Below are 72,089 nucleotides of genomic sequence, written 5' to 3'. Positions count from 1 at the left end.
AAGTTTTTACCTCATCGGGACAATTCTTAGAGAAGAAAGCACCGGACTTGTCAATATTCATGACTTGGTCGGACCACTTGATATTTTTCAATACACTTTTACACCGCCTCAACTTCACTTTCCTTGGCTCGACACAAAATAATAGTATCATCGGCAAACATCAAGCGAGAGATGCTCGGAACACCCTTCCCAATCTCAATCTCGTGGACCGTTTCAATTCTTTCTTCTCTCAACAAAGCTGACTAAGGACCTCAAAGGCAAGAATAAATAAGTACGGTGAGAGATGATCACCTTGTTGAAGCCCTCTACCTAGAAGAAGCCTTTTGGGATAGGATCCGTTGAGAAGAATCGAGCTAGACGCCGTGCACACACATTGATCCCCGAGCTCAACAAAATGCTCCGAGAAGCTAAAACACTGAAGAACTCGAAGAAGAAAGAGTCACTACATCCTATCGTATGTTTTACTCATGTCGATCTTAATAGCCATGATTCCGGAATTTCCTCTCTTCTTCTTCATTTTATCCACAACTTCCCAAGCCAAGATAGTGTTTTCGGCAATCCACGGCCCGGGAACAAAGGCCAATTGGAAAGGCGAGATCATGCGGTCGATGAATGGCTGGAGTCTAGCGGTGATTAGCCTCGTAACAACTTCGAAACTAAAATTGCATTAGCTAATTGATCTCAAGCTATCAAAAGTATCGTTATCACCTTTCTTCGTGATGAGCACTACATGGACGAAGCTTAACTTCGGGTCGTTAGACCCTTCATATGACACCTCAAGTGCGTTTTTAAGTTTATGATTAGTATTATTTATATGAAATCATATAAACTGAAATGATCATTTATAAAAACATATCGACAAAAATGTGTGCCTTCCATCATTATCATTTTTCTTTCACAGGTTTTGCGTACAATATAAATTATACAATATCTGTAAGATTATAAGTTATTATAATTCCTACGCAATTTTAAAGAGAATTTTTTAATGAAATATGTGCAATATTGCATAATGTAAGTTTATGAGCTTATAATGTCAAAAATTAGTTTTCTATATGTATCATTTTATGTTTAGGACAAAAATATCAGTAACACACACCGCGATTGTAGCACACTGTTTCAACAAACTGCAACGCACGCATATGGCCGCAAAAAAATTCCAACTAGCTGTAGTGACGAAGCGAAGAACCGCATTTTTAAAACGAAAAATTTGAAAATATAATAAAATATTAGATTTTATGATGCATAAGTTTTTAAAACACACAATATAACATATATGAAAAAAAAAACTAACGTATGAGAAATACTTAAATCTCAAAGACTACAAAATTGTTGCAAATCTTGGTAAAACATGATAACGATTGAGAAAACTTGTGTTTGATGTGATACAAGTTTAAATGATTTTTTAAGAGAATAATCCTTGTGGGGGTGAAGAGATAATTTGGGTGAAATGAGCTAAAAAATTAGAGTGAGAAGGAATACGTTTTATTAGCTATAAGAGGTTTTTTTTTTACTATATGTTGACTTGAAATATTAGTACAACAATATCATGAAAGACACAAGGTACCGAGAACACATTCTCGAGAATTCTGAGTATTTAGGCAAGACTTTTCCTAGCCACGGACTAATCTCATAGAAGAAAGAAAGTAAATGAGGGTGCTGAACGATAGGTGAAGATTATGACTTGTGCTTGTGTGTGAGTGTAAAAATTTGCCTTGTTCTGTATGCTCATCCTCTTATTTATAGGTGTCTTGGGTTCTCGAACTTGCCATGTCTGCAGGCGTGGCGTCGAAGATCGTGAGGTGATCAATCCAATGTTCCAGACGATTTCTTAGTAACCGTTATCGCTATCTTGTAGTGGGTGTTTATTCCTCGAATGCTCGGCTTTAGGTGTCGAGGTGTGCGTTTTGCTTTGGTTTTAAACGTGTTTATTTTGTTTTGACTAGTCTTTGACCTATCATATTCTCTTATCTTCGAAGTTCTGCATGATAGAGTTCGTTCTTAACTTATGAGCGTGTCATTTCTTAACCGTCAAGAGTTCTCGGACCTATTTGACTCGAATTCGGTGTTGGATATCTCTGTTCTCTGGACTCCGAGTAGTCTTCTCAGTCAGCTTGAATTATGTACATTGAAAACTAATTTTTTGACACTATCATCTCATAAACATGGTTTCATGCAATATCACTAAGGTTTGAGTTGCCTCTGGTAATCCCCGTTATCCCGTCATTAAACATTTTACCTATGTCACGGGTAAACGGTAATAAAATACGCGTACCTTTCCTTTTACTTGTGGATTACTCATTAATTTACAATATATAATTATTGGTATGTGCATCACATATAGTTTATTGTTGTTTATATTCTTTACATTTAATATTACCAACTCCAAATGGAATTCTCTCAAATGTATGTATCATCGTGTCACGCGAGTTTATATTAACTTATTGTAGTATTTAATATTGACCTGATTATACTTTGTTATTTTTTGTAAATGTAATGAATTGAACATTATTTATTATAAGTTTTCTTTTTGTCTATATTTAAAATGGAATATGTACATAGGTATACAACTTCTATTTTAAACTTCTATTTTCTTGAAATATTCGTCGGTATGTGATTTCCAACTGATGAACTAATATGAACCCGTCGGAAAGAGTTTGTCGGAGTTCAAAACTGAGCAGACCATCTACCAGAAGGTTCTGATATAGACAAAAAAAATTGTGTTCGAAACTCTAAATTAAGTTGGATCGAATGATGCCACGATAAGTTGCGAAATCTCTGTCCATGAATCAGCCGAACGTCACAAAAATTTCGAGTACAAATTCTTGATAAGTTCTAGAACTAAGAGAATCCTCTCTAAAAAACACAAACACATTTTTTATATTTTTTTCAAGTGCGCCCATATACTTGAGCTTACAAGTTTATTTATATAAAAGATATACTTCTATTAAAAAAACCAACAAATCAAACATATTCCAATTCAATTGTTATAATACCAATTGAATGAAAATTATATAACCAGAAAAATAAATAACAGTAACCCCAATCATAAAATAAAACCACCAAGTAATAAAAATCAAAAGCTATAGAGGTCACAATATATGTAAAAAAAAGAAAATGTCTAAAATTTGTTGAAGAGTTCATTGATCTTTCTTCTTCGTTAGATGTTTGAGATGTTCGTCATGAACACTAAACTTTATTTGTCAGTAGGCACTTGTGATATAAAAAAAAATGCTATGAGATTTAAAGTTGGATTCACGGGACCGGATTAGAAAACATTCTCACAGATATCCGTGATGGTCAAATTTCCAATGAGATATGTTTAAAAACGAAAAGCTTAAAAGATGACCCAATATGATCTATCTTTCGCTAGATTGATGAAGCGTAAGTGTTGCTGAGTGTGGTTCGTGAATTATTTATCCTTTTGCTAGTTGGATCTTTTGTTGGTGTCTATGATTGTCAGAAAACACACCTCCACAACAAGCTTTTATCACGAGGGGCCAGAGGAAGATAATGCATCTTGCGATATAGTAGAAATAAAACTTGATTATTAGCCATTAAAAAAAATTGACTCTTTTTACAATATATAATTCTTTTCATATACAAATATATATATAGAGGGAGGGACGGAGGGACAGCCATGATTTGTAGACTATATATTCAATCTCCAATCCAATCATATATATGCATTTGTACCGTTGATAAGCAACACTTATGACTTGGAAGCCTAGACACGACTACTAACGAAAGGTTTGAGACAATGGACCGTTTTTCGAGTGTTTATTGTCAAATACTCTTTTATCTTCCACGTGCATCCATTTAAGATATTGGCCAGTTAGACTGAATTACCTTCAATCCGAAACACAAGCTAGGACTCTCTGAAAGAAAATGGGAACTAACAAATATCTATAAAATTATAAATTATTACTTTCATCGTCAATTGATTACGAGATAAAATCATAGACCACATCATACTTCACGGGACGGACTTTCTGATCCTATGGCCGGACCCAACTCAAAAAGACTAGAATTCAAAATTATGAGGACCCTTTTCATCTTCTTTTAGTGAATTTACGCAAACCCATTATTATGGCGTAGGGCAAGGGGACATATATAACTCTTACATATATTTAATATTTTACATATATTTCATTATTGATGTTGTTTAGTCCTGAGTTAGGCGGATTTTACTTATGCCTCGCCTAAAATGATTGTTTTTTCCATGTATACCCCAAATAATTTAAATTGTTGTCCTTTTTTTTTTCTTTTTTTTTTGTCGTATCACGTGAAGCTCTTACTTATTAATTACAAGTTACCACACTTAGATGGGAGAGCAATGTAACATTTAAAGAAATCGGTTAACTTATAATTTCTTTTGCTGTTCGGGTTGAAGTTTTATTTGGTTACGTTTCCAGATTTTTTTTTTATTTCTACATATTATTTTATTCCAATGTATTAACAAATTATCTAGATATATTGGCTGTTTTGTCTCGACGGTAGAAAGATTTGCTATTTTATTTTTACCAATATAATAATTTGAAATGGTTTGACTAGCGTGGAAAACAGTAGCTCAGCTCACATCTTTACTCGAATAACACAGTTCGCGACAAATTAGATGATTGTTAGTGTGTAATATATTAAGCTATTTAATAAGAAAATGTAGTATCAAATATCCTGCTATTTAGTATATAAACATTACCAAGTGATTAGCCGTAGAGGTTACCTTAAAAATTATATATACGCTCATTTTCATCGATCTAATGTTAATGTTCACATATATATTCCGTGTTTTAGTCAAATATCGAGTTTAACTTTTAATCTTCAAAAATATCGAGTTTGTACCTTCTTTTTATTTAAAATGACAAAACTATACACTAAAATTAATAAAATAGATAACAATGCCACAACTATACATTTTTATTGATATTAACTTTGATATAAAAAACCGAATCAAATCCCAAACTAGAATGCTAACTCACAAATTCTCAATTTCGAAATAAAAAATAGCCCTAAATCGAAATAGACTAATAAACTTCATACATCCCAAGAGATGACTTCCTTTCGTGTTCAAGTTGCGACTAAGTCCTGGATTTCACGCTCGAATAACTGATTTTGATGACAATCGACTGTCGATTTTTACTCATTTCCTCTGTCTGCATTCTCCACGATTCATAAATCGTTTTTAAATAAATTATATATATGGCGCGAATTAATAAGGGTAAAATGAAATTTACATATAAATATTATAGACAACATCAATGAAAAGTCAATAAAAGGAAGATTTGTGACACTGTTATATATTTTAGTGTATAATTTCGCCATATTAATTAAACATTAAGTAGAAATTTGATATTTTTGAAATATTAAAGACTAAATTCGATATTTCACTAAAATTAAGAGTGTTATTTTTCCATGTTAAAACCCAAGGCCACGATACATCGTTTTTTTTTTTTACGATTTTTTTATCCGGATTTTTCTATTATAACAATTGGTATGAGATTTCTATTGCACTTGATAAAATGCTTGGCTATTGATATTTTCTAGAAGCTGGTAAAACGAGAATGGCATGTGTGACCTGTGAAGTGAAGAGAGGCAATGACAAGAAACTAGTTGGTGTGATAAAGTAGTGGTAGTGTTGATCTTATAATGGTGGGTCATCCCGAAAAATTCGTCTTTCAATTCCCGCCCCATATTAAAAAGTTGTGGGTTTTCTCTCAGCTCTCTCTCGTGAGTTCTCTTGCTTGAGGTGAGTCTGAGTCTTTTGCCGCGGTCTCTTCCTCTCCGTTTGTGATGGAGGACCTGTGCGATAGGTGTTCGGAGTTGGGTATCGAAGATGAAGACGACGGAGATGTTTTGGTCTTTGACGGGGATGAGCTCGTGAGCTCAGCTGCAGATCTTTCTGATTGTCTTTTGGGAAGGCTACTGAGGAGAAAAGCCTTCAATAGAAATGCTCTAAAATCAGTCATGGCTAAAGTGTGGAGAACAACCGGGAAACTTGAAGTGAGCGACCACGGGAACAGAATCTTCTGTTTTCGGTTCGAGAACTCTGCAGATAAAAAACGAGTTTGGGAATCGGGACCTTGGACCTTTGACAAATCCCTCTTGGTCTTGGACGATCCTGAACGTGAGAAGAACAATGGCGATGAGTTCCGCTTCGTCGAGTTCTGGATCCAGCTCCACGGGATCCCATTCAAATATCGCTCGGTGCGGATGGGAGAGTTGATCGGAGGAAAGATTGGCCGTACCTGCAAGGTGGAGAAGACAAGAGACGGTCGGGTTAGTGGCGAGTTTATCCGGGTCCGCACCGTCATCGATATTGGTCAACCCTTGAAGCAGGGGATCTTTATTAAGCTCGGTGCCGATGTTGAGAAGTCTTGGATTGCTTTCCGGTACGAGAAGCTCGCCGATTTCTGTTTCGTCTGCGGGCGGCTTGGGCACGGCGAGCCTGAGTGCCGGGACAAGGACGAGACTCCGAGCACTGGTGGGAAGACTCCTTTCGGGGCCTGGCTACGTGGGGAGGCCCTTCACAAGTCTGGCGCTGGCATTTGGACGTTCAACGGCACCAGATATCCCCGGGAGGAGGGCTGGGATGGTCCTGACTCAAGGCCGGCGAAGCCCGGCCGGGAAACACCCGACTCCGCCGCTGAAGACAAGGGAAAGAAAGGGGATATACGCCGGGGAAAAGAAAAGGGAGCGGAGAGACGTGACAAGAACCAGACCGAGGAGAGTGGCTCTACGCAGATGGAGACGGAGCCCGGTGGATCTCAGAACAGGGTGCCGAGGAGCAACACTCAGGCGACGAAGGCCCCGGCGCCGATGGATGGTGTAGGTGCGCCAGATGGGAAGTCAGGTGAGGCGAAAGGATCTGCTGCTCAGCCGCCGGGAGCCACTCCGACGCCTGGCCCGACTGATGTGGCTAGAAGAGCGAGTGTGCCGGGTTCTAGTTCCCCGACGATGGGCGCTGCTCCGACGGCCACAGGGACCGAGGAACCCAGAGGCACCACGAGGGAGAAGGCTCCGCCACCTGTGGTGATATCGAAGAAAGGGCTGGAAGGCTCTCTCCCCCGGCGCATGCGACTCAGCTCAGGCGACTCGGCTCCTCGGCCGCTGGAGACGAAGGCCAAGCCGACAACGCCGATCGGGGCGGAGGAAGAGTCTCAGCCGGCGGCGACCAAGGAAATGAGGCAGATCTGGCCGGAGACGCTGACGACGGCGGCCACGGCGAAGGAGCAGATACAGCTGGAGAAGACGTTGACAAGCGGGCCCACTGTTGTGCCTCTGGTTCGGAGACCGTTGGGAGGGGACTCGGCTTCCCCGATTTGGAGGAGCAAGGACTCTGTGATCCCGGATCCTGGGGAGAATAGGGCCTCTGTAGGAGTTCTGGACGATTCAGAGAGTTGCTATGCTTTTCAGAATAAAATAAGGAAGGGAAAAGAGGAAAGTGACAAGGGTGGTGTGGGGCGCGAGGTTGAGGGAGAAAGAGAGGTTGATCCTTTAGGGCAACTTGATGCTGCGGGGCCCGCGGCCACTCCCCCAATAAACCCTAATTTGGGCCTTGATATTGTTGGGCTTGGCTCAAGGGGAGGAAATGCCAACTCTGGGCCTAGTCTTAAACAAACCAGAGCCCCTCTGGGCCCAGTTTCCCTTAGCCACACTGAGGCCATGTTTAAGGCTGAGGAAAATGCTACTACGGGGCCAATTATCACCGACGGGAAAGGGACGAGTTCTGATCCCAAACCGATTGCGGAGGGGAAAAGTGACAAAGGATCTGGGAAGAGGAAATCAAGTGAGCGCCTCCGGATTGGCAATGTCAAAAGAATGGCGCGTCTCTTTGAAGCCGGAGGAGAAAGGAAGGGCAGCTTGGATGAGGCGACACGCTCATCCCCGGTTTACCAGGTTAGTATTCCTCCTCCCTACTCTTTTTCAGTGTTTCAGGGGGCTTGTGATGGGGGAAAGGGGGTCAGGGACCCGAGTTTGGTGGATTGTTCCTTAGGAGTTTCTGGTTCGGCGGATTCGACTACGGCTGTTACTGATGAGAGAGCGGCGCCCCTCAAGAATGAGGGCCGCCGAACGCAATGATAGGCGTTCTTTGGAACGTCCAGGGGTTGGGAAACCCCGGGACGAGGGGAGCCCTTAGGTCTCACGTCTTGGAACATAAGCCGGACTTTCTGTTTTTGTCAGAGACAAGGCTTAGGAAGGACGGGGCCGAGAGGGTGAGAGTGTTACTTGGTTTCGAGGGCTGTGTGACTGTTGAGAGTCTTGGTAGGAGCGGAGGCTTGATGTTGCTTTGGAATAAGCCAGTGAAGTTTCTACTTGGGACTATGTCGAGGTATCATATTGAGGGTGACTTGGTCAGTGAGGATGAGAAGATGTGGAGGTTTGTGGGGATTTATGGTGATCCGGTGACTACGCAGAGGCGACACACGTGGGAGCTTCTTCGCAGGCTTCGTGGTAACTACATGGGTCCTTGGCTTGTTGGAGGGGATATGAACGAGGTGACTACGAACGCAGAGATTAAGGGAGGTCGGAACAGGGGGCCTGGTCAGCTTTTAGCCTTCCGGGATATGATTGTGGATTGTGATATTCAGGACTTGGGGTTCGAGGGCGACATCTTTACGTGGCGGAGAGGTGGGATAGATGAGCGTCTGGATAGATGCCTTGCTAGCCACGATTGGCGGGACCTCTTCCCTCGGGCTAGTGTACAGCATCTCAGGTTCTGGAACTCGGATCACAGACCTCTTTTGTTGAAAACTGAAGGGGTCAGGACTTCACGTCATCCTGGGAGACCGAGGAGATTTTTCTTCGAGGAAGCGTGGTGTGGAGAACCTGGGTGCGAAGAGGTGGTTCGGAGGACTTGGGAAACGGATAGAGGAGGAAACCGGAATCAGACGATGCTGGATTCGATTAGGCAGTGCAGAGAGGCCCTGGGTCGATGGGGCCATGACAAAAACAGAGAGATGAGGGACAAGATTGAGAAGCAGAAAGCGATTGTTGAGTTGGTGGGCAGGTCTGGTCCTGATTTTTGTATGGAGGTTTTTCGACGCGAGGAGAGACAGTTGAACGCCCTGATGGAGAAGGAAGAGCAGTTCTGGAGGCAAAGGAGTAGAGCCTCCTGGATGAAGTGTGGTGATAAGAATACGAAGTTCTTCCAACGTAAGGCTTCAACGAGGAGGAAGAGGAACACGATTAGGGGCCTGTTCGATGAGAGTGAGATCTGGCGTAGCAACGGGGCAGAGGTAGAGAGAGTGATCTCCAGATACTTCGAGGATATTTTCACCTCTGCCGGTCCGTCTTTACGAGATATTGAGGCAGTGGTTGAGGGAATCCAACCAAGGATCTCGGAGGAGATGAACCATGAGCTTGAGCGCCCTTTTGATGTTGCGGAGGTGAGGAGTGCACTCTACTCGATGGACCCCATCAAAGCCCCGGGAAAAGATGGATTCCCTGCGATTTTCTTCCAGAAATATTGGGACGTGGTTGGGGGGTCGGTTACAGAGACATGTCTTGGTATCCTTAACGAAGGGAAGGAAGTGGGGAGCATCAATGAAACCATCATTACGCTGATCCCTAAGATTGAGGAACCTAGGAGAGTGAGTGAGTTTCGGCCCATCAGCTTATGTAACGTCGTCTATAAGATTGTTGCTAAGTGCCTTGTGAATCGTCTAAAAGGCACTATGCACGTGGCCATTTCAGAGAATCAGAGCGCGTTCGTGGGTGGTAGGCTCATCTTTGACAACGTTATGGTGGGTTTTGAAGCGCTTCACATGATGAAGAGAGGTAGGTTTGGGAACGGGAGCTGGGCGTCCCTTAAGCTTGATATGGCGAAGGCTTACGACCGGGTTGAGTGGTCCTACCTGGAGGCGGTGATGCTGAGGCTCGGGTACTCGGTCCAGTGGGTGGAAAAAGTGATGAGATGTGTCTCCTCGGTTCGGTTTGCCTTCAACATTAATGGGACCACTCGGGGCCACGTGGTTCCCCAGAGAGGTCTCCGTCAAGGTGATCCGCTATCCCCATTTCTCTTCCTTTTTTGCTCAGAGGGCCTTTCGAGTCTATTCAGAGAGGGAGAGCGAGCGGGAGCTATTAGTGGGGTCCGCTTCGGAAACCTTCGAGTGTCTCACCTCCTGTTTGCGGATGATAGCTTGATGTTCTTTAAGGCGTGCCCTGAGGAGTGTGAGGCTGTGGCGGAGATCCTCAGGGTCTACTCTAAGGCCTCGGGCCAGCTGGTTAATTTTCAGAAGTCTGATGTCTACTTTGGTAGAGACGTCGGGACAGAGGAGGATGAGGAACTCCTTGCCCAGACCCTTGGAGTTCGGAGGACCGAATGTCATAAACGTTACTTAGGCCTCCCTGCGTTCACAGGACGGAAAAAGAAAGAGCTCTTCGAATATGTGAGAGAACGCATCTGGGAGAAGATTAAGGGTTGGAAAGGCCTCTTCTTCTCGCAGGCCGGCAGAGAAGTGCTTATTAAGTCCATCCTTCAGGCTATTCCGTGCTACGTGGCCTCCTGCCTCAAGCTTCCGAAGACACTGATCTCGGAGATCCATTCGGCCATTGCAAAGTTCTGGTGGGGGAATTGCAACGGGGCCAATAAGACGCACTGGGTTGCTTGGGAGGTCCTCGTGCGGAACAAGCTGGAGGGTGGCATGGGCTTTAGGGACTTGGAAAAGTTCAATCAAGCTCTGATCGCTAAGAACGTGTAGAGATTCCTCAGACGGCCTGACAGTTTAGTAGGCAAGGTCTTCAGCGAGAGCTACTACCCACATGGGGACATCTTGAGTGGTCATTGTGGGTCGAACAGCTCCTTTATGTGGCGCAGCCTAGTTTGGGGGAGGGAGATCATCCTAGCCGGCACGAGATGGAACATTGGGGATGGGGAGTCGGTCATGGTTATGGGAGATAAGTGGATTCCGAGACCGAGATCTTTCTCGTGGGTTGACCCCCCTCTGATCCCCCCGGATATGCGAGTTGCGGAGCTGATGAGGCTGGACGGAGACTGGGACGACCCGCTTATTCGGGCTATGTTTGGAGAGGAAGACGCCAGGGCTATTTTGAGTATCCCGTGCGGTGGAGAAGGGATCCCTGACCGTCGTCGCTGGCACTACACGGAGAACGGGGAGTACACGGTGAAGAGCGGATATCGGGTGGCTATGGAACCCATCCATGGAGCTAGTTCGTCAGACCAGTCACTGATAGAGGAATGGTGGAGAAAATTCTGGAAACTAAGAGTTCCTCCTAAAGTGAAGCTCTTTGTTTGGAGAGTCTGCAAGGGTCGGATCCCGACTCGCACCGTCCTGGCTAGGAGGAAGGTTATCACTGACGATCGCTGCCCTATCTGCACTGGCATGGCTGAGACGGTTCACCATGCGCTCTGGGGGTGCAAGTGGAGTAGGAAGGTTTGGAAGGAGGCGGGTTTCGGCGGGTTTCTCCCGATGCATGGGGAGGGCGAGGCTTTTGACAACATTCTCAGAGCGGCGGACTCTCTCGAGGTGAGTAATTTTGAATTCTATATCACTATCATCTGGGAACTGTGGAATCACAGGAACAATGTCGTCTCGGGGAGGAAAGCTTGGAATCAGTCAGAGCTTGTTCAGTGGAGTGGGGGTTTCCTCGAAGAGTTCAGAGACGCGAACAAGACGACAGCACGGGGAGAGGAGAAGAGGACGACCAAGCCTAGGTGGACCCCTCCGACGCAAGGAACAATCTCGGTGACTGTGGATGCTGCGCTAGATCGGGACCAGGGAGGATTCGGCGTGGGATGCATTGCTCGCGACCACACCGGAAGGGTGATAGCCTCGCAAACGTTTTCCCAAGCTAGAGGGTTTTCCCCCCAGCTTGCGGAGGCGTTTGCGGTTCTCCAGGGCGTAGTTTTGGCTAGTAGCATCGGCGGGTCGAGATTGGAGCTTCATTCGGATTGCTCGGAGGTGGTCAAGGCGGTGGCCGGGGGAGAGATCCCAACGACTGAGCTCGGGACGATTCTACACCACATCAAGAGAGAGGTAAATAATTTGATTGAGTTTAAAATTATGCATATTCCTCGTATTTGTAATGTTGCGGCTCACAATTTAGCCCGTTTTGCTGTTACTCAAAGTTCGAACTCGAGATGGATGGGGCTTGTCCCTCCATGCTCGGAAGAGGCTATTAGAGCCGATGACAGAGAGATTCAATCCCACATGTCGGGATAAGGTTGTGTTTGGTTTGATGAGTTGGTTGCGTGGTTGTTTTTTGTTCTTTTTCTTCTTGTAACCACGGTTTTCCTCCGCCATACGTGAGGGCTTTTTATGATATCTCCGTGGCACCGCCCACGTTTCTCAAAAAAAAAAAAAATTTCCCGCCCCATATTTTAATGTGCTTTTTTTTATTTTATTTTACATAATGTGCCCCCATTTCCAATTATGGAAGATCTTGTCGGATCCATGATTGGCGGAATTTTGCTTCATTCATACCCTTTTACATTTTTAACGTAATTACCATCGCTGATTACTAAAACCATTACAATTAAAGTACGCAATTTTTGTAAGGGTAATTAAAGTACTCAAATTAACTACTAATATATTTGATAGAATTACTCTTAACCGATTATATATAAAAATAAAAAAAATCAGGAAAATAGACAATTTAAACGTTTGATATTGATACATAGCCAACATTTGATAAATCTTAAATAAATAGCCGTAATAATAACGTGGTCTAATATATGGATGCGAATATTTATCTAAGATTTACATCTGTAAATATATAAAAATGACTATTTACCTAAGATTTACCAAACGTTGGCTATTTAGCAATGTCAAACGTTTAAATTGGTTATTTTCCTAATGAAACCAATAAAATAAATAAATAAATGGCCGGTTAAACAACTAGCCAAAACAACACCCCTACTTTAAAATTATAGCCCAACTACTAATATATTTAGGAAAATAGCCAATTTATCATAAGAACATTCCAAAATTCTAATAATACCATTAGGTTAATATTATTAACTATCATAGTAAATAATATCATCCATAACAAAAAAAATTAGTAAATCTAATTAACAAGAACAAAAACTACAATAAATCTTATTTGTTGTAACAAGAATAACAGTAAATCTTATTTACCGTAACAAGAACAATAGTAAATCTTATTTACCGTAACAAGAAAACAGTAAATTTTATTTACCGTAACAAAAACAACAGTAAATCTTATTTACCATAATAAGAACAACAATAAATCTTATTTACCGTAACAAGAACAAAAGTAAATTTTATTTACCATAACAAGAACAAAAGTAAATTTTATTTACCGTAACAAGAAAACAATAAATCTTATTCACCGTAACAAGAACAACATTATATCTTATTTACCGTAACAAGAACAAAAGTAAATCTTATTTACCGTAACAAGAACAAAAGTAAATCTTATTTACCGTAACAAGAACAAAAGTAAATCTTATTTACCATAACAAGAAAAACAGTAAATCTTATTTAACGTAACATGAAAACAGTAAATCTTATTTATCGTAACAAGAACAATAATAAATCTTATTTACCGTAAAGAACAAAAGTAAATGTTATTTACCGTAACAAGAACAAAAATAAATGTTATTTACCGTAAGAAGAACGACATTAAATCTTATTAGGTACATTTACAGATTAACCATAATATTTTCTAGTTAATCTAACAGAAAAAATATCAGAGATGAGGATTAGTTAATCTAATAGTAAATACGATTTACTAATTATTTCATATTAACCATTGAGTAAATCATTCGTTTCTATGGTAAATATAATAATAAATCCGATTTACTACATATTTGTTAGAAAATTCCAAGACAAACACTTTCAACAGAATTACTACAATTAATCGGACAATAAATAACTCCTTACCATAACAATAACTCCAATCAATCCTAATAATTCCAATCAATTCTTAAACACTTACCATAACAATAACTTCAAAAAATGCCTTAGAAAAAGGACTCTGACATGAAAAAACATTAGAATTATCTTCTTCCTTGACCTTCGGAACCGACACCTTGAGAACGTCGTTCTTCATCTCCGCCTTAATCTGGCCCGTCTTGTACAACATCTTCGGGAGATCGATCATGCTCCAATACCTCTTCCGGTCGCCGTCGTCCTCTTCCTCATCGCTACAATCCTCGCCTAAGATCGTAAGCGTGTTATGCTCCATAAACACATTCACCACTACAAGAAATATGACATTTAGCTACGAAACTATTAGCGACGATTAAATCGTCGCTAATAATGCCTTTAGCGATGACTTTATCGTCGCTAATAAGTTGGTGCGAAAAATCTTAAAGTTTGGCGGTAAAGATAATTAGCGACGATAATATCGTCGCTAATTCTTGAGTCTCGTCGCTAAGTTCGCGGGAATATATTTAGCGACGATTTAATCGTCGCTAAATGATTTGGAATTTCTTTAGCGACGATATAATCGTCGCTAATAATTTCGAAGAAATTTTAAATTTTAACGAATTTTAAAGAGGGAAAAGTCCCTCTAATTTATTTAAACCGAAATAATTTAGCGACGAAATGAAATCATTTAGCGACGAAGAAATCGTCGCTAAATGCCTGGTTAACGTAAGTTCATTTAGCGACGAAAAAATCGTCGGTAAATGTCTTTAAATACCAGATCGCGACCCAGCTTCCCCATTTCTCTTTCTTTAACCTAAATCGATATTCTCTCTCTTTTTCTCTCTCCCGCCGTCGCCGTGCCCTCCTCCGCCGTGTGCCGCCGACGCCGACCTCGTCCTACCCGGTAAGTCTCTCTCTCTCCTCACTTCTCTCTCTCTCCTCACTTCTCACTCTCTCCTCACATCTCTCTCCTTACCTCTCTCTCTCCCGTTGCAGCTCCTCCGCCGCGCCGCCACTACTCCGTCGCCGACGCCGTAGCCGCTTCCCCGACGATGCCGTCCTTGTCTGCTTCCCCTCTTCCCCGCGAACCCGCGCGCTCCGTCACATACATCGGTAAGTTGTTTTTTTTTTATAACTTTTTATATATATATATATATATATTAGTTATTTATAGAATTAATATATTAGTTATTTATATATATATATAACTTTATTTATATATTAGTTATAAATATAAATGAATTAATTAGTTAGAAATGTAAATGAATTAATTAGTTATATTTACATAATTTATATTTATAGAATTATATATTTGTTATAAATTTTATAAATTATAAATGAATTAATTAGTTATAAATGAATTATATATTTGTTATAAATATTTAAATTAGTTTTGTTTACACAAATATTTAAATTGGTTATAAATTTTAATTAGGTATAAATATTTAAATTAGTTATAAATATTTATATTAGGTAAAATTATGTAAAAACATGTAAAAACAATTAGTTAGTTTATGTAAATTATGTAAAAACATGTAAAAACAATTAGTTAGTTGATATGGATTATGAATTTTAATAATCGAACCACTGAGGTTGGATTTATTGTTAGTTTTAGGATGTTTCTATGCAGGTTTTAAAGTTAAAGGCTTGATGCCGGGTTGTTAAGTTTATAGGGGAGGTTCTGCCGAAATTTCGGTAGGATCGATCGTGAAATTATAAAATAAAATCCGAAAACTACTAAATTTTGAAATGTTCAATCTATAGGTAAAATGAGTTATCCAAATAGGAATTGGATAATCGAGGACCAACGTTTAAGCGTTGAGTTTGCGGCTGGCATGACAGAGTTCATGGCAATGGCCCGACAACACGTAAATGTCGAAGGACGAGTTAAGTGTCCATGCAAGAGGTGTAATAACGTGTTGATGCAAAAAATTCCTGATATAGAGAATCATCTCTTTATCAGAGGATTTAAGAGAAATTACACGAGGTGGAACTTTCATGGGGAGGAAGAAGATGACGTAATGCAGTATCAGACGGATTACAGAGGAGGAGGCGGGATGTTTGATGCTGTACACGATATCTTAGATCACAACGACGTAGACGGTGACGATGACAGTATTGACCCGAATGCAGAATACCAGAGTGGACAGTTTGATGACCTTTTCAGCGACCTGAACACAGAATTATGGCCGGGTTGTACGGAGTATTCGTCACTCTCATTTGTTGTCACGTTGATGCATTTGAAAGTGATGAACAAGTGGACGAATAAGTCGTTTGATAAGCTACTGAAAGTACTGAAAAAGTCTCATCCGATCGGCAACACGATTCCAGAGTCATACTATGAAGCAAAGGCGAAATTGCGTCGATTTGGTATGGGTTACGAGTCGATTCACGTCTGCAAACACGATTGCGCATTGTTTTGGAAGGACAACGCCAATCTAGACGAGTGTCCAGTTTGTAATGAGAGCCAGTGGCTGAAGAAAGACGGTGGAAAAAAAGTAGCGCATAAAGTGTTGCGCTACTTTCCACTGAAAGATCGACTTAAGCGACTGTACGCGAGTCGGCACACAGCTCTAGAGATGCAGTGGCACGAGAATGAACGCATTAAGGAGGATGGTGTACTGCGACATCCTGCAGACGGAGCAACGTGGAAGGAGATCGACCGAAAATATCCCATGTTTGCGGCAGAACCGAGGAACGTCCGGCTTGGACTTGCCGCCGATGGTTTCAACCCATTTGGTGACATGAGTTTATCGTACAGTATGTGGCCGGTAGTGTTGACTGCGTACAATTTACCGCCGTGGTTGTGCATGAAAACATCGTACTTGATGTTAACATTGCTTATACCAGGTCGTAGTGCACCGGGAAAAGAAATGAATGTTTTCTTACAACCGCTGATTGATGAACTGAAGGAATTGTGGGAAACCGGTGTTGTGTTGAGAGATGGTTCGACCGGTGAGCTATTCAGGTTGTTTTCCGTACTTCTATGGACGGTGAATGATTTTCCAGCGAGAAGCAGTTTGTCGGGATGGAGTGGTCAAGGGTACCTTGCTTGTCCGACGTGTAACAATGACACACCATCTTTCAAGGCTCGAAACAAGATTGTTTACTGCGATCATCGTCGATTCTTGCCGTTGTTACACCCGATGAGGAAGAGCAAACTGTACAAGGTACGAAATGAGAACCAACCACCACCAGTGAGAAAATCAGCGAGCGACATACTTCGACAATTACGATTAGTGGGAGATGTAACCCCGGGGAAGCACCCTGACTTCGGCGGGAAGAAACGAAAGCGCGATGCGAGTGAGCTGAATTGGACAAAGAAAAGTATTTTCTTCGAGTTGCCGTATTGGTCGAGTCTTACGCTGAAGCATAACCTCGATGTAATGCATATAGAAAAGAATGTATGCGACAATCTTTTGGGTACCTTGCTGAATATCGAGGGGAAGACGAAAGACACAGATAAAGCGCGGTTGACTTTGGCGGACTGGAACATAAGGCACGAGCTTTATTTGTACCAAGAAGGAGATAGATGGATGAAACCGCCTTCGTCATACACTCTGACAGCTTCAGAACGGAAGCGGTTTACTGAGTTCTTGAGATTTGTCAGATTTCCCGATGGTTTTGCGGGGAATTCGAAGAAGAATGTTACCGCGGATGGGAGGTTGACGGGTTTGAAGTCTCACGATTGTCACGTGATTATGCAGCGCCTATTGGCTCCTGCTATTCGTCATTTTCTGGATCGAACAATTCGAGATGCCATAATAGAGCTCTGCAACTTCTTCAGACTTATTTGCTCTAGAATGCTGATAATTTCAGACATTGAGAAGGCACAAGAGGATGTGAAGCTTATATTGTGTAAGCTGGAACGAATTTTCCCGCCTGATTTCTTCACAATCATGGTTCATTTGGTAATGCATCTACCGGAGGAGGCAATTAACGGAGGTCCAGTTCATATGCGGTGGATATATCCATTTGAGAGATACCTTGGAACGCTCAAGAACTTTGTGCGTAATCGAGCTAGACCAGAGGGTTCAATTGCCGAAGCCTATGTTGTAGACGAAGCATTGACATTCTGCTCAAGGTATCTAGAAGGCGTTGAGAATCGTTTCAACATGCCCCAACGAACTGACGTCGCGTCTAACTTCGAAGGTGTCGAACGGGAGTTATCGGTGTTTCAGTCATCAAGTTGTCGGCCTTACGGGAAGATGACCACGATACGCTTAGATGAGAATATACGATTGCTCGCTGAGTGGTACATTTTACGAAATTGTCCCGAAATTGACGATTTCATGAGGTAAATGAGTGAAATAAATGAACTTGAATTATTTATACGAAGTGATGTATTAAGTGAACATGAATTTTATTTCAGTGAACACATAGATCTCATGGAATTAGAAGGTCGGCCAGATGTTGAAGAAGCGCATCGACTTGAGGAAAAGGACACACAACGACAATAACTTGACAAGCGTGTATGTGGCAAAAGAATGGTACAAAGACGAGCCATTTATTTTGGCAACTCAAGCGAAACAAGTTTTCTACTTGGAAGATAACTTGAATGGTCCTGATTGGCGAATCGTCGAAGAGTGTAATCATCGAAATGTGTGGGATCTTCCTGATATTGACCTCATTCTTGGTCAATCTTCGTCTTCAGTTCAGTTGTCAGTAGAACCGTCAGATTTAGATTCGCTGTCGACGCGTCATCAGTCTGCGATACCAGAGCCCGTGAGCAACGACGCAGTGAACTTGTTGGAAAATATTGAAGAAGAAGAGTTTATCGATGACAAAGAAACTGAGGACGAAGATTTGATGGAATAAGATGATTTGTCAGACGACGATGATTGATAGTATATAACGTTTTTCATTTACTTACTAAATTAACTGATTTAAATCATTACGAATGCATAACTAAATAAATTTTGTTTTGAATTTATGATGGCTGCGGCTACAGGAGCTGGAGGCAGCGGAGGCGGGGATGACTTCTTAGCCCGTCTCCCGAATTATTGTCAGTCGGCGCCCGTACGTGATGGCGTCGAAGAAGAAGACGAGGATATCGAACCGGCCGTGCGTGGGCCGACGGTCGGGCTTCGATCTGAGCGTGCACGGCGCCCCGGGGTGAAGGAAGTCGTTATTTATAACGAGGATTTTCAGTCGTTCTTGCAGCCAGAGCGCGAGATGGATCCGGATCTCGCGACGTTCGTGAACACGCTCGGGTTGGTCGTCCGAGATAAGATATCGCCCACGGTCCCAAGGTGGACGAATGCGAACGTGGGGCCGGCGAAGGAGGCCGAGATCCGAGCAGCGATTCGAGACAAGTACGACATTCGAGTCGATGGTGATGCAACCGGGAAGAAGAAGGCGATTGTCGATGCGGCAATCATTCGAGACGCGAAGACTCGTCTTCGCGATTGGAGGCATACCTTGCGGTCATGGTTTGACATCGACTGCAAGAGCAGCGTACAGATGGAGCGGTCGCTGAAACCGAGGACCGTTAAGCTCGACACCGAATGGGAGACGCTGATACAACGATATACGAACGATGAGTTTAAGGTAATCAAATCATTTACGTTAAATATGTGTTTACCCTTTTATTAAACGATTTGTTATTTACGTGCACGTTTACTTATATTACAGGCCATACAAGCGAAGAACAAGGTGAATTGCGCGAAGAAGAAGACGAAGACTCGACAGGGGACGATTGGGTTCTCGACCCACCGCATGAAGAACGTAAGTTTTATGTTTATATGATACATCAAATCGTTAAAATTATCTAACACTTGAAGTTTTGTTTACATACAGAAGAGCGCCGAGACAGGCGCTTTCGAGAGCTTGTTTGCGAACTACAAGCGCCAACATCAGTCCGACAAGTCCGAATGGCTGACTCCTGAAGCCTCCGCACGTTGTGTAAGTTTACATTTATTTTTCTTATTTTTCGATTAATATATACCAACTAGTTAATTATATCAGGATCGACTGGTCGATAGGTTCAACACGTTGCGAGCGGAGGTTGAGCAACAAGAAGCGGACGTTGATATTTCCGTCCTAGAGCAGCAGGCGATCCGCGATATTATGGGTTCGCGGACTGATCACTTGACCGGCGTCGGACGTTTGGTGCCACAGGGAGCACGGATGGCGGCTGAAGTCGCCGAAGTCTACGGTAGTTCGGAGGCTGGGACGTCGCATCCAGGATATATCTCACAGGAGGTGTTCACGTCGACCATCGCCTCGTTCGCCGAGGCAATACAGAGTCAGGTGCCCGGCCTCAACCTGAGCTCGTTTATGCCTCAATTTCCGTAGAGTTCGCAGCACGCTCCGTCATCCCATAGCCAGCAGACTCCGACGGCCGGCGTCCACACTCCGACGCCCGGTGTCCACACTAGTACTCAGACGGGCGGCCAGCAGAGGACTCCTGACGCTAGCCAGCAGACGACGCCCGGCGGACCAAGTCAGTCTACTCCGACGCCGCAGCCTGCAGAACTTCAGCGCTAGCAGAAGAGCGTTTCACGTCGAGGAGGGGGAAAACGAGCGGCGGGACGACAAAGCAAACGTCGCGACTAGTGTTTTATTAGATATTTTGTGTATAGTAGATTATTATTTACATATTTCTCGATAACCGAAAACGTACGTAACCGGATTTTATATATTTGTTGATTTGGATCATATAATTTAGTTTTTATTTGATTTTTCATTTTAGAATTTCATAAAAAAAAACCATAAAAATAAATAATTAACGACGAAAAAAATAAAAAATAATAATAATAGTAATTAGCGACGACAAAGTCGTCGCTAATTATTATTACACACAAGGTATTAGCGACGACTTTTTCGTCGCTAATTAGCGCGGGAAAAATTCCCGCGTGAATTAGCGACGACAAAGTCGTCGCTAATTATCTGTTTCAAAATGAAAAAAAACTTCTCGTCACAACATTTAGGGACGACATTATCGTCGCTAATATCGTCGGTAAATATTTAGCGACGAATAAATCGCCGCTAAATATATTTAGGCACGGACATTTAGCGACGATAATAATCGTCGCTAAAATCGTCGCTAAATACATTTAGCGACGATTATCGGGTTATTACCGACGAAAAAAATCGTCGGTAATTGTTGAATATGTTGTAGTGCACGTCCTCCTTTCCAAGCCCAGGCATGTCAACCCTAAGCTTCAGCGCGTCGTCGGTCTCCCTCGCCTCCTATCACCGTTTGTCGCCGCGCACCGCAGCTAAGAGTCATGACGAATCCACAAAATTATCCGCTCAGGTCCTCGTCGGAGATAGAAGATGAAACACATCTGTAAAAAATCAAGCGGATCGATGGAAAAATTAGTTGAACGATCTCGCGATCAACGAATCGAAATCGAAATAAAATAGATTGACAGTGATTAGCGCGTGCGTGGAATAATTTACGATTTATCTGAAATAAAATTGTTGCGATGAGGTCGGCGATCGCTGGCGTTGAGGTTCCGATCCTATAAGTCGTGGTCGTAATGGTTTAACGCGCTGGTGTTGAAGCGACAAAAATTAAAGTTGTGGCAAAGGGGCGGGGAAAAGAAGAGAAGACCGGCGTTTGGTTTTGGGGCTGAGAATTTATAAAAGAAATTTGGGTTTGAGTATGAGAACGTATAAAAAGAAGAGTAATTTTGGAATCCAAAATAATATGGGCCATTCTCTAAAAAAAAAAAAAACTGATAATTTGACTATTATTTTAATTGTCTCCATTCAAATCGGCTACTTTGTTACAAATCTCATAAATAAAACATATATTGGTTAATGTATGTTTAAAATATATGTTTGAAACTTTATTACTTAATGTTTAAAATTTCGAAAGTTGTTATTAGTTAATATATGCTTATGAAAAATTATAAATATATACTTTAGTTAATATAAATTACGAACATGGGAGAAAGTGCAAAAGAATAATTAAATATGTTATATTGGTTATTTTGACTTTCATAATTTCAAAACCCGTACAAATTGGGAAAAAAACACTCCTACACAATCAACTAACAAAAAATAAAGCCCATAGAAAATTTCAAATCCTGAATTTTGAAAGTTAACATTGGTTAGTATATGTTAATACTTGTTTATAAAGGTGTGTGTATGTATATATATATATATATACATATATATATATATATATTTGTTGATATGGTTAAAGATAATATTGAAATGCAAAATTTGAATTGATAGTCCCATTGGCTATTCAATTTTAAGTTTTGAAATGTTGATTAGTTTTGAGTTTCAACGTCTTAAGTGACTTTAATTCATGTAATATTTTTTAATAATTAAGATAGCTATCTTACTAAAACATATTATATTGCATATATAATTAGTTTTTTTTTTTAATATTGAGGATCTTGCATTGGTTTTAGAGATTTCACACATTGATTGGTTGTAGATTTTGCATTGCTTTTGTAGATTTCCTATGGTTGTTTGGAGATTTCAAATTCTTCTGAATTCTCATTTAGAAATATCACAGAGACTCGCTCACTCTACTTTGTACTTCCGTTTGTTTTTCTTTTTGTTTTACAAACTCTCGATGCTTATCATAGTAGTATCGTTAGTTTGCGGGAGGATGTTATCATAATAATTTTTATTATGATGTAAGAGTTGTTTAGTGACTATAGTCTTTAACTTTTTATTATCTTGTTTATTTATATTCTTCATTGGTGGATTTTTAAATAAGCATTTCGCAATATAAACCTAAAGTATTCAACCTCTCTTTTTTCGTTTATCTCTCAACCCTTTTCTCATTTGCATAGATTTAAGTAATTGTTTATTAATTCATTCAAGAAAACACTAGCTTATTCATGTCAAATGGATATTTGATCAATTATATTTTTTTTCTTCTTAATTTGTAGATATTAAAACTAAGATTTATAGATACTAGTTCTCATTTGCATCTCATAACTCGGTCTATGATGTCTTCTTACTATTAATGAATGTATTTCTATAATTGCATTATTGGTTGTTGCTCGAATTGTTTCTAATATATTTACCCGCTACGATAATTTTACCAACTGAATTGGTCCTCTGGCCCTCATAATATTTTATTCATTACATAGTTTATAGTGAGTATTTCATAGTGATAATGGTAGATATTGTAATTTTCATGGTTTACTCATATTCGTGGCAACATTCTTTCTTATGTTTTACTAGTCTTTTAGTTTCCGTCAACTTCGCTGATATTTCCCGTTCTACTCAGAGTGTGATACTTTTTATAATAAACAAATTACTTAAACTAGGTCACTTAGAACTGTTCCATTAAGAAATAACCAGTTTTCATTTTACTTAAATAATTAGCCATTCTTATTACTTTAGGCAGTTTTTTATTATTACAATTCTCTATTCTAATATTTTTTAATTTTTTTAAAATAAACTTATAACTTATTTTTTCCTATTTGGTTGGCAATTCTTTTGTGTTGACTTTCCTTATTTATATGTTTGTTTAAAAAAAAAATTATATTTAGATTTTGAAAAAAATTGTACTTATTAATTATTATAACAGTAATCATTGGTATTTTTATTTTCTTATTAAAAAAATAACAGCACGTTTTATTTTATTAAGAAACAATCAACATTAGTATTTGTTAGTTTACAAATAACCATATTTTATACACTACTAATTTTTTTGTATGGTTATAAATGCAATTATTTTGTGGTATGAAAATGAAATCAATGAACGAATGAAATCAATAACCATATTGGTTCATTGGTTTACAAACGAATTTGTTTGTTTTTTTAAAACGTAATCCGATTTTTTGTGTGATTAGTTTTTATTTTTGTAGTTCCCTTGTTCAATTTTGTGAATGGGTTTCATTTTAATACTGATAAGATTTTATTGACTTTTATTCGTATTTTTAGATGTATATTTTTCAAATTAAAAAAGGATAGTTTGGTCATCTTTAATTGCCTTAATGGACCTAATGATTACTTATTTTTAAGTTTCAAAACTATGACTAGTTTACAAAAGGCCAAATTTAATTAGGCTATTTTACATTATTGCCCTTTATATATACGTTTGGCGCCTCTATATTTTTTTACCTTAAATATTTCTGCTTAGATCTTCAATTTTTTAAATTAAAAAGGGCCTCCTAAAAAACTTCACCACCACTCGAACGGGTGCAACGACGAGGATAAAGAGCACCCTATGCCTCTACAATTACTCAAGACCGGGCGAAATTATCCCCAAAATTAAAAAAAAAAACCGAAAACGTGATCTTTTGCCGTCCACTGACAAATCGCGTGGGCCACTACGTTCACGTTCCTCTTAATCCAACTAAATGAAATAGACTCAAAATTACTCAAAAGATCTAAAATAGACTGAAAAATAGGGAAAATTCTCCAATCGGAGCAATTAGAACCTTTCTGAAAACACCTGATTACCCTTTGGTTATCACCTTCAAGCTCCAACCCCGCTTGACATTCCGGAATTTGGCAAGAAGGAGAGCCTGAAGAACTCGAAGCATCTCTGTCTTGATCGCCGAAGACGCTCTGACTGGACCCCTCCAAAACCACTTGCAACACGGCAAAGTTCCCCTTAACTTTTTTACTTTTAACATTCTAGCCCTTTTATATTAATAATTAGACCTTCTTATTTTATAAATTTATTCTAATACTATTTATCTATCAAAACAAAATTAAAATTGACACTTCTAAATACTTTTATAAATAAGAAAGATACTAATATCTGTGTGAAATATATGTCTTAAATTATTTTATTTTCAGCTTAATTTTTAATCCTTTCCTGTAATTTCTATATCAATACTATGCTACCTTAATTTTGTAAATACTACCAAGTACCAATAATTTTTTTATTACTCCGGCTACCATTAAATTTTATTCTACATCGGCCCTTGCTCATGGCCAATACGAATCACATATTTAGTTTTACAGCACTAGGTTTTATAATTATATTTTTCTCTTACAGTTTTAACCTAGCAATTCATGACTCCACTAAGTGACCTAGTTATTTAGACTATATATAAAGTGCAACAAACGTGATTCAAACACTTCAATATGTTGGGGACCAAGACTTTTAATTAAATGGCGAGACTAGAAAATGAAGAGGATAGACAAATTATCTGAATTTCGACTCAAAATATGTAGATACATTAGTTTAACAAGATACGATGGGTTGACTTGGGTCAATTTTGCCGATGGCTATATATTCAGTGGGCAAGAATCTTCATAAAAAAGAACCAAAATCTAAAACAACGGTCAACCTAAGAAATTGTGATGGAACTTCCCTCGTGCCTTAGTCTAAAGACGCTTTTTTTTTAATTATATCATGAATGTAACTTTCTTTATTCAAAGGCTGCTAATAAACAATACACATAATTTTGACTTGGAAGCGTTCCCAGAATGCTATTTTATTAAATTAAATTCTTATAATACCAATATTATGTTCCCAGGTAATTATATTTTAATATATATATATATATATATATATATATATATATATATATATATATATATATTTGGCAGTTGGCTTAAGAATGCTTGAAGCCATTACACCATACAAATATAAAATCTTAATTCATTACTCCGTTACATCATATAGATATTGAATATATGTTCATCAGTTCGGCATCAGCCTTATGTGAAACCGTTGAAAAAACGACACTGGAATATAAACCGTTTACATTATTGAGGCATATATAAGTTGGTCAGTGACCTAAAACTAGAGATTATCTAAATTTAAACGTTTGAGCTAGTCATTAAAAAATATTAGTCTAATTTGAATTATTTGTCAATTACTACACAAAAATGCCGACATATATATATATATATACATACCGTTTACATTGAGCCATATATAAGTTGGTCAGTGACCTAAAACTAGAGATTATCTAAATTTAAACGTTTGAGCTAGTCATTAAAAAATATTAGTCTAATTTGAATTATTTATCAATTACAACACAAAAATCCCGACATATATATATATATATATATTACAGATTTGAAATATTGTTACAATGAAAACACCGACTCCCGATGAAAATCTAAAAAAAATCATATAATAAAAAAAATCGATCTCCACTTCAAATCACGAGCAGTTTTACTATTTTTCTTCCTATTTCCATTCAGAGCCAGACCTGCTGTATCTTCTTTTACGTCTCTTTATGAACTACTAGAGATCTTTAATATCGATAGACAAACATAGTGAGTTTATTATCCTGTTCATACTATTATAAACCAGTTTGTAATTGTATGTACGAACTTTAAATATTACCCAATTTAACCACTATAAACTCATTTTTCAGTTCTTAAAATATCATAGATTCTCAAATATTTTGAAAATCAGTGGTTTCTGATTTTTATAGAGAATTTTGAAAATTTAGCGAATTTTAAATTTGAGAATATGAAGAGCTCAGAAGTTTAAAATCGGTATATAGCTTGCATTGATTCCTTATTTTTCAGTAATCATTGAAAAAATCGAGGGTATATCCGCCTTATTCAATACTTGTTTATAAGAGGTCATGGAAACTCGTTAAATATTAACTAAATTTTGGCTATATAGTAATTGTAAACCTTTCGCTTTTGAATAATAATAAAAACATCCACACAATGTGGATTCTCGTTCGCTGTGTCATCAATTTAGTTAAAATTTGTTTATAATACGATAAATATTGAAAACGCCCTTTCTACATACCTAAAATAGCTCGTTGTCTATTTTTTAACCCAAGCTTCTTAGCCGTTTATCATCCACACAATGTGGATTCTCGTTCGCTGTCAATTTCTAGTTAAAAACCACTCTTGATTTGTACTCGACCCCCCCACATGATGCATTATCACCACTTAATAATTTATTCTATTGCTATATACAAGGACAGAGCCAAAGAAGCTCATAGGAGGCAAATTTGAAAGGAAAAAAAAAGCTAATTTATAACTTTTCAGGATAAAAAATGGGTAAAAAATGCAACAAAAAAAAAAAATTAAGGGGGCTCCATCCCTGGCTATATACATATGCAAACATGACAATTTATTCGACTTGTTACCATCTACGTAGAAATCAAATTGTAAATTTGTATTTTGTACAACAAAAATAGATAGATAAATCGATGCATGCCTGTAAGTTATAACAAAAATGCACTTGATAAGTTTTAATCGGCCGGTTCATTAATTATTCTAATATATCCCAAATAAAACTTATGTTTATACCATTACTTATAATTTAATATAATTTAATCCGTTAATTCACAAAATCAGTGTTGTTTTTAGAGTATCAAATATAGTTGGTTGTTACCACCGCAACACTATATAAATACATTAAAATCTAGAAGTGAAATAATAATAAAATATGACCGGAGGTAGAAGCACTACTCAAATAAAATTTGTAAAGTCATGCTTTTTTTTTTTTTTTTGAAAGTGTTGTCAAGTCATGCTTGTGAGGTCGTGCTTAAGTGATATAAAATTCATTATTTTTAGATACATTACAAGCGACCCGACTGACTTATTCAAAATAAGCAGAAAGAAAATAACATATATATACTTTGTGATTTAGTGAAATGTCGAGTTTAACTTTTGATTTAAAAAAATGTTAAGTTCATACTTTTTGTTTAACAAAAATGATAAAATTATACTCTGACATAGAAACAGTGTCACAAATCTCCCTTTTATTGATATTAACTCTTGTATAAAAAACCGAATCAAATCCAAACCAGTATCCTAATTTTCAAATCGCAATTTTGAAATAAAAATAACCTTAAATTGAGATTAAATAATTAAAAATTCACATCTCCCAAGAGTTGACTTCATTCCATGTTCAAATTGCAACTCTAAATCCTGGATTCTCTGTTCGAATCTGTGATTTTGATGACTATCAACTGTCGATTTTAACTCATTTGTCTCTTTTTGTGTTCTTCACGATTAAAAAAATGTTGTTTATTTTTTAGTTTTTAAATAAATTACATATATGGTGTGACGGGATAAAGATAATTGGTGTTTACATATAAATATTAGAGTCAACGTCAATGAAAAATCAATAAAAAGAAGATTCGTGGCATTGTTGTCTATTCCAGAGTATATTTTCGTCATTTTAGTTAAATAGATGATATGAACTCGACATTTTGAAAACTAAAAGTTAAACTCGACATTTTGAAAACTAAAAGTTAAACTCGACATTTTACTAAAACACAATATATATATATATATATATATATATATATATATATATATATATGTCATTTTCGCTAAGTAGAACCAACATATAAAATTATAAACCTGAAAGTTGAAGTTGAGTCTTTATATCGTACCATTCCATGAACACACGCAGGGGCGGAGCTACATGGGGACCAGCGGGTGCACGGGTCCCCACTGGCTCGGGACAAAAAAAAATTAATAGGCTTAATTATAATTATTAAAAAAATTAAATAATGCATATTAATAAATAGAATAGGTACACTAATAATGTCACAAAGTTGTTGCAGCTCAAATGGTCAAGGCTTAAGGGAAATGTTGGCAGTGCCCCAAGTTTGAACCCCAAGTTGGATGAGAATTTGCATTTTATTTTTTTAAATACAAACAGCAGCGTTTTTAAGAGAAAAGTCCAAAAAAAATATTCATGAACAAGTCTTCTTTCATCTTCAATGTTAAAAAAAACTCCAAATAGTAATCATACACTTTTTTTTTTCTAGTTTCTCATTTCAACTCTTCTCCTTTCTTGTTTATCATTAATAAGGTAAATATAAGGCCAACCATACAATCATGATTTTCCAAAACTATATTGTTGATATGCGCTCAAGTGTAGAGTTTTCATATTTGAACGGGATTAGTCATCTTGCAAAAAAAAATGGTTGAAATGGGAAGAGATAAGGTGTATCATTTAGTCTACCGACTATTGACATTGGCATTGATTTTGCCGGTTGCGATGGCTGGCGTTGAAAGAGTGTTTTCTGGAATGCATCTCGTGAAGACCAAGTTACGCAATCGTATTGGAGATCAATGGTTGAACGACAGTTTAATTATTTATGTTGAGAAATAAATTTTTTATTGTATTGATAATGAAGTCATTATAGATCGTTTTGATAAATTAAAAACCCGTCGTGAAAATATGTAATATTTTTATCGAATTGGATATTTTTATTATATATTATGTATCTTTAATTTTGTTTAATTTTTTTTTGGTCCCCCCTGAATTCAATTCCTAGCTCCGCCACTGAACACACGAGATCTCATTGAGTGGATGAGATCAAGTTTGTTACCCTAATGACTCTACTTATGTGATCGCCTTTATTACAAAAATCTTTATGTCCCTTCAACACCTCTCTCTTGGAATGAATAATGGTCTAATTACGAGAATAAGTACTTCGAAGATATCCTCATAAGCATATATACGAGCTATTCATCAGAATGTGGTGTTTATAGAATTTATGTCTTACAAAGCAAGGCAGCAATTGTTAAGTGTGAATATAAGGAGTAACGTCCGTGATTTCGTAAATGCTTAAAAAAAATGCAAAATCTCTGCAACATGAGCGATGAATATCCCAATAAATCGCAGAAGGATCAACACCATATGCGATCAAAAGCTAACAACAATTAAGGATTTGCAAAAAAAAAAAAAAAAAAAAAAAAAAAAAGCTATCAGACGGATGTCTCAATCTCAACAACAATCAATTCTATTTTTGCTCATATTATTATCTGATAGAAACTACTACCGATAGATCAGCACTTATTCTCCGACTATAGCTCATATACATTTATTTACTCGCTAAAAATTGTGCGCATCATTTAAGATCTTTTAATTATTAAATGTTGTCGTCAGCTTTTTAATGGGAAAATTACGAAAAATAACCGAAATATTGAAAATACAATTTTTTTAAAAAAGTTTATGGATAGTATTGGAAATTAACCGAAATAAAATAAAGTGTTTCATTCTATTTTAACTGAAATTTTAGTATTATTCAGATCAGACTATTCCACATAATTTGTACTTGGAGTTTTGACTTTCGATAAAATCGGAATGGGGTTACGATAATTTGTACGCAAGGGAGAGAGAAAGTTTATTTATTTTACTTATTAATTTAATTTTTTTAGGAAGAGAACAAAGCTATGGTTGTTATATGACAAAGCAAAAAAATGTGATTCACATGGACATCAAATGTTTTCAGTGTTTTATTTATTTGTTTTTAGTTTTTGTAATCATAATGTTAGAAATTTTACAATATATTTTCGGGAATAAAGACAGATTATTATTATGAAGAAGAAAATAAATTAACAGAAAATTACAACTGATCAGATGAAGATGAACAATAATAAAATAATAAACCTTCACCGAAAGCAAGATAAAACAGAGAGGAAAATGTCGAGGACTGTTGGACAGTTTCCTTGAAGCTTTGTTGTCCTCTCACCGGTACTATAACACTTGAGCAAGGCTTCTCAGGATACAACGACAATCTCGACGAACTAAGGTACCACTGAGTACGTCGAACAACGAACTAGAACCGAAGCTAAACTATCACCAAATTCGGACAAAAGAAAGAAAGAAAAATTTCTCGGAACAAAAAGAGAGAGGGAACAGTAGGGAATTAGAAGGAAATATCACTTCAGGTGTTTTCAAATGAGAGAATGCAAAAGTGTCTACGTGAATGCATGGTAGCGTAGGCCCAACCCCAATCCGGAAATGAAATTGCAATAAAATGGATAAGGATTAGGCCCAAGCCCAATCCGATTCCGAGATCGAGACATTCCCGAAACCCGAGACCCGGGCCCGGGCCGGCCCGGCGGCGCGCGTGTGTGTGCGCGCGCGTGAGGGGCTAAGTTAACCCACCCACACTCTCCTCTCTTGCACTTGCTTATCCACTAAAAGATAGATGATAGTATTTATACACTACCACAACACGCATCCCAAAAACAATGTGAGACTCTTGCAATTCCACTTCCACAACACAACATGAATGTGTTTCTTTTAAGCCTACTTTGAGCATCAATTTCTCATTCATCTTAGGTCCGATTTTGGCAAACAAATATTCAATCTTATACCCCTCGTTACAAGGAATACGTAGCACTTCGAATTATTCAAATCCGATGAGTGGACCCCACTCAAATTGTTGCCACAAATTAGCCATTAACTTGGTATTAAATACCAACATTTTCCAACAATCCCCCACATGAATGAAATTGAGTAACGTCAATAAAAGGACACTACTCGGAAAGACATGGTGATAGATTCTACGGTCAATAACTGTATAGGATAGGTAGGCAGAGCTTTTGAACATTTCATCGGAAAGATATGTCATTTATTGACTACTCAGTAGACACGGTATCCTTGAACTGTTAGTCGTTTGTATATAAATGATAAACATATCTCCCATAGCTATTTTTCCTGACTACGGTTCAGTTCTCATGGTTATGTTTATTTCGGCCCTGAACATCTCCTGGTTCTGCAAGAGCATTTAGATAGTTAAGCCCAGTTAACTCTAATTTAAAGCGGCCCCACTTCACTCTCACATAGGTGATTCTTTCAAGAGTAATCTCTCATTACTCATTCTAATCATTAAAAGCGCTCCGCTTAACCTTATTCGATAGTCACAATCATAGGAACAGGACGAGGGGTTTCCCCCACAGTGACGTCACTTCGTCTCAACAATTAAGTCGTGTCATTGAACCAAAATCTTGGGATCTCCAGTCAGCGCATGGTTGGGTTTCCATTGTTTCAACATTAATTTTCATGGGCTTCAGTCTCATTCCCGTGGATGTCTTCTCTACTTGGTCTCTGTTTAACCATTTGGTTAATGGATCCGCAATATTCTCTTTGGACCTAGTCAATACTAATGACTCCTGATGAGAGAAGTTATCTAATGATGTTATGTCGTCGATGTATGTGTCTAGATTTACCATTATACATCACACTATGTGCCCTTCCAATCATTGATTGGTTATCACAATATAAACATATTGCCGGCACAGGTTTTGGCCAATCTGAAATATCCTCAACAAAGTTTCTTAGTCATTCAGCTTCTTCGCCGCATTTATCTAATGTAACAAATTCGGCTTCCATTGTGGATCGAGTTATTACCCCACTCAAATATATTGTAAAATTTATTCAAATCCGATGAGTGGACCTCACTCAAATTGTTACCACAAATCAGCTATTAACTTGGTATAAAATAAAGTGTTTCATTCTATTTTAACTGAAATTCTAGTATTATTCAGATCAGACTATTCCACATAATTTGTACTTGGAGTTTTGACTTTCGATAAAATCGGAATGGAGTTACGATAATTTGTACGCAAGGGAGAGAGAAAGTTTATTTATTTTACTTATTAATTTAATTTTTTTAGGAAGAGAACAAAGCTATGGTTGTTATATGACAAAGCAAAAAAATGTGATTCACATGGACATCAAATGTTTCAGTGTTTTATTTATTTGTTTTTATTTTTTGTATTCATACACTTCATTACGAGGTTGGTAACTTGAGTTACAAACTTACAATGCACTCTTAATAAATTTGAGAGTAAACACACATCAAAATTCTTATTTATCAGTCAGTTTATAATAAACAAGCGATTATACCAGCACGTTGCTGCATAAAACCTCACTTTATGGTTCAATATTAATATATATAATTTATATTTTTTTTCTAAAATAATGATACCGATATTTCATAAATCATATAAAAAAGAAAAAAATTGAAAAAAATCAAAATTAAAATTAACTTATATGTTAGATTATATCATAGATATAATAACAAAAATAAAGAATTATTTGTTGTCAAGCAAATACATAAAATTAAATTACATATATATTATTAAAAATTAAATTTATATATTTCAAACATAAACATATTTTAATGACTATAATACAAAATTTTCATCTGGAAAGTAATTATATATTCCAGCGATTATCATTGCATAAAATCTAAATACTCAATGGGTTATTACATTTGTTATGGAACTGTTTTACAAAAAATTCATTAAATATTTTTTTAATATGAGTTATATCTCAACATTTTTTTTTTCTCTTTTAAATCATTCAAGTTGGATGACACCTACCAACACTTTCTCAATATCAGCCAGCCACGTTGATTTTATATGTAAAATAAAATATTGTTTTAATTCAAAAGGGTTATATTGTAGATGAATTGATTCTTTAATGACATAAAGATTAGGGCGGTACAAAATCGAAACGAAAATCGGATAAAACCGATATCCAAACCGAACCGAAACCGAAATCTGGAGCCACGTCAGATAATCGAAATTCGGATTCGGATAACCGATCCGGTTTCAAAAACTGGACCGGATATCGGATTCGATTTTAGACAAATTTGGATATCGGTTATATAATCGAAATTTTTTTATTTAAAAAATTAAATTAAAAATAATCAAACATAGGTGTTTCACAACCACCTAGACCATGATTTTGAAAAAAAAAAAAAAAAAAAAAAAACTTCACAACATTTTTTACCTAACTTTTATGTTTTATTTTTTAGACTATGGATTATTATTTTAGAGTTTTATATGACTCGTTTTGTACTCGTATTTAAATCATTGTAATAATTTTAGAACTAGATATGTATTGTAAAAACTGGATAGCCGGTTTGTTTAAACCGGATATAAAACTGGATCTAAAATTTAAAGAATCGGATAACCGAATTTTGAAAAACGGATACTGGACCGGATATTGGATTTAAGAAACCGGATAACCGAATATTTGGATAACCGAATATTTGGATAAGGAATAATAATATGGACCCATTATCAAACTTAAAAACTTTACCTTATACAACATTAGGCTAACTACGGTTCCTTATTTGTCATCAAAATCGACATCACGAGAGAGAGAGAGAGAGAGAGAGAGAGAGAGAGAGAGAGAGAGAGAGAGAGAGAGAAGAAGAAGAAGAAGAAGAAGAAGAAGAAGAAGAAGAAGAAGAACCAAAATCGACCTCAACACCATCCCAAGATGAATGTTCAATTTTTTTTTCTTGAAAATCTAAGACGTAAATTTAGGGTATCACTCTCTTTTTTTTCTTCTTCACTGAACAAATTCTTGAACTTGCTTATGGACATTCCTGTTCTTCAAGGTCAGCTTTATACTATGTGTTGATATGATTTCATCGAAAAAAAATTATTTTCATTTTATCTTCTCCTATTAGGTTTTTTGTTAGCTTTCGATGTATTAAGAATGGCCGAGATTCACAACTCACGGGGTCCACAAATCAAGAACACCAGCTTCGATGTTCCAATGACGGCAAGGGATAAACCTATTTCACAAAGAAAACCTCGAAAAAGAGAATTTTTCATGAAAAAAAAAAAGAATCTTGAGATCTTCTTATTTGTGTTGGGGACGGTGATCCTTATCAAGTAATTGAAGATAGATGGAGCTTTGTAGTAATTCAGCAACTGATTTATGTGTTCAGTTGCTTTCAACATATAATTCTAAACTAATTTTTTAAGGTTATTTTAGTAACATAGCCAATTTCAAACATGATTTTGAGGATGTAGTCAACGTTTGGACTACAAAAAAGAATATATTGTGGAATAAATGAGATCAAGTTAATGTGTATTAAAGCTGAATTATTTGGCTGCGATCAAAACGCCACTATCATATAATGTTGGGGACTATTTGCGCCAAAATTACTTAATATTAATGCAAAAATATAATATATAACTTTGCAAAAATATAATAGGTAGCCGTGCAAAAATAATTACCCCATTTTCTTTTTTTTCTCAAGTACCGAAAGTTTCTCTTCTAACGTCTGATATTTACCTAGTGCAAAAATAACTACCCCATTTTCTCTTTCTTCCCAATTACCAAAAGTTTATATTCTAACGTCTGATATCGCGTGTAGAATAAACGAAAATTAATCCAAAAATTTGATATCGTAACTAATTGAATTATAAAAAAAGAAAAAAAAATATTATGGAATAAATATGTGTGTTAATGGTGGTATTATCATGGGTCACGGCTTAGAAATTTGCTTGTATCTTGACGTTTCTCAATAAATTTATTGGAACCAAAAAAAAAAAAAAAAATCAAACATGATGCGTTAGGATTGTCGAGTGATAACCTAATGTTGATGGTGGAATAAGATGCTAATTTAGTTAAACAATAGTGGGCATATTATTATGCATGATGGATATTTGGGGGTCTATATTGGCATTGGTGGTCTATGCGCATGCTTGTGTATATAACTTTGTTTATGGATACATGAAAAATTCACGAATGTTCGGGAAGAATCCCGGTATGAGGTATTTTTTACAATTAATTATATGAGTGGCATTGTTAATATAAATTTATTTATAGAAATATCTAGGGTTTGAAAAATTCACCAAAATTTTAAGAAAGTTCCGGAAGAATCAAGGGGATTGATAATTTTATTAGTGTATGAGATCTTTTTTTTAATCTATTAGAGTGGCATATAGACTGTTAATACTATTTGATTAAAAGGAAAAAATTATAATTTCACTTTGAGATAAATAATATATGAGTAGTAAACTCTTCTTCTTTTTTATGTATACAAATATTGTACCCACGCTGGAATATAACATACCATATGAGATTAATAGTTAAGAAGATTTAAAACATAAGTGTATATAGAATAGTGTACCATTTTTTTAATTTCACTTAATTTGTGGCATGCAAAAAAAACTTTAATTAAAGTTTAAAAAATAAGAATATCTTAACAAATATATATTTAAACTATATGGAGAGTTCAGAATTGTAACACATTTCTAAAACGTGAGAATTGAAATTTAAAAAATTTAAACATAAATATTAAAATAATCTACTGCTGTTTATTTACCTATGCTGGTTGTTCAATATATATTCTAAAACATAATAGTTTATATTATTTATCCATGAGAGCAAAACATTTATATTACATATGGCAAATTGACAATTATATGTAGGGATTATTCCTAAACTATGACCTTCACAATAGTTTTGGACCAAAATCTAATATCTCTAATTTAATCCAAAAACATGACTTGCTTTTTTACACAATTACGTTTTTATCTTTTTATTTCTTTCAATTTTTTCTCATTGCTTTTTTTATCCTTTATTTCTTTTCTTCTTCTGCGTTTCTTTTCTTCTTCTTCTTCGTCCAAAATCTCACTCTCTCTCTCTCTCTCTCTCTCTCTCTCTCTCTCTCTCTCTCTCTCTCTCTCTCTCTTGCGTCCAAAAGAAGAAGAACTCCGTCGAGGCTTGTTGGGCTTGTGAATTCGAGGTCCACCTCAAATCCTTCATCAATAAGTAAAGACTTTGCGTTTCTCTCTCCTCCTTATCTTCTTCTTCTTCTTCTCCTCTTCTCCACGCGCGCGACTCCACCTGCAAGAAACACAAGGGAAAAAAAAACAACAACCAACGAGAAAAGCTTAAGCAAATCTCCATCTCGTCTTCCCTCTCGGCCGCTCCTTCTCCTTCCTTCTCCTGCGCGAGCACCGAGCGCCGAGCCGACTGCGCGCGCGCCTCCGCCGATTGCACGACCAGCCGCCGCCGCGATCTCCCTCTCTCTCGTCTGTTCTCTCTCTTCCCGAGCTTTGCCAGACCTGTGCGCGCGCCTCTGACCCGAGTCCCGACGAGCTCCGAGTTATCGCGCGACTTCAGACCACCGAACCCTCCTGTGCGCGCGCTCCGACCGAGAACAGCAGACGTCGCGAGCCATCGAGCACCAGACCGGGACAAGAACGCCGTGGAAAGAAAACCGAGTTTCATTGTTCTTCGTCTCTTTCATCAAGGTAAGGAATTAGATACTAGGGTTTATAAATTGAGGATTTGACGATTCTGTGAATTATTGATGTTGTTGGTGTGATTCGGTGCTTGAATTTGTGTTCGAGACTAGTTGTGTTTTGATTTTTGGATGTGTTTTGGACTTGGCCGTGAGACTTGACCGTGTATGCTGTTTTTTTTTTTGCCGTGTGTAACTGAGTTGTTATGGATTTTGTTTGGTCTTCGTTTGAGTTTTGTTCTCGAGGGTATAGGCTAGATTAGGGCGGGCTACGCAGAGCCCACAGCGGCGGTTCGGGTCGACGAGGACACGGCCCGAGACATGACGGAGCTGCCGCACGAGAGTCGGCGAGGCGAGGCCGGGTAGAATCGAGAGAACGTCGGGTGGATAACTGCGCCCAAATGTGTGTTTATACAATACTGTTGATTCCCAATTTTGATAACATGTGTTTGGTGTTGCCGGGGTTGACAGTAGCTGGTTTATTGACATTGATGTTAATAAACTAGACGTCTAGTTTATTGACATTGATGTCTATAAACCGTCTAGTTTATTGACATTGATGTCAATAAACCATCTGTTTTATTAGCATGTTCTGTTTGAAATTCTAAACATGAGCATGTTCTTTTTTTTTTATTTATATTAATGTCAATAAACATTGGAACTTATTGGTATTGATTTCAGTAAAATGTCACAGTGAGTTATTGAAAAATAATTAATTCCTGTTCTTTTTTATTTATATTAATGTCAATAAACATTGGAACTTATTTGTATTAATGTCAATAAAAAAGTCACAGTGAGTTATTGAAAAATAATTAATTCATGTTCGTTTTTATTTATATTAATGTCAATAAACATTGGAACTTATTTGTATTAATGTCAATAAAAAGTCACAGTGAGTTATTGAAAAATAATTAATTCTTGTTCTTTTTTTATTTATTTATATTAATGTCAATAAACATTGGAACTTATTTGTATTAATGTCAATAAAAAGTCACAGTGAGTTATTGAGGGTATTTTTGTACTTAAAGAAAATAGATAGTCATAGTTTAGGATTAAATTGAACTTATTTGATTTTGGTCCAAAATCATTGTGGAGGTCATAGAATAGGAATAATCCCTTATATGTATGGTTTCCAAACCCATGTTTTAGAACAAATAATTCAAAGCCCAACAATAGTTATCGTGGTCGTGGCCCAGCCACACACCTTCACCTTGAAAAAAAAAATGAGATCCCTGTCATAAGACCATATTAATTTTCGAGTATTAGATTGCATAGTATCATACGGTGTAGTAGATCCGACTTTTGAGTCTATAAATAAAAGGAAAAATGGTATGAAATAGCCAATTCAAACTATAACTTTTGCAAAATAGCCATAGTTTCATTAGGTATAGCAAAATAGCCAATTGAAAGTACTACGACTTTTAATCCTGTCTCGATTAATTTTAATCCAGCCATCATAAACTTTACATTCTGTCTTTATAGTTCGTTGGGATTAAATTTAATCCAACCTAGATTAATCTTACTTTGACTAGTTTGCTTATAGTTGACAAACTTTGGCTATTTTGCAAAAGCTTAAGTTCTATTTGGCTAAAAACAGGCAGTTACATATTTTTTTTAGGATGGGGTAGTTAAATATCCAATTTAAAGTTATAAATTTGTAAAATAGCCAAGATTTTATCTTAATTTAGTGAAATAGCCAAAATGTACAATCATCTGGTTTCCATTTTTTTACCCTAAGATTAATTTTTTTGAAAGCGATAAATTGCTTATAATAATCGTAAAAAATTTTAATCTTAGTTGTCAAAAAAATTTTGAAAATGTAAATTTGGCTACTTTGCTGAAAAGTTGAAACTTTGGCTATTTTGCTAATCAATAAGTTTCAAATGGTTATTTTGTACAATTTTTCCTTTTTTTTAATCTTTTTCTTCCTCTGTCATTTTGTCATTTGTCTGTTCTCATTCTCTATTTTTTTCAGGCCATCCGTCGTGTGACAAAATAGATTCTCCATTACCGATGATCCCGCCGTTGATTGTAATTTTTTAGAGTTTAAAGGAAATGGGTAAATTGTTTTGGCTCATTCTTTTTTGTCATTTTTTTTGTCTGTGCATTATTAAGAAAAAGAATGATATGAGAGAGACATATTTTCGGATTTATTATTTGAGGAGAGTGAAAAAAATGAGGGATTAATGGTTTGAACGTCTTTGGAAGGAGATGAGGTAGAATTATTTCAGAGATGAAGTACTATATACTTGAACTTTTTATATCAAAATTCTAAAATATTTATATCAACTCCAACATTCATTTCTAAAATAGCATATTGAGAATATTGCCAACAAAATTAAATCAAAGCCTTAATGATATATATCGATATTTTTTGCCGAATGATTTTTTTTTTTGGGGTAATTTGCCTTGTTATTATTTTTTAATAAAAACTATATAGGAGAGAGAGAGAGAGAGAGAGAGAGAGAGAGAGAGAGAGAGAGAGAGAGAGAGAGAGAGAGAGAAGAAGAAGAAGAAGAAGAAGAAGAAGAAGAAGAAGATGATGATGAAGAAGTTGGTTGACATGGGAAGTGTTCAAATTTGGCTTAACTATAATGTCTATGACGTGGGAAGCACAAGTTTGGTATATAATGTTTTCGTGACAAGGTATCATATATGTTGTAAAATTTGAAATATATATATATATATATATATATATATATATATATATATATATATATATATATATATATGGAATCGTTGTTTGTGGCATTGTCAATGGTTATAGACACGATTCTATCACGTAAATGTCACTCGTCCATTATTTCTTATAGGATTCATAAGATGTTATCAGGGATGTGACTATATACCCTCTATTTTCTAAAAAGACGCTACACTAAACTACCCGACAGGAAGGACTTTCATTTTGTCTTTTTCTTCTAAAAAAAAATTTATAATGTCTCTACGTAGTGTTCTTCTAGACATGATATGAATACCAAGAATACAATAATGCATGAATCTAATAAAACCACCGGATTCTACATGACTAAATGAGTGATCGGTAAAAATGACATATTGTCCAAGTACTTATTTTTTAACTCGGTCATGTGTACTTACTTGATATGAAAAAGACTCGACCGGCATGCGCACTTTGTAGTGGTGTATTAACAAGGAAGTCTCTTGCTTGGTGTTGTCAGCACTCAAGATCTTGCCACACTTATTACATTGAACTTGTTTGTTCTCCCCTTAGCCAATTTTCGTAAAGTATTACCACATCTTGGATCGAAATTTTCTTCTTTTGTTTGGTCTTGGTTGTTGGGGATTTGGGACCACATTTGGAGGTCGTGGGTGTAGTACTTTATCAAAAGAAAAAGAAAAAAGAGACTGTCATGTGTATGTTGTGGAATTAGTCTCTGCTTTTGTAGTGGAGTAATTAGTCAAGCAAAATAATAGGGAGTTAGTTTTCTAATGGGTACGTGTTTTATTAGTGGTATGTATTAGTGGTTAGTAAATCGTGGGTAGTTATTCATAGAATAGTGAATAATGGGTAGTTAATTTAGATAAAAGTTTTTATTGCTCTATACATCGCTGATTGCTATTTGTTTTTAATCACCACCACGGAGAATGTGTCATTTGTAACGTATTACAAGGTGTAATCAATTAATTTTCAGCCTTGTTTTAATTTATTTTTTATCGAAATACATTTTTCTATATGGTGTATTGTGTTGAGTTAGGGATCATATCCAATAGTGGGCCATGTGTGATGGAGGTGGTGAGCCGTGTGTTAGAGACGTGGGTCGTCGTCGTCGTTCCCTTGTTGTTTGGTTTATAATCAATGAATTGCTCTTGATATACTAGAGGTCTTGATATTGAGGTTGTGGTTGTGTTTTGTTAGTATATTTGTGGTTGTGTGTTGTTAGTATATTGTTGTGATGGGTTATATGGAGGTTGTTATGCATAATAAGGGATATTGTTGAGCAACTAAAAGAGATATTAGAACACTTGTACATTGACCTCGCTGTGAATAAGCTACATAATATAAATTAGAAGTATATTGTAGAGAGCTTATGTTTGTTTGGGAGAGAGTTTGAATGTTTGATGTTGGGAAGAATAAAAGGGATATGGTCCCTAAAAGTTTCTAATGCGTTACACCATCCAAAGTGTTTCTTGAACCCATTTAGTCCTCCCATTGGGTATCACCAAGATACGCTCTTCAGCCCACTTCCAATCAAAATAGCCCAAAACCATATGCCTTACAGTCTGACTCTGACCCCAACATTATTCTGTTTGGTCTATTCAAAGCTTTTCTAAAGTTATGTTTTAGTGAAACCAGTGGAGTGGTCATACCATTATTTTTATTTTTTTGTTCTGTAAAACGAATATCAATATATGCAGAGAAGAAAACGTTTAGTGAAAGACAAATCCTTTTACTTTATACCATCAATCAAACCAAATACTGATGAATCATCAGCACGAGGCAAACACTAGACCAAAAAATTTCGATACGCTATCAGACTTGCATTATACATATATATATCCCAGAAACTCTATTATTACCATATACAAATTAATAGTAGCCTAGCCTAGCTAAGTATACTAGATGGAGACGCTATTGGGCACTCCTCTGCACGTGACGCCGGGCTCGGAACTGGGCGCGAGCAGCTCGTAAGGCAAGACCCCGGCGCCGCAGCGGTTCTTGAGGCCGGGGTCGGCGTTCCTGCGGTCGATCTCCTTCTCGATCCGACCCACCTCGGCGGAGAAGGCGTAGAAGGCCTCGACGAGGTCGGCGTCCCCGGTCCAGGTGTCGGGCTGGGGTCGCTCCCCGAGGTACTCCTCGTCCGGCGAGTGCGTCGACAGCGTGTCCACCACCGCCATGAACTTGGTGGCCTGAAGCACGCTGGGGATCGCCGAGAGGAAGTACCGCTGCGGGTCCGCCACGAAGCTGTCGTGCTCCGGGTCCCCTTCCTGGGGCATCAGCCGCCTCATCAGCGGCGGCCGGTTCGGGACGTACCCTCCGTAAGGGTACTGCCCGAAGTTGAGCGCCGCGTGCTGCGCCGACGCCAGCCATATCAGCGTCGCGAGGATCGAGGCCAGGCTGTCGGGGCAGTCCAGCGCGGGCCACCACGCGGCGTCGCTGACGTCGCTGTGGCCCACTTTCACGGACTCGGCGTACCAGCTCTGAAGCTCGACGTCGTTGCAGACGCGGCTCGCAGTCGGGTAGTAGTGGCTTACGTAGGCGTCGACCCAGTCTTGGATTGCTTTCCAGATCATGAGGCCGTCGTTGGCGTACGGGTAGTCGTCGATCAAGAGCCTGATCCCGTGGGGCTGCGTCGGGTCGGGGACGGCGACTCCCCGGCGGATCAGGTCCGCGGGCAAGGCCTCCTGGTCGAAGCGCCAGGAGTTTTTGTAGGCCGCGGCGCTGATGTCCATGCAGAAGCGGCCGGGGGTGAAGCAGGACTCGATGACGCCGTCGGCGCTGATGAGGGTCTGGCGGGCGAGGCCGTTGATCTCGAGGGTGTAGCGCATGTGGGGCTCGAGGAGCTTGTAGATCGGGTGCATCGCGCTGAGCTGGCGGTGGGCCGAGAGGATGAAGGGCTCCATGCACGCGTGGGTGCGTAGCCAGTGGTTGACCAGCTGGTGGACCCCGGCGTCGTTGGAGCACACGTGGGCCTTCGCCAGCTGCCACATCCAGTTCGTCGTCGCGTCCACCGGCGGCGTCACCACTCTCTTGTTGGGCCTCGAGCTCGGCCCGCCTCGTGGCAGGCTCAGCTCGATGGCCACCGGCTTCAGAGTCCCCTGCGCCGTCAGGAAATACACCGTTCGGGTCGCGTACGCTTTCCGACCGTCCAACGCGTTGATCTTGTCCAAGAACGGGATGTAAATGTCATGGTAATCCACCGTAAATAGTCTATTCTCCGCCAGAGCCTGAAACAAGAGTTTATAAAGGTCATAAGTTACTCGTCATATCATCAAATAGTTTTGAGACTTCATGATACTTTCACATGAATAATATAAACTAGTACCTGTTGTACAGTCATGCCATTGATTTGCCCGAGAATGTGCTCCTCTCTCAGCGCGGACTCTTGAGGGCCGTAGAGTTCCGGGTCAAGCTTGCTCACCGGAGGAAAAACCTCCATCCTCTCGATGCTGACCGGATTAATCCCGGCGATGGCTTGCCTTGCGAACTCGTCGTCTCTAAGCCAAGCGAACTTGTCCTTGGAGATGATCTTGGGGGTGTCGTACTTGAAGACCCCGGGATTCTCGAGGATCTTGGCGGGGAGCTTCTTGAGGATGTCGTCCTGGACCCCGAGCTGGTGAAGAAGGCCGTCGCTGTAGAGGCTGTCGATGTCGGCGAATCCGTGGAACTCGTGATTCTCTGACGAAATGCTCGCCTTCAGCGACGGAATCAAATTGTGCAGCACCGCCTTGAGCCTCCCGAATGAGAACGCGTCCCGTTTCTGCTCCTCGAACTGCTCGTCCCTCGGCACGTACATCGGAAACGGCTTCTCCACTCTGCTCTCACACCTCACATCTATATATATATATATATAAAAAGTCAAAGTCAACTCTCTTTCGTTGTCATTAATCAGTAGTACTAATATTGATTAAGAGAATTCGTGTATTGGCTTTATTACCTGATTCGGTGGGGACACGGCCGGTTCGGCAGCGCCGAGGGTACGGCCTCTCGGGGCCGCCGAGGATTGGGCGGGAAAATTCGAAGCCTTTGTCGGGGTTTCCCAAGTCGTTGTACACGTCGTAGTCGTATACTCTGTCGGTTAATTTTCTGACTCCTTTCCCGTCTCCACGTAGACACGTCAGCTCTTCCTCTCTCAACGCTCTCAGTCCAGCTGGAGTTTCGTTTGGTAAATATGGCTGTCCCAAAAGAAATACACGAAATCGTCAGTACTGTTGTGTTGTGTTGTGGTGGAAACTAAAAAACGACAAAATGAGAGTATGTAATATTTATTGGTGTGGACCTTGAACTTAGAAAGTGCATTCTTTTTTGTTCTTTTTAAATTATTGCTTAGGGAGTGGGAATATCTAGCTTGTTTGTTTTTCTTTTCTCCTTCTTATTGTTGTAAACTAAATGATTGATATTAAATGGTCAATAATTTTAAAAAATTAAGTTTCAATTAACTTGAACTCGAGTTCAACAACAATGTTATTATCATAAAAACAAATACATTATTAACCTTGATTAAAATTCAAAACAATTCGATTAAACTTAGACTACCGACAAATTTCGTGTCGTTTTTTGCCTTTATAAATGGTGGTGTTGCAATTATTGAAGAATCTCGAAAAGGCTTGCCACGCTAGCTAGCACAACAAAAAGTCCACGTTTTATTTTTTATTCGACTTTTTTCTTTATCATCATTTCACTCGGAATATAAAACACCGTCCGATTGAAAGAAAAATCTGCTTTTCAATTGACGGCATATCATATCTTCATATATTTTTGTACCCCCTCACTGTATACAATAAGAAACGTGGACTACGCTAGCATGAAAGCATTACTAATCATTTTTCGACGCTTAAATTAGTCAATAACGCTAACATGAAGTATTCAATTTCTATTCCGTTTCGTTCTTCGATTGACAGAGGACCTTTCACTCTATTTCAAAACGTGGACCAGCACCAATGTTTGACCACAACAACAACAACAAAAACAGAGCAAAAAAAAAAAAAAACGATGATTGATGATCTAACCTTATTAGAGAAGAAGATTCTATAGCCAGGATTGTCTTTGGTGGATTGAACCCAGGAATTGCAGGGAAAATGCACGGGACCGCAGGGAAAACCCTCGACCGTTATGGCCTCGAGAAAAAACTCCTTTTGGTGCTTGTTCGTCACCGTGATCGCTCCTGGGACTCCGAAACTCGAGTCCACCACGAAATCCGCCGTGTAGTTGACCCTCTCGGCTTTCACGCTCGCTTTCTTTGACCAGTCTCTAAGCACGCCAACTTTGCTCTTCTTCGGATTCTTCGTTTCTGTTTCACAAGCCACGAAATTAGTCTCTTTAAAAAACAGTAATAAAATAAGAGAGACAGAGAGAGAGAGAGGCTTACTTGGGTCTAATTCAGTGCTGACGAGTTCCAAAGCGACATTCCTTCCGATCTTATCGGCGAGAACGTCGATGTGCTTTGCAAGAGTTTCCTTCAAGTCCTCTTTGATCTTGTTCCTCACGGTCAACACAGCTCTGACCGTGAAGTTGGAAGGCTTGGTCTGGACTTCAGAGGGAAGAGAAACAGAGGAAGAAGAAGAGGAATGCGTGGGAAATGACTTTCTGAGTATGTCCTCGCTAATGGCAGCCACAGGGCGCGTGAGAGATTTCCTCAACTTCTTCTCCTTCGGAACCACACAAGGGCTCACCAAAAACTGCCTCTTGTTGTGGCAAAAACTGCTGCGATTAAGATTAAACAGCTTCGATGAACCCATCTCCATCGCTGAACCGCCCATGATCTCTTTTGCGAATGCCATGATATATCGTTGATGCTCTTTCTCTTTTTGTTGTTGATGATGATGATACGGTGTTAGTTTGTGAAACACAGTTCAGGTGTTCTCGTTTTTTTGTTTGAGAGAGAGAGAGCGAGAGAGATATGGAGAGAGGGAGAGAAGTCAGCTGTTTATTGTAACTATTTATCAAGGCAGTGCAAGTATATATAGGAATGAAGTGGTATTGTAAGAACTCTCTCTCTCTCTCTCTCTCTCTCTCTCTCTCTCTCTCTCTCTCTCTCTCCACACCGTCCACACGTTTTTCAATACTTGAGAGATTGTGACACTTGTTTAGTTGTGTATCAAAATTCGTAATATATGTGTACTAATTTTTTTTGAAATAATTAAAAATATTAACAACTTTTTAGTTGGTAGGTTAATTATTATTTTTTAAAAATTACTGAAGAAAAATTAACAAAAAAATTTGACTAATTTTTTCAAACACAAAGTTTCTGACCAGTTTGTATTTCTCTCTATAAGATAATTCAGAATGCGTTTTTCGTTTTTGTAGCCCAAAAAGGTGTCGAGTCAAACCGAGTTTCACGGTCAGGGAAAGTAAAGGACGCGTAAGCGGAAAGGATATAGAAAGTGGAATTTTAATTAAATTGAAATATCCTTTCAAAAATAAATTAAATAGAAATAAATAAATACAAATGCAATCAATGCATGTGAGATAAGAAATAGCGACAGACATGAATCTCCTTGGTCTAAAACACTAGATTGGCATACATGGTTTCACACATATAGGGTACGTTTTGCTTTGTAGTTTGTATTGAACGTATTTCTATTCATGTCTATACGTTGAATATTCACCAAATCTTACTGCATTTGAAGTTGAAATATATATCACGTTTGCCATTTACCTTTTTACATTTCTAGCGAAAGAATCTTTCTCAGAATCATATAAATAGGTAAATAAACATCATACACGGTATTTAGGGTTAATAAATTCAAAGGATTTATTTATTTGGATGACGTACATCTATGTGAATATTTCGGTTATATTAAGCAAACAATTTTCATGCTTATCTCGTATAAGAAATAAAACGGTTTGACTGGTATGAAAGAACCGCATAACTTATTATTTTTATTTTGAATAAAAAAAATGTATGAAAGTACCATGTATAAAGGAATATATAACTTGTAGTCGTACCCCCTAAATATAGAGGATGATAATTATACCTTTAAGATTATCCATACAATTTAATCATAAATTTGAGCATATCATAAATTACGGATAAGTATGCTTTAAATTCTATTCATTTATTGGAGGGAGTAGTTTGATTAGAGATGCATATAATATTACCTAATGTGCAAATAATCTTTATCTTAAATTTATGGGCCACAAAATTGAGTTTTTAACAAAGGTCCACTACGTATACAATCATATTTACATTTTCAATAATAATTAACGTTTCGTAAATTTTAGATAAATAACCACATCCATTTATTTACGCACATAAAATGACTACCATACCCTACTAGATTCCATCTATTTTTTTTTAAGATTTAAAATTAAATAAAATTTATTATGCGTATTCAATAGTAATTGTGATAAGCGTGGAAACAAAATCCACCATACACGTTATCATATTTTTTTCCCCTAATTTAAATAATCAGTTGACTATTCATTTATTATCTTAATTTAGGATTATTTTATTTTTCATATAATTATTTAAAACGATTTTATAACATTCGGAGACAATTTCACGTTGCATATGAACAACTATTTATGGTTATTGATTTTTATTATTGTATATTAACGACTATTTACATTTATTAACTTGTAATTTACGAAGATTTTTGCAGTTAATATTTGAATATGTTGACTATTTATGATATATTGATTTATTCATTGCAAAATAAACAAATATTAACACTATTATGTACAACTATGTACATATATTTATAAATATTTACAGGCAACGCAAAACTCTCTAGAGAGACTCAATGAGCCTATGTCGGGAAGACCGTAACCGATCTCCGTCGTTCCTTTCCTTAATGGGTCTATGCCGGGAAGATCGTAACTGATCTCGACCTCGTCAGATCCCGCATTCCTCGCCCTCATTCTCAGCCTCGTCGGATCTCGCAGTACTCAGATCTAGACGATGCTTCAAAGAATCTCTCTCCTCGCTTCGTAGTCATACTCAGATCGACGAATGTTGTTCCAATACTTCTTGTTGACGATTCCCTCCTTATCATACCAGACAACCTGTTGCGATGACTCCGAAAGCGATCACAACCTTTTTGCTGAGCTCATTCCGCCAGAAGATTCATGTGCATTGCCTTCATCGACGGCAATGTCCCTGTGAGTGACAATGCTTACGTCGGAAGGACTCGGAGTAGGAGTCGGAGTTCGAAGCCGCCGAATTCTCGTCTGTATGCGGTGAGTCCGGCATCGGAGACGATCCTGGAGCCTGAGGCGGAGGAGATTCAGTCTCCGACAGCGGAGACGGCGGGGAAGAGTTAGGAGCATCAGCGATTTTCATTGGAGGCATTGCCGGCGCTGAATCCGAAGATTTCTTGTCGGATTTCGACACCGTACTTGGCAGAGAGTTCAAAGGTGGATCGGCGAAGGAAGCAAGTCCTAGTATGGCGCGAAAAGAAACACCGAGAGATGGAAGCCGTTGAATCACGTTACCATTGTTGAACTCCAAGAAATTCAGGTGGGAAATGCATATATGAATTTCTCTCTCAACTTCAGTGTAAGAAAGGTAGTTCTAGGGAGTGTGGAAAATGGAAAGATCTGAAAGGTCATGCACGTTAAAGAGTGGAATTCGTGTTAAGGAATTGTGTTTTGTGATTATTCAAATTTTGAATGAAAATTTTCAATTTCAAATGAGGGGCAAATTAGGAATGCATAAAAATATCTGATAAGACCACGTCATCTTTATGGCTATTTACCTAAGATTTACGAAACGTTGGCTATATAGCAATCTCAAACATTTTAGTTGGTTAGTTACCTGATTTTTTCTGTTTTATTAATAATAACGGGTTACATGCAAAATAAAGTTATTCTTCTCTTGAAAGGAATTATTAATGGAATTGCATAATAATTGCTCTAATACTGTTTGGTTTATACACTTATATATTCATTCATTTAAAATTTAGCATTCACATATTCATTTATAGAATTACTACTAACAGTGGTCCTGAATCGTAACGTTCAATATTTTTGTCGTCAAAATAAAAGGATATATATGTATATATAGGTGTATCGAATAAAAAATATTAAGTATTTATGTATCGATGTCAAACAGATCAATTTTGATTTTCATATTATAAATTGGTGCCCAGATCGTACTTTTGTTGTAGATGGTCTGATCTAATTTGCACTCCTCTTGAATTCTCGAACGCTTCTTTAATTTTCTCGCATTTGATCAAGACAATCGTAAATTTGAAACAAAGAACACAATAAATTTTTTAACGAGGTATGGTTTAACCGTATTCTCTTATGAATTCCTCAATTGAAAGTTTGACTTGCACCAGCTACTCCTTTACGATTTTCTTCGTGTACAAACTCAAATCACAGAGCAATATGTTCCTAATTTTTGAAAACCAAGCTAATTTTCTATGCGAGAACTTTGTCTCAACTCGATCTTCACTCTTCCCCATGAATTGCCTTTCTCTCACTCTCTTGATTTCCTTAGAGTCTTCTTAGAATATATAATAGAGTGAAAATCCCAAATTCGATACAAGAGAAAATTGTCTCTCTTGAGTAATGGACTACCGTCTCTTTTGTATCTAACTCCACAAAGTGTATAGACAATCCTCTCCAAATCCCATGGAAAACTGAGACGTACGTAAGGCAACCTCTGCTTCCTTAAAAGAGGAATTGCCTCGAAGGTGCCAAAATGATCATAAAAAACTATATACAAATTAAATGATGGCTTCAATGTCTTTGTAATTCGAATAACGTGGGAGTGAAGCATCAACATCTAACAAGAACAGGTTTGGCTAGGGAAGTTTCCGTCGTAGAGGAGCGATTTTGTTTATGAAAAGATCTCGCATCCCCAAACGACATTGAAGATATGAACAAAGACAAATTATACTAAACATTTTATATACATCAAAAACTACAAAATATGAACTAAGGAAAAAAAAATTGTATGTATGTATGTATTATTAGTATTAGTATGGCTGTGATGATGAATGTATTTTTTCACTCAAGTATATACTTTGAATTAATATTTCCGAAGTTATGAACCATGCAAAAGTATTAGTATGTGTTATAGTAACCGGCCATATTTTCCCATTTACGACTTAGAAATATCATTGTTTTTAAATCATATAAACGGGTTGTTAGCCTCATTTCAGGTACATATGTATATTCGCCATCAGGTTTGCTTTTTTTTTTTTTTTTAATAATAATTCAATTTTATGTCATCATCAATTACATTAAACATCTAATGACAAATTACAAAATATAATATTCAAACATTAATATTACAAATTTTTTTATATTAAACGCTCGCTCTCTCTGTTAAATGTCATTTCACATACATAAACTCTCATCACCCGAGCTAAGTCGTCGAGGGTGTATGCCATCAAGTTCTTGCTTTCAATTTTGTCTTATGGTTAATTCTTGATTGTTGACGTATAACCAGGTTTTTTTATTTTATTTTATTTAAATGTACACTGTTCACATGCCTGTCTTATTTTGTTACAATTTTGCTGCGACAAGTACTTATTCTTCAACAATTCTCTCCTATACTTTCGAAAAAAAAAATATCTCTTTCTCATATATTATATATCATAGTTATAATTGAACGCGCACTGCGACATGACCAACATATGTCTTTTCTAAGGAATATTTGCATTTAAAAGTTTAGTCATGAGATCAGTAGTAATCACAACCAAAGAGAATATATATATATATATATATATATATATATATATATATATATATATATATATATGACTAGGTGGATATGAGTTTATCAAACCCCATACGATATTGACCCTTAAACGCCCAGACTTTTATTAAATTCAGTCTTATCTCATATATATATATATATATATATATATATATATATATATATCTCTTCATTACCCGAGAAAAAAAAAATTTCATTTGTAACCCAGATTTGACTGATTAACAACGATTGAGCTTAAGTGGTCAAATGAAAGGTCAAATTATAGTTTTATACTTGGCACAATATCTACAAATTCATGTAGTCATTCCAAATACAATTCTCTCTTTCCTCTCCAAAACTTTCCTGTTTCACCATGACTTTTTGGTATTCCGTAATTGACCGATCGATCACAGTTTAGGTTCGGATAGATGTTTTGATTTAATTAGGTGAAAAAAATTGAATCCTGAAATGGCACGACATAACCCACAAGCTTGGGTACCTGAAGAAGTCGTTTTGCACCTAATTGTCGAAGTGAAAAATTATAACAAGCAATTGATCAATCTAGCTTTATGGCTGGTGGAATACTTGGCTGCTATTGACTTGATATGACTGCGAGAAAGTATTGTAGCCCACGGAATTTCTAAGGACTGCACGTTCTTACTTTTATTATATAATTCTACTTTTAGTAATAATATTATAATATACAACATTTCAAATACCGAGATTTTGTTGAGTTTAATTAGGCCCCTTTTAAAATTATAGTCCAAATATGAGTTTAATGGAGTAACTCATTAACAAACAGTATCATATTCTTATTACACCCTTGAAGCTATAAACATGCGCACCATTCCGTCACGTTCACGATAATGATCACGCTCACACTACATCTTGCCAAAACCTTACCCTAATCCAATCGACCTCTAATTTCTGTGCCACAGGCTCCGATTCCCAATCATTCCTCGCTGACAGATCATCGAAGTCGCCGGCACCGCGGTTTTGTCATTTACGCCATTGTATAGAAGCTCAAAACTCTATGCTTCACGAACCTCTTACTTCGAACCCACACCGAGCTTGCCAGAGCGAAGCTGAGTCCTTCTTCTCCGCCGAGAAGCCAGATTTCGTGATCTTTGTCGAGAAGGAGTGGCAATCATATTAACCCATGCCGAGTTAATCCGATTAACTGTCACAATTAATCATACTAACCTTCACAGCTAATCGGATTAACTATCACATTTAATACGCAGAACTGGACTTGCGACCTTCGAACGGTCGGATTGGCACAACTGTTAGGAATCGCCGCTGTTCGAGATTGTTTTTGGAGGATGATCGTCACAGTTAATTAATTGGATTAACCATTCATAGTTAATCAAATTTACTATCACAGTTAATACGCAGAACGGGACTTGCAACATTCGAACGGTTGGATTGGCGCAACAGCTGGGACTCGCTGCAGTTCGAGATCGTTTTCGGAGGAGGGTCGTTACAGTTATATGTAAATTATGATAAGTTATATGTAAAATATATTTGCATAAAGCCCTTAATTCGGCATGAATGCGAATGGACCTGAATTAATTTGGCTTATTATCAACACAAAGGTTTTTTTCTAGGTTAAACCTAACTTTGGATGATATTTTTCCGACTTTGGTCGATATTTTGAACTTTTCAAAAGCTAAAATATCGCGAGTTATTGACGATATTGCCAAAATATCTCAATATCTTAGGGATATATTATAAATCGAAACTTGATAAGTACAATATGTTACCGTTTGTTGTTCGGTATGGCGATATCGACGATATCAAGTTTGATATAAAAAGATATCGTCAATCTTTTGATCATACTTATGAAGCAGCATACGAAAGCTCGTGTAATTTGCAGCTTTTTTTATTTAGGGCTTGTAATTAAATAGTTTAATCTTTTGTGAAATATTGAAAATGTATTTTAGCTAGTGTTTAATAGAAAAAAAAATTAGTCACTCGAATTATTAAATGATTAAAAGGGATAAAAATGTCATTTGATCAATTTTAAATTAAAATATCACACAAATAACTTACTTAATATTTGAATTATATTTCTTATTTTTATCTTTTTTCTCTATATCCACGTATCTGTTTATAATTTGTTAATTAACAATTAATAATATTCTCTATGTTTGTTTAAAATGATTAATAGCAGTTTATAATAATTAGTCTCTTACTTTTCTGTGTAGTGATTTATTCTAGTTGGCACTCACTTTTAATTGAGTACATTATGGAACAAAAACTTGCACATAAAATTATTAAAAATTATAGATATCTGTAACGTATTCATATTAGTTTTTTATGATTATTATTAGCTAAACACAACCCGAAAAGTACAATTAAGACTTGAAAATTATGAATTATAAATATACAAATAATAACAAAATACATTATGCTAATACAAAAAAAAAAATACGAACAAGAACAAGAACCCAATTTAATTACAATTTTGGCACCTAATAGTATTTTAGGCTAATACAAAAATCCTAAAATTACATTCTCAAACATTCGGATCCCACTCACTGAATACCAAAAAAAATATACCCCATCGAATACAAAAACAAACATTATTCGACATGACCCAAATACTCAATCATCAAAATGACCAAAAACTCAAAAGTTATTGACAGTTATTACTAATTATTATATATACATGATTAAAAACACCCAGGCCTTTGTACCTTCATTATCGTTGAGTGAAATGGTATATTCATGCATCAATGAGACCATATATCTCATCCCAGGTTTACATCACAATTACCTCTACATTTACTATGCCAACTCATTAGATATTATAATTTTTGAGCAATGTCCTCTCTTTTTTGTTCGACTCTCTTTACTTGTTTAATACTTTAATTTTTAAACCTATGAGATTTTTGTGCAGTATTTGCAATATATATGCAAGGTATTTGCGGTATTTTAAGAATGTTTGAGATATTTGAAAAAACATTTATATGGTATTTGCAGAAATAGGGAGAATAACATTATGCTCTCACAAAGCTGCGGAATGCGAGATACCACACAAGATACTCCTCTCCTGCGTGATATTTCAAATGCTGCTTCTATGAGAGAAATATATGGAGTTGAATTTTAATCCTAAAACATTACATTATAATACATTACATTACAGTCAAAACCTTTTTTAGATTTTTAAAATGAGATTTTATTTTACATCTTAAATTATAACAAGAGTGTAAAGATGTACTTAAGTATTTTTTATTTCGTTAAAAACAAGTTTTGACATTTTGTAAAAATAACTAAGACATTATAAAAATAATCATTTTAAATTATTTTACTTATAAAATTAATTTATAACCTCGCATAATAGTTTAAGGGCTTAATGCTAGCTTCTGAATAAAAGTTATTGAATTTCTCAAAAATAAACATCATTCAAACAAAGAAAACATGAATAATAAAAAGTCGTCTTGATTTCTAGATCGGTTGCTTGATAAAGGGTCGTTGTCATCTTGTTCAATTCCGCCAGCCGAAATCCTCAATCAAATTTATTTAATTTCTCAAATGTATTGTGTACATAAACAGCTTAAACCCCATAAACATTCACGTATGTAAATATTACATATATTATATATATATATATATATATATATGTATAATATATCTTGATCTTATATTACTCTTGAAAATATAAGGGAAAAGAATGCAACACCTAATCGCTCTCGTCGGTGAAAATGTGCCAAACTGTCAACCTAGACAGAGTTAGACCATGGGATTTTTCTCAAGAAAGTCATATTCGTATCTACATTAACATTGAGTATCACAGCTAGCTATTGACCACACTAGTTGAAAAATAAGCTTTGAACAATTAATGATCAAAAAGTTGTGTTCCGATGGCACTTTCATATATTCATTTATTCAAATTCCTTCAAAGTTTATTTTATACGCATAAACAAAACAACTTTTCATCAGACGTACGATTGTTTAATTATTTTTCAAGTTAAAGTAGAAGTATATTATGATTTTCATTTGACCGTAGAAAAGTTACATGTTTAATGGTTCCTCATATTTCCTACGTCGAATAGTAAACTAATTAAACAAATGAAAATTCAAAAGATTACGGTCTTTGATTACTCCTCAAGCAACAACAAGCAGTGTAGTTGAATTACTTTGTATATTAATTTATTTTATTTTATTTTTATATTAAAGCATGCAACACTTAGTAAACCCTTTCTCTCTCCTAAAAAAGGCTCTCGTGAATAAACACGAACTTTCTTCCTCGACATCGCTCCCCTTTTTAGAGCCGGACGTTGTTAGTCTTCTGCCTATTTTATTTAATACTTAGCTGAGTCTTTCTGCTCCCTAGTGATGGGTAATTTCACCGTGGTTTCTTTGAAACTTCATGCACTCAATAAATAAATAAATAAATAAAATTATGTTATCTATCTGGCCTCAAAAATTCTCCTAAACTTATGTTTTATCCAAGGGTGTTATTAGACTTGATGAGGTTGTCCTTCAGTTAGACGTTAGAATCTATATTCTGATTGGTTGAATAGGGGTCTATATCGAATTTTGAGATAGAGAGATGCCTCAACAAATTCCGAATAGGTTCATGCATGCACTTAGATCGTCGGTGACATCATATTCGACTGGTCTAATCAATTTAGTGATGTTAAGCGTTTTGTGGAATTCCAATAATTTTTCTCATTATTATCTTTTATGAGTTTTTATATAAAAAAAAAAAAAAAAAAACTTTTTAGTGAGTTTAGAGAGCTAAAAAATATATGAATAAAAATGGGAGATATTAGAGATCCTACTGTTATAATATACAATGTATTTTATTTTATGCTTGTATTGGCTCTTAAATTTTAAAGAGTTTGATAATATGCTACACACATCACTTGCTAACCTACTTTAATAAAAAAAAATGTGATGCGTAGAAAGATCATATGTTTTAAAATAACTTCTTAGAAGTTGCATTATCACATTGAGAGTTGCACTATCGTCTTCAAAGTTGCACCTCTTTTTTTCCAAATATTTGTATATTTCCTAGATCGTCTCTTATATTTTCTACGTAAAAATATAATTTATTATTCTTTTCATCCATGTATAAATAGAGGCTTTCACCTCTCATATCAATATAAGTATAAAGTCATTCTCTCTATATTCTTTCTCTCTAAATTTTTATATGATATCAGAGTCTAAAACAAAAACACCATGAACACCTTCGAAAATTCTTTTGCCCTCACTACATATCCTCGTCCAACACTTCATAACGCCCACTTAGTCAAACATCGATCAATTCTCCCATCATGTCACGAGTCACAAACTCAATGGCCACAACTATATTCAGTGGTCTCAATTTGTGCTCATGTACATTTTCGGGCGAAACAATGATGACTACCTCACCAACGTGACAAAGACTCCAAAGAGGAAGATCCAGCATACAAAGAATGGAAGGCCGAGAACAACATGGTGATATTCTGGCTCATAACTCGATGAACTTTGAAATCGGAGATAATTTTCTTCTCTAATCTACCGCTACAAAAATTTGGGAGGTCGCAAGAGAGATCTTCTCAAAGTTTAGAAGACACATCAGAGCTATTCGAGATTGAAAGCATTCTTCACGATCTACGACAAAATGAGTTGTCGGTCACATATTTCAACTCACTCACACATCTCTGGTAGAAAATTGACCTCTACGAGCACCATTAGTGGACATTACCCAGACGACTCATAGCTATATCGCAAGATTTTGGAGACCAAATGAGTCTTCAAACTATTATCCAGACTCAACAAAGAACTCTACGAAGTTTGCGGTTGGATTCTTAGTTTGAGACCATTACATTCTCTTTGCGAAGCCTTCTATGCGGTCAAACATGAAGAAATTCGAAGAAAGATAATGCTGGGAGGAAGCTCATCGACCTTGAGCTCTGAGCCATCCGCACTCTAAGTAATGACGAGAGTCTTGCTGCTCAATCCATCTCCGACAACAGTTCTCGCAAAGCTTGACCATACTGTGATCATTGCAAACGGTCAGGCCACAACTGAGAAAGTGCTCGAAGATTCATGGAAAGCCAAAAGACTGAAAGTCAACTCACTACAAACACCAAGGACCCAAACTCAAACGGGAATTATGCCTCAACATCGACATCGACCCCTGCCTCAAAGACCACAACAACCTTCAGCAATGATCAGCTCGCCCTCATCTAGAAAATCATTAAGCAAGTCCAGCTCGGGAGTGAGACCTCCATAAAGATTTCATATGAAGATGTGCTCTTTATGTCGTGTGACTATTGTATGGATTCCTAAATTCTAATAGATATCAAATATGTGTAAAGAAAATATTGAAATTTGTTGGAATTATAATTTGGCGTGTCTTTGAATCTCGTGTGACTTTTGTATGGATTTATGAACTCTAAGAGATGTTTTTTTTTTAAGGTTGTTACTTTGTTTTGGACTGTACTTGACTTCAGCTCCAAAGGACCAAAGCTTTGCTTCAAACCCATCAGTAGAAGCACTTGCAAGCCACTCCACACTATGAGTACAGTACATGCACTTTCATATTTTTTCTGTTTCAATTTGCTATTTGAGCTTAGTAGTGTGATTCAAATTGAAGATGTTATTGTGATATATGGTGAAAAGTGAAATCAAAACCTTTTCTTCAAATATCATGGCACTATATGACTTTGTGTTGCTATTTTGAAGATATAGTTCATTTTTACTAAGCTTCTGATATGGAAAGAAGGCTATATTGAACCAATCTGTACAGTATATATGTGATATAAGAGCTATGGATATATTATTAGTCTATCCAATTGATCTTTTAGTAGAGAACTAATTTTAAATTTTATTGCTAAATACATTACCTGATTCTCTTGTAATTTGTAAGTGACTAATTTAGGTACAAACTTTATATTAATTAAAAAAAATAAAACACCAAGTACTGATTTCACTTGACACATCAGCATAAAAGGCTATTTCTTAAAAAAAAAATTTGAAATTTTGGCTAAAATTAAAATTTATATGTTTCTAGTAACTTAGTTATTAATATTATTCTACAAATAAACTAAACTTAATTATGTATTTCAAAACATGCAAAATGTTAATAGAATAGTATTATAAACTGAGTATGGTATACAGTGGCGGACCCACAGCCAAGCCTCAAGAGGCCTGCCCCCCCCCCCCCCCCCCCCCCCCCCCCCAAGCCCTAATTTTCGGGCTAAAAAAAAAAAAATTCCTAGCCTAAATTGATTTTTGCCCCCCTCCCCCCTTCCCAAATCTGGATCCGCCACTGATGGTATACGGGCCATTCTGTTTTGATTATTAAGGATAAATTGGTTCTTGCATTTTATTAATATTGCACAATGTATATGACATTTAATAATGAGAATTCAGGGAAATTAAATATTTACCGTTTGTGCGCAACTTAAGGTAACTTTTTTTTTTAATATTTTTAAAGTGATATTATTGACCAAAATTACATAATATCTTAACAGTGCATTATTAACTAAGATTACATGATTTAGTACAAAGTAATTAAGCTGAAAGATGATAAATTCTCCACATGTAAAGAGACATGCCTTTCTGTAGCTCACGGGGCTCGAACACAAGACTTTTCAACCGAAATATGTATGATATTAACATTAGACCAATCTAACTACCACCATCCAGGTAAAATTTGGACATGTATAATAAATAGCTATTTTAAATCATATTATATATCGTCTAAAGAGAGAACTAGTATAGCCTATATATGAACGCGAAGTAGGTAGCAGATATATCTATGCTTGCAGTCAAATTTTATTTGTTGAAGTCAATTTAAAAAAAAAAAAAAAAAAAAAAAAAAAAAAACAACTCGTGCAAATACAATATGGTATGAAGACAGAATATGCGTTAGGTCAAATTATTAAGGTTTTTTTTTTTTAACGTAGAATTTGTTTTTAGTATTTATGATATTATTTTGTGTTCTCACTCGCATGTATATGACGTACATGCTTACGTAGTAGAATAATTATGTTTCTTCTACGACCTTGAACAACATGCGAAAATTCATCCAACATTCCAACAGTAAAGAAAATACATAACCTCCGACAAAATTTGTTTCACTAAAATATATTTATTCAGTCGTGTAACTAGTAAATAAATTGTTGGAAAAGAAATTGACTAACTAAAATATTTAACCTTTACGCGTACAGCACGAGACAAGCCATGAATGGTTGACCTTTCGGATGTTATATTGTTCTTTTTTTTTTTCTTTTTTTTTCAGGACCTTATGATCCTTCTGAAATACTAAAAATAGACGCGCTGACAACGAAACTATGTCAACGAGAACAAATTAATTAAACATTTTAGTATCCGAGATAACCAATCGCATTAAAGTAGCTTCACCTACGTGGATCGATCTACCAGATCGTTCACATCCACTGCGCTTGAATGTGGAATGGTCCAAACTCTTATTCGGTGCGGATTGGTCCACCGGCCTTATGTTGTACCTGATTGGTGGTTGGAGGAGAGTTGCAAAAAATCTGCTGATTTAAACTTTCTACCCGTCTTCACTTACCGTCCAACAAAATCATACACTCATTGAAGTTCCCCGTTCATATATTTGTGGGACAGGATTGAAATACTGGAAAAATCGGGAGAAAATCGATCAGTTTATCGATTTTTGAAACTTTTCAGTAGCGATATGAATAAAATCATTAGATATCGAAAAAACCGTTGATTACCAGCAGAATCTCGGATCGGTTACCGAAGCTCCAAAAATCAGGTCAATTTTTTAAAAGTTTTCCCAATTTTTTTTTAAAATTTTAAAAAATTTCAACCAATTATGGTGGACCGAATTTTGAAGTTTTTGAAATTTTAAGTCCAATCGTGGGCGTTCAATAATAGAGAGCTGATTGCTCCAATGGGTGTGTTGAATTGCAAAACATGATGTATAGTAATGAATATATTGTAAACTATATACAATTCTATCCTACATATGAAAACACTTTTTATTTTATGATTATGTATTGATTGGATACCCCTGTATAAATTAGTTATTTGTCAGTTTATCACATCGGTAACATTAATTTCATATATATAATTTACCCTTTTTTATTGGATATTTCGATAGATTATTGGCATTCTCTCTGTATACCAGCAAAATTTGAGTCTCAGTACGACATTGGTAAAAATAAAGAAAAGCAAGCAAAAATTCTATTTTAATGTAATAACGACTAGAGAAGAGACACATAAATAATTTAGAGAGGTTGTAGTAAAACAATACTAACCAAAATAACATAGAATGTTTTCACTAAAGAAACAGAAGCACGAAACTTTATCACTAACTACGGCAAAGCCATGGATTTGATCCGAAGATCTGAAGAAACTAAGACCATGAAAAGTAAAAGATATTAATGGAAAAACTGGGGTTTTTTTTTCTTACTATGATGTCACCATCCCAAGCTTAGTAGGAATCAGCTAGAATGATCACACGACATTTCGAACTCAAACATATTGCGTCTCTATAATGAATATTATTAGTACGTTTTAGAGAAAATTCAGTCAAAATCATCATTCGCTCAAACATTTTTTTTATGGAGTTATTCTTAAATTATAACCCTCTTTTATACTTTAAGATCAAAATCCAATAAATCAAAATTAATCTAAAAGTATGACTTTTATATATGCGTAAGTACAAAAATACCCTTAATGAAATATCATTTTATTTTTTTTTGTATTTAATTTTGTTATTTACTTAATGGTCACAAAAGCAAAGTTATAAATAATTATTCATTTTGTATGTGAAATTAAAAAAAAATTGAAAAATTGAAAATCTAAAAAAAAAAATTGAAAATTACGTTTGAAGATTTATTGAAATTTTGTCTTTTTATTGACATGAATGTCAATAAATCTTCAAACGATTCTGGAAAATTCTTTGAAGATTTATTGACATCGTTGTCAATAAATTTTATGCATTTCAAAAATTCTTCAACATACCCATTCTTTGAAGATTTATTGACATTGATGTCAATAAATCTTCAAAGATTGACATGAATGTCAGAAAAGTTATTGGCATGAATATCAATAAATCTTCAACAGACCAACTTCTTTGAAGATTTATAGGCATCCATAAAATTTATTGACATTATGTCAATAAAAAGATAAAATGTCATTAAATCTTCAAACGAATTTCCATATTCTTAAAATCAATTTATTTTTCTTCCAGATTTCCCAAATTATTAGGTATATACGAGGCTTTAGAGGGAGTGGAATCGCGAAACACGTTGATATGGACATAAATCTCTATCTCTCTCTCTCTCTCTCTCTCTCTCTCTCTCTCTCTCTCTCTCGGCATCCACATCAATTCTTCTTCTTCTTCTTCTTCTTCTTCTTCTTCTTCTTCTTCTTCTTCTCCGTCCAAAATGACAAAGAAACACCAAAACCCAAACCCAAACTCTAAATTTAAAGCCATGACAAATAAATCTAAATCATCTCCGGTAAATGGTGAGAGGCTCGAAACGAGATTGATTTCGGATGTGTAGTTGTTGATTTTCGTATTGTTACGTTTTCGACCCTGTTAAACACACAAGCCTTCGAGACTGAAGTGCCTTGTGATGCAAGAAACAGATCAATACAAACACAATGTACAAGAACGTAAAAGATAAAGTAGGAGCACACCGGATTTTATCCTGGTTCGGTCTTAAATGACCTACGTCCAGCCTTGGGGTAGTTCCACTATCAACGATGATGAACAATACAAACCGGAATACAAACTGAAACCTTCAAAACTGATCTCAACCCAGTTTGTGAATATGTTCTATGTACAAAGATCACAACAAGCCCGTATTTAAAGACCCCTGCTACGCTGACGTGTTCTTCAAGCAAACTCTAGCTGATGATCTAACGGTCTTCAGAATCCGAGCTACTTGAGTCACGCAAGCACCAAACCAGCTCGCAGTTCGCAGCTTGACTTAGTTCGCAGATCGCAGATCGCAGTTCACTCCGCTCAGCTTGAAACTCGCTCAGCTCAGCTCGCCGTTTCGCTCAATTCCTTAGCTCGCTCAGCTCGATGATGAAGCTTTAGCTCGTCAGATGAGGATCTCTTGATGATTTCAAACACCTCCACGTGTATGCTACTTAATACAATAATTCTCCACCTGATTGAACATCATCTCTCATCATTTAGTGGAAAAAACCCCGTCTTGATCTACTTCTCAAAACCACAGCTTCCAATGTTGACCAGCCTCAAGCAATGACTGAATTTGTTGCTTGGTAATGGCTTTGTCATCATGTCAGCTGGGTTGTCTTCAGTAGACACCTTCTCGATCTTCACTTCTCCCTTGCTCACAATGTCTCTGACAAAATGCAGCTTCACATCAATGTGTTTTGAACGCTCATGAAACACCTGATGTTTAGCCAAATGAAGAGCACTTTGACTGTCACTGTGAATGATCACTTGATGCTGCTTGAAACCTAGTTCTGATAAGATTCTCTTCATCCATAAGGCTTCTTTTACAGCTTCAGTGATTGCCATGTATTCAGCTTCAGTAGTGGATAGAGCCACAACTGACTGAAGAGTTGATTTCCAACTTACAGCTCCACCACACACTGTGAACACATATCCAGTTAATGACTTCCTTGTGTCAATGCTTCCTGCATAATCAGAGTCAACAAATCCTTCCACCTGCAATTTGTTAGTATCACAACAACCATACATAACTCCATGTTTAAGAGTACCCTTCAGGTATCTCAGAACCCATTTGACAACATTCCAGTGTTCCTTGCCAGGATTTGACATAAACCTGCTCACAAGACTAATAGCATAGGCAAGATCAGGTCTAGAACATATCATGGCAAACATGAGACTACCTACTGCACTTGCATATGGAATCCTGGACATGTCCAAGATTTCTTCTTGTGACTGAGGACTTTGAGCACTTGACAGCTTGTAGTGTTGAGGTATAGGTGTTGTCACAGTCTTTGATAAAGACATCTCATATCTGTCTAAGACTTTTCCAAGATAGCTTTGCTGATAGAGGCACAATTTCTTGTTCCTTCTGTCTCTAATTATCTCCATGCCAATGATCTTCTTAGCTGGTCCCAAGTCCTTCATCTTGAACCTCTGATTGAGTTGTGCCTTTAACTTGTTCAAATTAGATTTTTCCTTGCACACAAGTAACATGTCATCTACATAGAGGAGCAGATAAATGAAACCACAATTTTTCAGATCCTTGAAATAAACACACTAGTCATACTCACTTCTTTGATAGCCATGACTGATCATGAACTCATCAAATTTTAAATACCATTGCCTTGGTGACTATTTCAGACCATATAGGGACTTGTGCAGTAGGCACACCTTTTCACCCTTTGAGCCGACCTCAAAACCCTCAGGTTGCTGCATAAAAATCTGTTCTTCCAGGTCTCCATACAAGAAAGCTGTCTTGACGTCCATTTGATCTAATTCCCAATCAAAATGTGCACACAGAGCTAGTATAGTCCTGATAGATCTGTGTTTGACCACAGGAGAATAGATTTCATTGTAATCTATCCCCTCAGTCTGAGAGTACCCTTTTGCCACAAGTCTGGCTTTGAACCTTGGCTCTTCAACTCCTGGAATTCCATCTTTTAGCTTGAATATCCACCTGGATCCAATGATCTTGTGTCCTTCAGGCTTGTCAATGATAGACCATGTCTTGTTTTCCTTCAGAGAGTCAATTTCTTCAAGCATAGCAGATTTCCACTGTTTGCAGTGACTTGACTTGCACGCTTCTGTGTAGGTCCTTGGTTCTTCTTCCAAGAGAGTTGATCCTGTCATAAAGGCATAGGCAGTGAGATCATATCCAAAACGTTGAGTAGGTTTAGGAACTCTCCTGTTTCTATCTCTGACAAGGTTGTAGTCAGAAATGTTCTCTGAACCCTGTGTCTGGGCCTCTACTCCTTGACGTGGGGAGCAAGCTTCTGCAGGTTCCTCAGTGTCTTCAACCACTCCACCTGGTTCAGTATCCTCTTGTGGTGCTTGTCCTGTTGAAGTTTCACCAAGCTCCACCTGGACTTGTGTGGTTTCAGGGGCCTCATTTTCAGATAGAGGCCAGATTTTGTCATCTGATTTCCTGTTTTGGAAATCACTTTCATTGAAAGTGACATCCCTGCTAATCATGCATCTTTTGTGACCTGGTTCTAAGCACCAGAGTTTATAGCCCTTGACACCATCTGGATATCCAATGAAGATGCATTTGAGGGCTCTTGGCTCTAGCTTTCCCTGCTTGATATGAACATAAGCTGTACAACCAAAAACCTTGAGTTTTGTGTAATCAGTTTTGTGATCAGACCACATCTGCATTGGAGTCTTTAAGTCTATGGTTGTGGAATGACATCTGTTAATGAGATAGCATGTTGTTTTGACAGCTTCAGCCCAGAAAGAGTAAGGCAACCTAGCATGATTAAGCATACACCTTACTCTTTCCATTATTGTCCTGTTGAACCTCTCAGCTAAACCATTTTGCTGAGGTGTGTGCACAACTGTGTGATGTCTTTGAATACCTATTTTTCTACAAAACTCATTGAAAACATCAGCACAATATTCAAGACCATTGTATGTTCTCAGCCTCTTGATTTGTTTACCAGTTTGGTTTTCAACCATGATTTTCCAATCTTTAAAGGTTTCAAAAGCATCACTCTTGTGTTTCAATAGATAAACCCATACACGCCTAGAATAGTCATCAATGAAAGACATGTAATACCTGTTACCACCATGTGATGTTACCTTTGCTGGTCCCCAGAGGTCTGAATGTATGTAGTCTAGTATGGCTTCAGTTCTGTGCACAGCCTTGTTGAAACTGGCTCTTGAGGCCTTTCCATATATGCAGTCCTCACAAAACTCCAGCTTTCCCAGCTTGCCTTGGCCAAAACATCCCTGTTTCTCCAGGACATTCATGCCTTTTTCACTGACATGGTCAAGCCTTAGATGCCACAATCTTGAATTGTTTTCCCTGTCAATTGCATTTGCAGAACCAACCACAGTAGATCCAACCAGAAAATAAAGGCCATTTATCCTAGTGTCTTTCATAACCTTAACAGAATCCTTAGATACAAACAAGTTTCCATTTTCAGAATGAAAATTGTAACCTTGTTCATCTAAAGTACCAAGGGAAATGAGATTCCTTTTTAATTCGGGAATAAATCTCACATTATCAAGAACTCTCTCAATACCATCGAACATTTTGATACGTATGTTACCTGTACCAATCACCTTGCATGCCTTGTTGTTGCCAAGTAGAACTGATCCTCCATGCTCAATCTTGAGGTCTTCAAACCAGCTCTTGTTTGGTGACATGTGATAGGTACAACCGCTATCAAGGACCCAAGATTGTGATGAATCTTGATGAGAAATGTTGAGGGCTTCAGCAGAATCATAGCCATTCTCAGCAACTGTGGCATTAGCTTGCTTCTTTGGCTTGCTGAAGGTTTTGTCTTTATCAGGACAGTCTTTCTTCATATGTCCTTCTTTGTGGCAATGATAACACTTGTACGGAAATTCCTTTTCTTTGCCATTCTTCTGATCCTTTCCCTCTGATGAAATGTTCTTGGATTGATTCTTCGAGTTCGACTTCGAGTTCTTCCTTGGTTTGCCTCTGATGTTGAGCCCTTCACCAACAGGTTTCTTCTCAGACTTTGAGTCTAATTCTTTCGATTTCAGCGCAGCTTGAACCTCTTCTAGGGTTAGCGATTCCCTGGCGTATTTCATTGCTTCAACGAAATTCGAGTAATTCTTTGGGAGCGCATTCAAGATCATAACTGCCTGATCTTCGTCGTCGATCTTCACATCAATGTTTTCCAGATCGATGATGATCCGATTGAATTCATCGAGACTGTCGCTGATTGGTTTGTCTTCTACGATTTTGAAACCAAACAGTCTGCCTTTGAGGTGAATTCGATTGGATAGCGATTTGGTCATATAGAGGGATTCCAATTTCGACCAAATCTCAGCCGCAGTTTTTTCCTTCGAGACTTCCCTCATAACCTTATCTCCGAGGTGAAGAATTAGGGTGCTATACGCTAATTCGAGAGTCTCATTCTTCTCAGTCGCTGACATCGTCTCCGGGAATCCATTTTCTCCCTCCAGTGCCTTTGCGATCTTCATTTGAACGAGAATTGCCCTCATACGTATGCGCCACAGGCTGAAGTCGCCTTTGCCATCGAATCTTTCGATCTCAACCTTCGTGAGACCCATCTTGAAGTTCTTGCAGAGATTGTGTAGGCTCTGATACCAATTGTTACGTTTTCGACCCTGTTAAACACACAAGCCTTCGAGACTGAAGTGCCTTGTGATGCAAGAAACAGATCAATACAAACACAATGTACAAGAACGTAAAAGATAAAGTAGGAGCACACCGGATTTTATCCTGGTTCGGTCTTAAATGACCTACGTCCAGCCTTGGGGTAGTTCCACTATCAACGATGATGAACAATACAAACCGGAATACAAACTGAAACCTTCAAAACTGATCTCAACCCAGTTCTCTCTCACTCGATGTTTTCTCTCAGTCTTTTTCTCTAAGATGTGTACTAAGATAGTTTGTGAATATGTTCTATGTACAAAGATCACAACAAGCCCGTATTTAAAGACTCCTGCTACGCTGACGTGTTCTTCAAGCAAACTCTCGCTGATGATCTAACGGTCTTCAGAATCCGAGCTACTTGAGTCACGCAAACACCAAACCAGCTCGCAGTTCGCAGCTTGACTTAGTTCGCAGATCGCAGTTCACTCCGCTCAGCTTGAAACTCGCTCAGCTCAGCTCGCTGTTTCGCTCAATTCCTTAGCTCGCCCAGCTCGCTCAGCTCGATGATGAAGCTTTAGCTCGTCAGATGAGGATCCCTTGATGATTTCAAACACCTCCACTTGTATGCTACTTAATACAACACGTTTAGTTTGCTTGAATACTTTTTTTTTTTCCAGATTTTCCAAGTTTCCAAAAACAAAAACCATAACATTGACAATGTCAATAAATTAAGTAGATTATTGACAATAATATAAATAAACTAGACAGACGAAATATAAAAGAAAAAACGTATTTCATCGAATGTAGTTTTGTACCAACAAATATAAGAAAATCATATTTTTGAATTAATTTTGACATATTGAATTTTTGTCCAAAAAATACTAAGAAAATCATAGGAATAATTTTTTTTTTCCTTATCACGAAACAACGACACTCCAAAATGAACAATCGTAATATAATATAATAGGAACAACGCTAGGAATATATTTTAGGTACAATTTTTTTAAATTCACAATATTGTTTTTTTTTAAGGAATGCGATATTTTAATTTATGGAGTCTCGTGAGAGCCTGGCTGTTAAAAAATAGAGTCCAAAATAATAGGGGGCTACTAGTAGGTTATCCATGCCTGTATTACTCTGTACAAATAGTTTTTGGCCAAATAAACCGTTTTCTAGATTGGCGCGTGAGATCTATGATTGATAAAAAATTATTCCTCCTTATTATTGACTTAAAAACATATGTTGAAAGCCGTCCTAAACAACACAAATATATTGGCCCATATGTATCACACAATTGCGTATTAATATAGTATCGTAACATCGTTCCTCATGCCATGTCATTTTCCATATAGGCATTATATATGTAATGCATAATTGCTCAGGACCACTTTACGAAGTGTTTAGCTCTCTCCGATTCACAATAAACACGTGTGCTTCAGACGAATTTGGTCAGAGTTACTCTCTCTCTCTCTCTCTCTCCTTACTCTACGCAGCGTTTAGCTCTCTCCGATCCATGATAAACACGTGTAGTTCAGGCGAATTTGGTCGGAGTTACTCTCTCTCTCTCTCTCTCTCTCTCTCTCTCTCTCTCTCTCTCTACAGATTCATATAATTTGAAATAATATATGACAACGACCCCCATCCTATGTACAAGTAAATTTAAGAAGTTTAGTATTTTCATTTTGGATATTCAATTTGGTAATAAAATGTGTTTTAGGCTCTGGTTTAATTAGAAAGTTCTTGGAAAATTTTCATATATTCGAACTTCATTTCTAAATCTAGCACACAAGGATATCCAGTGCAAAGTGAAGGGCATTGACTTATCTCTAAACCTAGTACAAAATAATGTGCAAGGATCCATATGACGAACTCAGGAGTTAGGACCTATTGATATTTAGATCAGTTACTAATCCACAAACGGAAAAAAAATAATAGAAGTATAACTACTACAGCTAATTCAGGAATAAATTTGTCATACAGGAAGGTCAACATGATACGTAGTCCATGTTTTCATAGATAATAAACTCATTTAATTGGAGGATACCTCTCTTTCAATAGTCTGTAATTGATAAAAAAAAATATTATGATTAATAATAGATTTCTGTTTCTAAAAAAAAAAGTACATAATCGTTGTAAAATGTTTCTACAACGGTTTTGTACGTACCGTTGTAACATCAAGTGTTCTAGAAACTTTTACAATAGTACGCATCCTTGTATAATTTAGGGTAAACTAGCTAGCAACGTAGTCATTTTGAAACATGGTTTTTGGAATCTAGCCAACGTTTGGTAAATTTTGCAATCTAGCCATTTACTGAAATTTACGGATATAAAATACATAATTTATCCCTTTTCTTATACTTACTTGATCAAAACACTAGCCCACGTTTGACTGGTTTGAATTGTATACAGCCAATTAATTTCAGATTTTTTTCGCAATTTAATTGGATATTTAGCTAATTTAATAGGAGATTCGGTGATGTAATTCAAAGAGAAAATTTAATGCAATAAATGCACAAAAAATTTACCATAATTAACAGAAATTAACAAATCAGCGGAGATTAACAAAAATTTACAAACATTTACACTGTATTTGCTTACACAACTATAATTTCAGCTTTTTGAATTCATAATATGAGATTCGGTGATGTAATTAAAAGGGGAATGAAATATTTATTTGATTGAATAAGTCAAACAAGATAATGAATACACTTAATTATGATAAAATCTCGTTCAAAATTATAAAATAAATTTGGAAAACAAAAATACCGTATTAAATGCGTATTAAAGGAAAGGAAAGAAATCGGCTCTACCTGCACATATGTAAATTTACCATAATTAACAGAAATTAACAAAGCAACGGAGATTAACAAAAATTTACGAAAATTTACACTGTATTTGCTTACACGGCTATAATGTTCGTTAAAGAAAAAAACGCTCAATAACCAACTTTGCCAAGTATAGAATTTTTTTTTAATTCAAAATATAAACCGAATATAACAAATTCGGCTACAAAACCAAGTTTCAAAACGTGGGCTAGTATTTTTTAAACCAAACCGAGGCTAATATAGTAAATACCATCTTACATAAATATGACACGTCATCAAATTTGGCTAGATTCGAAAATTAAACGAAACGTTGGCTAGATTACAATTGCAACGTTTGATGTGGCTTAGATCGACTAATTTTTCTATAATTTATGGATTCATACAACAAATTAATGTATAAAAAAAGTCATTTGAAATGAGTTAATTAGTAAAATAACTATAATTTTTTACTTTTTAATAAATTAGCTAAAATCACGTCATAATTTTTTTTTAACAATATCACTAAAAACTTTTATGCTATATATAAATAATTTGGTGAAATTTGTTGTAACTAGTCAAGTTTGTCATTCTTATTGGGGGAATAGCCCAAGTTTCATTTTATTAAACAAATAGCCCATATTTTTCGGCTCAGACCATAACGCCCTTGGTAAATTTGCGAATAGGTTAATTTAATTAACCTACTGGAGTGAGTTAGGTTAATTAATTAACTTATTGGTTGAATATTAGTTTAGGTTCTGAAATTTTTCGTGAGTAAAGTTAATTTACTAAATGATTGAATTCGGAATTAGGTTAATTAATTGAATGCTTTGAATATCAATTGACTTAAGTTATGATTTTTGTAAATTTTTGGTGAATTTCAAATCATTCACGAATCAATTAATTAATTAACCTAACTCACTCCAGTAGGTTAATTCAATTAACTTACCGCGAATTTGGGGGTTCTAGGGTTCGTTCCTGGAAATTTCAACGCAGACCACGTGCTCGCCGGAAAAACCAGAAGAAAATGGTGGCGAAGCTTGAGAGTCGCAAGGAACCCCACCGCGCGAGACCGACGCCGGATCTGGAAGATCCCGAGCTCGAATTGGAGGCCATTCGACTCCGATTCCGACGGAGCGGATATTGGGAGGTCGAGATTCTTCATCTTCTTGAATCGCCAGCTGTCCCAGGTGTTCTCGAGCGCTGGTATTACGACAGCGGGCTTGGAAGCCGGGGCTTGATCGCCGGCGTTGAACTCGGTGACGAAGCTTCTGGAATTCTGATCCATGCCTTTGGCGTCGTCGTCGTCGAAGGTCTGAGAACGTTTGATTGGGTCTGGTAACGTGTGTGTGTTCTGAGAGAGAGAGAGAGAGAGAGATAGAGAGAGAGTTGTGTGAAAGGGTAATTTAGGTAGTTTAGATTAGTTGGGCTATTCCCTTAATTAAATGAAACTTTGGCTATTCTCTTAATATTAATAGGTTGATTTGGCTAGTTAGCAAAATAGCCCAATAATTTATTACCTCCAAAGAATTCATTGAAATTTATTTCTTGTTTATTTATGTAAGTTTGTGATATTTCCATAATTTTTTACATGACTATTTTATAAACAATCATTTTAATTGACTTTTTAGCTTTTACACCCAAGTATAGCAATAAAAAAAATATTCAATATAAAATTTGTTTTTTCTCCTCATGCTACATACCAGAATCTCTAAAAAAAAATATTCAAAATAAAACTTGGTTTTTTCCCCTCATGCTACATACCAGAATCTCTAAAAAAACATATTTTTCATATATGAAGACCGTCGTTGCTTCTACCGCTCCTTCAGATTCAATGACGGCTTAGTTAGAAAATTTCTCGTCCTAAGAAATACAATGCAATAAAATGTTATTCCAAAAGCTAGAGGCAGTCTTCGAAACAACGGCCCGCAATCGCGAGTGTGCATGCTTTAAAGCGGTACTGGCAAAGGTGAAGCGTTGGGGAGAGTCCGTCGTTCCAAGAGGTTAATGGCACCATAGGTGTTAGAGTTAGGTTAATTTTTCAAATAATCATATATATTATTGGCATTTTCAAGTTAGTTTCTTCTAAATTTGAGTGGTAAATCATGAAAAATAATACGCATGCAATATACTATGAAGTCGTTGAAATCCTAACCGAACAATATGAAAATTAATAAAATAACTCGAACTATTGCAAAATAAGACGCATGCAACATACTATGGAGTCGTAGGAATGAGTTTGACGATTTCTTTAATATTTTAAAGAATTAATGACATTTTTTTTACGCTGAACTACATGCTGTGTAACAACTTGCCCCACGTAATATAAAATCTCGATCTTTGCCCTTCAATATCATATTTCGTGCCATTACAGTTCTTTCGTGGATTTTAAGTCCAATCCGTCAGCTAAAAGTCTACCTTCCAATTATATAGCGTGTATATATATATATATATATATATATATATATATATATATATGATTATATATATTAGCTGTGTTTTGTTTTAACTTAAATTTGAGTTTATTTTAGACCATATTTAATCATATATATATATATATATATATATATATATATATATATATATTTATTATAAACCATATTTACAACATTTTGTTGTCATGATATCCATCAGTCATCATAATTTGTTAGTAATATACATATTAGTAATTATAAATTGGATATTATATACATATTAGTAATATAAATTGGATATTACCAATATCTACAACTCATTGGATAAAAATAAACTATTTATATATAAATAAAATTACAAATTGTAAAATATATGTATGTATATATGTATATGTATCTTTAAAATATTTTTCAACATTATTTTTGTTCGGTTTTGCATCGGCATGTCGGCTTTCCATCGAAAACGACATTTGAAAACGGCATTTCAGTTGCCATTTTCACATTTTTTTCATTCGATTTTCCGTCAATGTGTCGATTTTCCGTAAATCAGGAGATTCGAAACGGCATAAAAAACTGTATTTTGAACCTTGCATTAACTATCATGAATTGACCGTAGGTATCGAACATACTCGTCACCGTAGAAAAGTACGAGAGAAATGACGGAGTGAGATAAATGCGAAGTCAACTTAATTGACTGTTTGGCCTCATCATAGACAGAAGGATTGTATTGACTCAAAACATGATATTATGAGACAAAGATCGAGCTTTTATATTACGAGGGTCAAGTTGTTATAAGGGGTGTAGTTCAGAGGACAAAAATGTTATTTAGTCTATTTTAAATGGCTACTCTCTCAATCAAAATTATAGTCTAACTATTTAAATATTATAAATATAACAACTCAAATCATGCATATGTCTCCATAATAAACGTAAGTGTCTTGCTTTCGTTTGGACTATTTTTTTTTTTTTTTTTTTTAATTTTTAGATAATTCAACTAGTTTCTTAATTTATAGATAGTTCATCCAGAAATTTTAATGGTTTAAATTAGCTATATACGTAACTCTCCCATAATTTTTTTTCAACCTTAAAGAACACTAATTTTGTAATAAAAAATTAAGCACATTATTCTTGCAAGAGTTTCAAAAAAGCATCAGCACATGTAATTTTAACTTTCCTTATTTAAGTTTAGTGATTCATGCAATTTCAATAATAATGAAATCTGATGTAGACTATATGGACTCTGGCCCAGCGCTCTTATGCCCACAAACTGAAACAAATAATTATTATTGGGGAATTTCCGTAGATAACATATTTGAAAATGGTCATTCTCTAAATACCTCATATTTTCTATTTTTTTATTTATAAAAATCATATTTCTTAGATTTCAGATGATTTTAAACCATAAAATAAGATATTCTTAAAATTAAAACATATAATCTCAAACAGGGGCAAACCTAAAACATATAGTCTCAAACATAAAATCTGACCTTTTTATATGAAAATCAAAGCTATTCTTAGGTATTTTGATAGTTTTTTTTTAGTGTTTTCAGGTTCAAGAGAACAAATGAGCGTTATGGTGCGGAAACGAGCAGAATTGGAGCTTATCGACATAAGAAACAACCCTCGAGAGCTAAAGTAAAAGCTGGAGAAGAAGTCAACGAAAGCCTCACGAGTCGCGCATGATTTATCGTGTGACGCGCTGATAGGTTTTGAGGAGCGCGACAGTCAAAGACCCCACGCGGCGTGCATACTTTCAGATCCTAGCGCAATGGGCACGCAAACCA

General features: G+C 36.6%; 2 protein-coding genes across 2 annotated transcripts; both read right to left on the bottom strand.

Moving 5' to 3' along the window:
- Positions 1-13,879: 13,879 nt before the first annotated feature.
- LOC149385666 (23.5 kDa heat shock protein, mitochondrial-like) lies at positions 13,880-24,412 on the bottom strand. The gene is made up of 4 exons (XM_089626381.1): positions 24,237-24,412; positions 24,059-24,129; positions 13,972-14,180; positions 13,880-13,885 (listed from the first exon to the last, which is right to left on the bottom strand). Exons 1-4 carry the CDS (start codon positions 24,410-24,412, stop codon positions 13,880-13,882), a joined length of 462 nt encoding a protein of 153 aa, XP_089482507.1.
- A 16,493-nt stretch (positions 24,413-40,905) lies between these two features.
- Positions 40,906-45,145, bottom strand: LOC149385665 (linoleate 13S-lipoxygenase 3-1, chloroplastic-like). The gene is made up of 5 exons (XM_089625494.1): positions 44,566-45,145; positions 44,207-44,487; positions 43,135-43,372; positions 42,523-43,031; positions 40,906-42,424 (listed from the first exon to the last, which is right to left on the bottom strand). The coding sequence occupies exons 1-5, from the start codon at positions 44,975-44,977 to the stop codon at positions 41,096-41,098; spliced, it is 2,769 nt and encodes a 922-aa protein (XP_089481620.1). The 5' UTR covers positions 44,978-45,145; the 3' UTR covers positions 40,906-41,095.
- Positions 45,146-72,089: the final 26,944 nt, after the last annotated feature.

Source organism: Urtica dioica, chromosome 9 (assembly GCF_054948205.1).
Source record: "Urtica dioica subsp. dioica isolate 48M chromosome 9, U.dioica_male_clone48M_v1_H2, whole genome shotgun sequence".
Lineage (NCBI taxonomy): Eukaryota > Viridiplantae > Streptophyta > Magnoliopsida > Rosales > Urticaceae > Urtica > Urtica dioica.
Note: the sequence above shows the minus strand (reverse complement) of the source record. Positions and strands in the feature narration are given on the sequence as shown.

Bases quoted from the DNA above. Each gene is read 5' to 3' on its own strand.
- LOC149385666 (XM_089626381.1), bottom strand. From the start codon at position 24,412: ATGTTAAAAGTAAAAAAGTTAAGGGGAACTTTGCCGTGTTGCAAGTGG. The intron at 24,130-24,236 runs GTAATCAGGTGT...TATTTCATTTAG, and splicing joins TTGAAGGTGATAACCAAAGG to TTGGATTAAGAGGAACGTGA. The intron at 14,181-24,058 runs GTTTTTTTTTTT...TATTTCTTGTAG, and splicing joins GGCAAAAGATCACGTTTTCG to TGGTGAATGTGTTTATGGAG.
- LOC149385665 (XM_089625494.1), bottom strand. From the start codon at position 44,977: ATGGCATTCGCAAAAGAGATCATGGGCGGTTCAGCGATGGAGATGGGT. The intron at 43,373-44,206 runs GTTAGATCATCA...CTTTTGGGACAG, and splicing joins GAATCTTCTTCTCTAATAAG to CCATATTTACCAAACGAAAC. The intron at 42,425-42,522 runs GTACTAGTTTAT...CTCTTGTTTCAG, and splicing joins ATGGCATGACTGTACAACAG to GCTCTGGCGGAGAATAGACT.